Source organism: Heteronotia binoei, chromosome 21, assembly GCF_032191835.1.
Source record: "Heteronotia binoei isolate CCM8104 ecotype False Entrance Well chromosome 21, APGP_CSIRO_Hbin_v1, whole genome shotgun sequence".
Taxonomy (NCBI): domain Eukaryota; kingdom Metazoa; phylum Chordata; class Lepidosauria; order Squamata; family Gekkonidae; genus Heteronotia; species Heteronotia binoei.
The window spans coordinates 4,468,561-4,540,649 of record NC_083243.1 but is presented as its reverse complement, the minus strand read 5'-3'; the positions used below and the strand labels follow the sequence as shown (position 1 = coordinate 4,540,649).

The 72,089-nt window shown below is 48.1% G+C and overlaps 1 pseudogene; it reads left to right on the top strand.

The window, feature by feature from the left end:
- The first annotated feature begins 38,858 nt into the window (after positions 1 to 38,858).
- On the top strand, positions 38,859 to 41,101 carry LOC132588916 (cold-inducible RNA-binding protein-like; annotated as a pseudogene).
- Positions 41,102 to 72,089: the final 30,988 nt, after the last annotated feature.

The window sequence follows — 72,089 nt, the reverse complement described above, 5'->3', positions numbered from 1 at the left end:
GACCAACCAGCCACACTGCAAGGCCTAATCACGCTGTGTCTCCGCTTCGATGGCCGCCTGGAAAGCCGCTGCCAAGCATGCAGCAGCATCCGTCCCTCTCAGCTGCCTCGCCGCCCAGCGACGGTGCCAACCCCGATGCACACCAGCCCCAGGACTGACAACTCCAAGCCCGTGCAACTCGGGCTGCATGGTCGCAGCTCACTCCTTAATAAAAACCACAGCGCCGCTCACAGAAGCTCTGCCTGTACTGTGGAGGGGCGGGGCACTTCTCCTCTGGCTGTCTCGCCAAGCGCACCCAGCCCAGTACCATGCCACTGCCGCCAGTAAAAGACCAGCCCCAAGTCTGAGTGGACCCCCCGACTTGGGGCATGTAACCAGGTCCCCTGAACACTACATTTCCTCGTACCAGTCACACTCGGCTTGCCGGAAGGGCACTGGCTGTTCGTCTACGCCATGGTTGACTCTGGGGCCTCCCGCTGCTTCATCTTGTGGCAGTTCACAGCTTCTTCGGTGGGCCAGTTCAAGGTCTATGTATTCGCTCAGTTATTAGGGTGGCAGCCCTCTCCCACTCAGAGATCATAAGTCTTTCTTTGTAGCAGGAACTCCTTTGCATATATTATTGGGACTGACTGGGGCAGGGATGCTCTGTATTCTTGGTGCTTGGGGGGCACAGTGGGAGGGCTTCTAGCCCCACTTATGAACCTCCTTTCTTTTTTGGCCACTGTGTGACACAGAGTGTTGGACTGGATGGACCATTGGTCTTATCCAACATGGCTTCTCTTATATTCTTATTTGACACAGAGTGTTGGACTGGAGGGACCATTGGCCTTATCCAACATGGCTTCTCTTATGTTCTTATTTGACACAGTGTTGGAATGGAGGGGCCATTGGCCTGATCCAACATGGCTTCTCTTATGTTCTTATTTGACACAGAGTGTTGGACTGGAGGGACCATTGGCCTGATCCAACATGGCTTCTCTTATGTTCTTATTTGACACAGAGTGTTGGACTGGAGGGGTCATTGGCCTGATTCAACATGGCTTCTCTTATGTTCTTATGTCTGGGACAGTGATGCTCTATATTCTGGGTGGGGCACAGTGGGAGGGCTTCCAGTGTCCTGGCCCCACTGGTGGACCTCCAGTGACACCTGGTTTTTTGGCCACTGTGTGACACAGAATGTTGGACTGGAGGGGCCACTGGCCTGATCCAACATGGCTTCTCTTATGTTCTTCTGTGACACAGAGTGTTGGACTGGAGGGGCCATTGGCCTGATTCAACAGGGCTTCTCTTATGTTCTTCTGTGACACAGAGTAAGAACATAAGAACATAAGAACATAAGAGAAGCCATGTTGGATCAGCCAACCGGCCCATCAAGTCCAACACTCTGTGTCACACAGTGGCAAAAAATTTTATATACACACATACACTGTGGCTAATAGCCACTGATGGACCTGTGCTCCATATTTTTATCTAAACCCCTTTTAAAGGTGGCTATACTTGTGGCCGCCACCACCTCCTGTGGCAGTGAATGGAGTGCTGGACTGGAGGGGCCATTTGCCTGATTCAACAGGACTTCTCTTATGTTCTTATGTGACACAGAGTGCTGGACTGGATGGGCCATTGGCCTGATTCAACATGGCTTCTCTTATGTTCTTATGTGACACAGAGTGCTGGACTGGAGGGGCCATTGGCCTGATTCGACAGGGCTTCTCTTATGTTCTTCTGTGACACAGAGTGCTGGACTGGTTAGGCCACTGGCCTGATCCAACATGGCTTCTCTTATGTTCTTATATTAGGTCACCCAACCCTTATGTAGCCAATCCTCCTAGAGCTTACAGTAGGCCCTGTGATAAAAGCTCTGAAAGCTCTTGGATGATCGGCTACATCAGGGGTGTGTGGCCTAATATGCAAATGAGTTCCTGCTACAAAAAAAGCCCGACATAGGCTAATTGAAACAACTCTGTTTTACAGGCCCTGCGGAATTGAGAAAGATCACACAGAGCTGGTGCTGCCACCAAGAAGGCTCTGGCCCTTGTACAGCTCAGTCTGGCCTCACTTGGTCCGGTGATGGAAAGAAGATGTTGCCCTCCCAAAAGCAGTGCTCTCTAGAGAACATGTGGGGAAAGGTGGTCCCATAGATAGGCAGGCCCCTATAGGTCAACACCAGCCTTATAGGTCAACACCAGCAGCACCTTGGAATGGATTCAGAATGCAATAGGCCAGGGGTGGCCAACAGTAGCTCTCCAGATATTTTTTTGCCTACAACTCCCATCAGCCCCAGCCATTGGCCATGCTGGCTGGGGCTGATGGGAGTTGTAGGCAAAAAACAATCTGGAGAGCTACCGTTGGCCACCCCTGCAATAGGCAGCCGGTTACACCAGTGTAAGGCCATTGACTTTGGGGGCAGCTATACTTTGGATGGCGCTCTTGGCGTCCATCAAGGTTCTGAATCCCAGTAGTTGGCTTCCTCATCATAACATTTTCATTTTTGGAGAAGACGCCGAGGATTCAACCTGGGACCTTCTGCATGCAGACCTCAGGTGCAGCCTGGATACCTCCTGGAATTACAACTGATCTCTTGGAGGACTGGCTACAAAGAAAGCCCTGCTCCACCTCACGGCCGTCGAATGCAAGCTCTAGTTGGCTTGGGCCAGTGACATCAACGCCCACCCCTTTGCTGGGCAATGCATGCAGCTGAGCCCTCTGAGTACTGGCGAGCGGGTAGGAAGACCTGGCACCCTTTCTGGTAGGTGACAGGACGCAGCAGAATCCACAAGCTGCCACCTTGTCTCGCCATTCCTGCATGAGATGATCACTTCTTCATCTGGCTGTCAGAGTGCCTTCCAACAAAGAGAAATCCAGTTTAAGTGCAATAAGTGCACAGACTCTTATCTGGGAGAACCGGGTTTGATTCCTCACGCCTCCACTTGCAGCTGCTGGAATGGCCTTGGGTCAGCCATAGCTCTCTTATCTGGGAGAACCGGGTTTGATTCCCCACTCCCCCACTTGCAGCTGCTGGAATGGCCTTGGGTCAGCCAGAGATCTGGGAGAACCGGGTTTGATTCCCCACTCCTCCACTTGCAGCTGCTGGAATGGCCTTGGGTCAGCCAGAGCTCTCTTATCTGGGAGAACCGGGTTTGATTCCCCACTCCTCCACTTGCACCTGCTGGAATGGCCTTGGGTCAGCCAGAGCTCTCTTATCTGGGAGAACCGGGTTTGATTCCCCACTCCTCCACTTGCAGCTGTTGGAATGGCCTTGGGTCAGCCAGAGCTCTCTTATCTGGGAGACCCGGGTTTGATGCCCCACTCCTCCACTTGCACCTGCTGGAATGGCCTTGGGTCAGCCAGAGCTCTCTTTTCTGGGAGAACCGGGTTTGATTCCCCACTCCTCCACTTGCAGCTGTTGGAATGGCCTTGGGTCAGCCAGAGCTCTCTTATCTGGGAGAACCGGGTTTGATTCCCCACTCCTCCATTTGCACCTGCTGGAATGGCCTTGGGTCAGCCAGAGCTCTCTTATCTGGGAGAACCGGGTTTGATTCCCCACTCCTCCACTTGCACCTGCTGGAATGGCCTTGGGTCAGCCAGAGCTCTCTTATCTGGGAGAACCGGGTTTGATTCCCCACTCCTCCACTTGCGCCTGCTGGAATGGCCTTGGGTCAGCCAGAGCTCTCTTATCTGGGAGAACAGGGCTTGATTCCCCACTCCTCCACTTGCAGCTGCTGGAATGGCCTTGGGTCAGCCATAGCTCTCTTATCTGGGAGAACCGGGTTTGATTCCCCACTCCTCCACTTGCAGCTGCTGGAATGGCCTTGGGTCAGCCAGAGCTCTCTTATCTGGGAGAACCGGGTTTGATTCCCCACTCCTCCACTTGCAGCTGTTGGAATGGCCTTGGGTCAGCCAGAGCTCTCTTATCTGGGAGAACCGGGTTTGATTCCCCACTCCTCCACTTGCACCCGCTGGAATGGCCTTGGGTCAGCCAGAGGTCTCATAGGAGCTGTCCTTGAAATGGCAGCTGTTGTGAGAGCCCTCTCAGCCCCATCTACCTCTCAGGGTGTCTGTTGTGGGGGAAGGAGAAAAAGATTGCAAGCTACCCTGAGACTCTGATTCAGAGAGGGGAGCAGGGTATAAATCAGTGTTCTTCTTCTTCAAATGTGGCCAATGAGAAATGTGTTGCAAAGAAATGGGCAGCTCTTTGGATAACACAGAAAATATCGTAGAGTTTTTTTTTAAAAAAACTTTGCATTCTCCATCATTCTGTTTCAACATTACTGAATCAGAATGTATAATAGAACACGTTTCTTTTTTGTTCTCTCGAGGAATTGATGTCTCCCATTGTTCAAAAGCTGTACTTAACAAAAATGCTACAGCGGGAAGTGGAGGATAGATTTAATCAGGGCGCAAGAGAGTGAGCCGCATTTTTGGGATACCGACTTCAAAGGTGGGACCTGGAGATCCCCTGGAATTACAGCTCATCTCCAGACTCCATATATTGGCCACTGTGTGACACAGAGTGTTGGACTGGATGGGCCATTGGCCTGATCCAACAGGGCTTCTCTTATGTGACACAGAGTGTTGGACTGGAGGGGCCATTGGCCTGATCCAACAGGGCTTCTCTTGTGTTCTTATGTGACACAGAGTGTTGGACTGGATGGGCCCTTGGCCTGATCCAACAGGGCTTCTCTTCTGTTCTTCTGTGACACAGAGTGTTGGACTGGATGGGCCACTGGCCTGATCCAACAGGGCTTCTCTTATGTGACACAGTGTTGGACTGGATGGGCGACTGGCCTAATCCAACAGGGCTTCTCTTATGTGACACAGAGTGTTGGACTGGATGGGCCGTTGGCCTGATCCAACAGGGCTTCTCTTATGTTCTTATGTGACACAGAGTGTTGGACTGGATGGGCCATTGGCCTGATCCAACATGGCTTCTCTTATGTTCTTAAGTGACACAGAGTGTTGGACTGGAGGGGCCATTGGCCTGATCCAACAGGGCTTCTCTTATGTTCCTACAGAGCTCAGCTCCCCCTGGAAAAAAAGGATGCTTTGTAGGGTGGACTCTATGGTGTTGTACCTCCAGGTCTTTTTTGTAGCAGGAACTCCTTTGCATATTAGGCCACACCCCCTGATGTAGCCAAACCTCCAAGAGCTTACAGGAGGCCCTGTACAGTTTTGTGTTGCGGTTAAGTGCGTGGACTCTTACCTGGAAGAACTGGGTTTGATTCCCCATTCCTCCACTTGCAGCTGCTGGAATGGCCTTGGGTCAGCCATAGCTCTCTTATTTGGGAGAACCGGGTTTGATTCCCCACTCCTCCACTTGAATCTGCTGGAATGGCCTCGGATCAACTATAGCTCTCATAGGAGTTGTCCTTGAAAGGGCAACTTCTGGGAGAGCTCTCTCAGCCCCACCCACCTTACAGGGTGTCTGTTGTGGGGGGGGAAGGTAAAGGAGACTGTGACTACTCTGAGAATCTGAGATTCAGAGTACAGGGCAGGATATAAATCCAATATCTTCTTCTATCTTCTTCTACTAAGAGCCCTGTAAGCTCTTGAAGGATTGATTAAATAAGAGGTGTGTGTGGCCTAATATGCAAAGGAGTTCCTGCTACCAAAAAAAGCCCAGGGTCCCTTTTCTCCCGCCCCCCCCCCAAATCTACAGGAGTTTCCCAGCTTGGATCTTACAGCCCTACCCCACCCACCGAGGGAGGCCTATGTTTAGCCAGTTCCCTCTTGAAGCTGGCTATGCTTTTAGCTGCCACCACCTCCAGTGGCAGTGAATTCCACATGTTAATCCCCCTTTGGGTGAAGAAGGACTTCCTTTTATCCGTTCTAACCTGACTGCTCAGCAATTTCATCGAATGCCCACGAGTTCTTGTATTGTGAGAAAGGGAGAAAAGGAGAAAAGTACTTCTTTCTCTACTTTCTCCATCCCATGCATAATCTTGTAAACCTCTCTCATGTCACCCCGCAGTCGACGTTTCTCCAAGCTGAAGAGCCCCAAGCGTTTCAACCTTTCTTCATAGGGAAAGTGCTCCAGCCCTTTAATCATTCTAGTTGCCCTTTTCTGCACTTTTCTCAATGCTGGAATATCTTTTTTGAGCTTTTTCCTACGGCACACAGAGGTTCCCTGTCACCAGATAGAACGGCGGACTAATCTGTGGGAGACAGGTTTGCCATCCATGGGGGCTGGGGAACAGATGCGTGGCCAGAGGCAGTAGACGCCGGGGTCTGAAATGGGGAGACGGACCATGGCCGGTGTGCTCTGTGCCATGGGCTTCTCCAAAGCCTCCCGCCAGCAGACATGAATGGAGACGGGGGTCTCTCCTACAGGGCTTTTGAGCTGCTGCCTCATCACAATCTACCGACCCGAATACTAACTATCTCGCCCTATTTGTTTTCCGCTTCTCTAAATGCGACAATGTTTGATCATAAAAGAGTGACAGAAGTCCAAGCCTGGGAAATATAAACAAGGTGAGGCCGTGACGTTGGAGAGTTTCTTTTCCCCAACAACTGATTAAAACAGAGAGCAAATTTGGAGTAGAGAAAAGAACTGGGCAACAGCGATCCCCTTTTCCCAGGGAGCCCCAGGAAATGTGGCCGAGGGACCCCTAACCAAGATTCCTTGGGGTAGCCACCATCTGAAACCCAGGAGAACTTGATCTTGTTTTTTTTTCTCTTTTCATTTCCAAACTAAACTCAACTTCACCCCTGTTTTTATCTTGGGTTTTTTTTTTTGTGTATAAACAATTTTATTAGTAACATATGGTAGTAGAACTATTTCTACAGCTTATAAAAAAAAAGCCTTAAGATGAAAGCATCATTCTACCCCACATCTTACTTTCCTCCCACCCCACCGCCCAATAATTGACCCCCGCCAGTGTTATTTTTTAGAAAACAGATATTAAAGGTACCTTTAACTATCAAGAAAAAACGAAAATTGATTAAGGAAAAAAAAAAAAAGAAAACCCTTCAAAAGTTATATTCTTGTCTTAAAGGTCTTAATCTTCAAAAATTGTCCAGTGTCCTTTTATTTTCCACTCTTTTTCTACATATCTTCTGAATTTCTTCCACTCCCGATTAAAGAGTTCTAAATCGCAGTCTCTTAATTTTCTTGTTAGCTTATCCATTTCACTCCATGACATAACTTTTAAAGTCCAGTCCCATTTTTCTGGTATTTTTTCTTGCTTCCACAACTGCGCATACAATGTCCTAGCAGCTGAGAGCAAGTACCATATTAAAGTTCTATCTTCTTTTGGGAAATTCTCCATTTGTAATCCCAGCAAAAATGTCTCTGCTTCTTTTTTAAATTCATATCCTAGGATCTTAGATATCTCTTGTTGAATCATCTGCCAAAACATTTTAGCTCTTTCACAAGTCCACCACATATGGTAGAAAGAGCCTTCATGCTTTTTACATTTCCAACACCTATCTGGCATCTTATTGTTCATCTTTGCTAATTTTTTTGGAGTCATGTACCATCTATACATCATCTTAAAACAGTTCTCTTTAATACTATGACATGTTGCGAGTTTCATAGAGTTTTTCCACAAATGTTCCCAAGATTCCATTTTTATTTCTTTATTTACATTAATTGCCCATTTTATCATTTGAGATTTCACTACTTCATCTTCTGTAGTCCATTGTAAAAGTAATTTGTACACTTTTGAAATTAATTTCTCATTATCTCCAAGCAGAACTCTTTCCATTTCTGTTTGCTCTTTCCTTATTCCTTCAGCTTTGATATCATTCTCCATCAAGCTTTTTATTTGTTGCATTTGAAACCAATCATATTTATAATTCAATTCTTCTGCAGTTTTCATTTCTATTTTCCCACTTTGTATTTTTAGTAGTTGGTTGTATGATAGTTGTTTTTCCTTAACTGTTTTGGCCGTTAACTTTATCACTTCAGCCGGCACTATCCACAGAGGTCTTCTCTCATCGCCATATTTCTTGTACTTTATCCACACATTTAGTAAGTTGCTCCTTATATAATGGTGAGAGAAAAGACCGTCCATCTTCTTTTTCCCATAATACAAGTAGGCATGCCAGCCGAATTTTTTCCCATGGCCTTCTAACACTAGAAGTTTTTTATTTAATAACGTTATCCATTCTTTCATCCATACTAAACAGATTGCTTCATGATACAGTTTCAAATCTGGTAATTGAAACCCACCTCTCTCTTTTGCATCTATCAGGACTTTCATTTTAATTCTGGGTTTCCTCCCGGCCCACACAAATTCCGAGATTTTTCTTCTCCATTTATCAAATTGCTTAGCATCTTTCACAATGGGGATAGTTTGAAACAAATACATAATCCTTGGTAAGATATTCATTTTTACTGCAGCTATTCTGCCCAACAATGACAAATTGAGCTTGTTCCACTTTAGCATATCTTCTTCTATTTTGCGCCAGAGCTTTTCATAGTTGTTCCTAAACAGATCAATATTTTTCATTGTTATCTCTACCCCTAGGTATTTTACCTTAGATGTAACTGTAAGTATTCATCTATCTTTTTTCTCTTTACTTCAGCACCTTTAAACAGCTTGGCATAGTACTTAAAAAATTCTCTTTTTATTCCCTCTTGAGTAACTACATCTCTTCCATCTATTACAATTCTACTAATTGTTTTGTTGTCTCTCTTTTTTTTCAGCTGCCACGCCAAGTATTTCCCCGTCTTATTTGCTCCTTCAAACGATTTCTGCTGAAGCCTTTTCAAGTTCCATTCCACTTCTTTGTTTAGTAAATGTCTTAGTTGAGTTTGTAATATTGATATTTCCCTTAGAATCTTCTTTTTCCCTGGTCTTTTCCTCAACGCACCTTCTTTTTTCTTTATTTCATTTTGAATGTCCAATAATTGTTTTTCTTTTTCCCTTTTATCTTTGTTGTTCAATGTAATCAACAACCCTCTCATTACTGCTTTATAAGTATCCCAGACCGTCTGGAAGTCAATATCTTCTTTATCATTCATTTGGAAAAATTCCTTAGTCTCTTTTCCTAGGAAAGTCACTGTTTCTTTGTTCTGTAGCAAATCTTCATTCAGTCTCCATCTTCTCAGTCTTTTGGACAATTTTGTAATCCACATTATTGGGTTATGGTCGGCACCGATTTTAGGCAAAATATCTATCTTCTTTGTTATAAGGCCTAAGTCTCTAGTTCCCCACAACATGTCAATTCTAGAAAAGGTCTTATGTCTTGCAGAAAAAAAAGTATAGTCCCGCACTTCAGGATTAAACTTTCTCCATATATCTTCCAAGTTTTCCTGTTTGACTAACTCAAAGAAAGACTTTGGCAATTTCCCTATCTTGGGTTTTTTTTTTCATTCCCACATTATACTGAGTTCGACCCATGATTGTCCCGGGATATATGGATGCTGTTTTGTCCAGGGTTTTCCTGCAAGGTAAACAATTGCTGGTCAAATTCAGAGAAAACCCAAGTAGAGGTCCAAGTGAAGAAGAAGAAGAAGATATTGGATTTATATCCCGCCCTCCACTCCGAAGAGTCTCAGAGCGGTTCACAGTCTCCTTTCCCTTCCTCTCCCACAACAGGCACCCTGTAAGGTAGATGAAGATATCGGATTTATATCCCGCCCTCCACACTGGAGAGTCTCAGAGCGGCTCACAATCTCCTTTCCCTTCCTCCCCCACAACAGACACCCTGTGAGGTGGGTGGGGCTGAGAGGGCTCTCACAGCAGCTGTCCTTGCAAGGACAACCTCTGCCAGAGCTATGGCTGACCCAAGGCCATGTTAGCAGGTGCAAGTGGAGAAGAAGATATTAGATTTATATCCCGCCCTCCATTCCGAAGAGTCTCAGAGCGGCTCACAATCTCCTTTCTCTTCCTCCCCTACAACGGTCACCCTGTGAGGTGGGTGGGGCTGGAGAGGGCTCTCATAGTAGCTGCCCTTTCAAGGACAGTCTCAGAGCGGCTCACAATCTACTTTCTCTTCCTCCCCCACAACAGACACCCTGTAAGGTATGTAGGGCTGGAGAGGGCTGTCACAGCAGCTGCCCTTTCAAGGACAGTCTCAGAGCTGCTCACAATCTTCTTTCCCTTCCTCCCGCACAACGGACACCCTGTGAGGTGGGTGGGGCTGGAGAGGGCTCTCACAGCAGCTGCCCTTTCAGGGACAACGTCTGCCAGAGCTATGTCTGACCCAAGGCCATGCTAGCCGGTGCAAGTGGAGGAGTGGGGAATCAAACCCGGTTCTCCCAGATAAGAGTCCACACACTTAACCACTACACCAAACTGGCTCTCCACTACACTCTCTCTCTCTCGGCTTGACTTGGCGAACGAAGATTTAAGAAGGGTGCAGTAGTCCACGTCTGCTGCAGGCTCGCTGGTGGCTGACAAGACCAATGTGGGACAGGCAGATCCGGCCACAGTGGCTGCAGGGAAAAGTCTGATTTGGGGTTGGTGCTGTAGCAGTGCGATTCTTCCTCAATCTCCTTTTGTCCTCAAGACCAGCTATGCGTGCGTTCCCAAAGGAAGAGACAGCCTGGTGGATGGTGTGCCTCCATGCTTTGCGATCTGAGGCTAGGTCAGACCACTGGTGATGGTTGATGCGACAGGTGCCAAGGGATTTCTTCAAGGAGTCCTTGTAGCTCTTCTTTGGTGCCCCTCTGTTTCGATGGCCAGTGGAAAGTTCACCATACAGAGCAATCTTGGGAAGGCGGTGGTTTTCCATCCTAGAAATATGCCCTGCCCAGCGCAGCTGCGTCTTCAACAGCAGTGCTTCGATGCTTGTAACCTCCGCCCTCTTGAGGACTTCAGTGTTGGTCACAAAGTCACTCCAGTGGATGTTGAGGATGGTGCGAAGGCAGCACTGATGAAAGCGCTTAAGGAGTCGCAGGCGATGACGGTATAAAACCCATGATTCGGAGCCGTAGATGAGGGTTGTCATCACAACCGCTTTGTAAACATTGATCTTTGTGCCTTTCTTCAGATGCTTGTTGCTCCACACTCTTTTGTGCAGTCGGCCAAATGCACGATTTGCCTTTGCCAGCCTGTTGTCAATCTCCTTGTTGATCTTGGCATCTGACTAAACTACACCAAAAGTGTTGAAAGGGCCACTGTAAAAAAGTTTTTCCTAATATCCAGCCAGTACTTCCCACCCTTAATTTACACCCATTATTGTGAGTCCTCTCCTCCGCTATCAACAGGAACAACTCCCTGCCCTCTAAGGGTTTTGTTGTTGTTCAGTTGCACAGTCGAGTCCGACTCTTCGCGACCCCGTGGACCAAGTCACGCCAGGCCCTTCTGTCTTCCACCATCCTCCGAAGTCTGCTCAAATTCGTGTTAGTTACACCAGTGATGCTGTCCAGCCATCTCCTCTTTTGCCGTCCCCTTCTTCTTTTGTCTTCTGTCTTTCCCGGCATCAGGGTCTTCTCCGGTGGACAGCCCTTCAAATACTTCAAGAAAGAAATTATGTCCCTCCCCCCACATCAACCTCCTCTTCTCCAGGCTGAACTTTCCCAAGTCCTTCAGCCTTTCCTTGTAGGGCTTGGTCTCCAGACCACTGATCATTCTCGTTGCCAGGGTTTTTTTTCTGTAGCAGGAGCTCCTTTGCATATTAGGCCACACCCCCACCCCTGATGTAGGCAATCCTCCAAGAGCTTGCAGGGCTCTTAGAACAGGGCCTACTGCGAGCTCCAGGAGGATTGGCTACGTCAGGGGTGGGGGTGTGGCCTAATATGCAAAGGAGTTCCTGCTACAAAAAAAGCCCTGCTCATTGCTTTCCTTTGCACCTACTCCATGGACACCATGGATTGCCCAAAAGAGAAATCAGTGGGTTTGAGATCAAATCTATTCTGAACTCTCCTGATAAAGCTAAAAATGGCTAAACTGGGCTGGCGGGGGGAATCTCCCCCGATGTAGCCGGTGCGATAACGTCACCCGGAATGTCGCTTTCTGGCCGCTCTAGGCATTTCCCGGAAAACTCTATGGTTTCCCCCAGATGCTCTAGCGTTTTGGGAGATGGTACAATAGGGTACCATAGAGTTTTCCTTTCCCAAATGGCTAGAGCATCTGGGAAAATTATAGAGTTTTCCTGGAAACGCCTAGAGCGGATGGCGAGTGACATCGCCGGTGTGGTGACGTCACTTCCAGGTGGAATCATCACCCCATGCGTGCATTGTGCACACAAAAAAAGTCCCCCGTCGGAGGCTGTGGAGGACTTGGGAACTCTAGGTCACATTCTGAGAAGACAAGAGTCACTGGGAAAGGCAATAATGTTAGAAAAAGCTGAAGGCAGCTGGAGAAAGAGGGAGACCCAACAGGACACGGAGGTATGTCAAGAGAGATAGCCGTGTTTGCAGTGGTTGAAAAGAGCAAGAAATCGCACAAAACCACCTTATAGTGAATCAGATCCTGGTCCATCAAAATCAATACTATCTACTAAGACTGGTAGCAGCTTTCCACAGCCCCAGGTCAAGACCTTTCCCTTCACCTGGCGCTTGGTCCTTTTTAATCGGAGATGCCGGAGATCGAACCTGGGACCTTCTGCATGCCAAGCAGATGCTCGGCAACTGAGCCACACCCCTTCCTCAGTAGCACTTTAAAGACAAAATTTGTGGCATGGTATGAGCTTTTCTGAGACACAGATTACTTCTCCAGCTCTTTTGGATACCAACACGCAGGGGGGGGGGTTGTAGCAGGAGCTCCTTTGCATATGAGGCCACACCCCCCCCCCCCCCCCCCGATGTAGCCAATCCTCCAAGAGCTTACAGCAGGCCCTATACAAGGAGCCCTGGAAGCTCTTGGGGAATTGGTTACATTAGGGGTGTGTGGCCAAATATTTATTTGTTTGTTTGTTTTATAAAATTTACAACCTGCCCTCCCCTGACGGGCTCAGGGCGGCTAAAAAGAGTTAAGACACAACAACAAAATAAAATCATTTCCGTACATTTTACAGTCATTAAAAGTCCAAGATGCACTTCGATGTTCTGGTTATTCTGATATTCTGGTTTCAATTATATTGGTTCAGTGAGATTGTCGATGTCGTGGAATAATAGCAGCCTCCCCTTAATGGCCTTGGGTCAGCCATAGCTCTGGCAGAGGTTGTCCTTGAAAGGGCAGCTTCTGTCAGAGCCCTCTCAGCCCCACACACCTCACAGGGTGTCTGTTGTGGGGTAAGAAGATAAAGGAGATTGTAAGCCGCTCTGAGTCTCTGATTGAGACAGAAGGGTGGGATTTAAATCTGCAGTCTTCTCCTTTTCCTCCTCCATTTGGGTGTAGTGGTTAAGTGTGTGAACTCCTATCTGGGAGAACCGTGTTTGATTCCCCACTCCTCCACTTGCACCTGCTGGAATGGCCTTTGGTCAGCCATAGCTTTCACAGAACTGTCCTTGAAAGGGCAGCTGCTGTGAGAGCCCTCTCAGCCCCACCCACCTCACAGGGTGTCTATTGTGAGGGAAGGAGATAAAGGAGATTGTAGGCTGCTCTGAGTCTCTGCCCTTGAAAAGGCAGCTGCTGTAAGAGCCCTCTCAGCCCCACCCACCTTACAGGGTGTCTGTTGTGGGGGAGGAAGATAAAGGAGATTGTAAGCCGCTCTGAGACTCTTCAGAGTGGAGGGCAGGATATAAATCCAATATCTTCTTCTTCTTATTATTATTAAGAACATAAGAGAAGCCATGTTGGATCAGGCCAATGGCCCATCAGGTCCAACACTCTGTGTCGCACAGTGGCCAAAAAAATTATGTGGCGGTGAATTCCACATGTTAATCACCCTTTGGGTGAAGAAGTACTTCCTTTTATCCATTCTAACCCGACTGCTCAGCAATTTCATTGAATGCCCACGAGTTCTTGTATTGTGAAAAAGGGAGGAAAGTACTTCTTTCTCTACTTTCTCCATTCCATGCATAATCTTGTAAACCTCTATCATGTCACCCTGCAGTCGACGTTTCTCCAAGCTAAAGAGCCCCAAGCGTTTTAACCTTTCTTCAGAGGGAAAATGTTCCAACCCTTTAATCATTCTACTTGCCCTTTTCTGCACTTTTTGCAATGCTATAATATCCTTTTTGAGGTGCGGTGACCAGAACTGCACACAGTATTCCAAATGAGACTGCACCATTGATTTATACAGGGGCATTATGATACTGGCTGATTTGTTTTCAACTCCCTTCCTAATAATTCCCAGGATGGCATTGGCCTTTTTTTATTGCAATCACATACTGTCTTGACAATTCTTGGTTTGCCAAAATGTGTGTCCTACTTTGCTCTTTGCTCTGAAGTGGGTCAGTCTTTGGTGGAGACAAAATCCTGGATTGCAGTGTTTAAATTCTGGCTCAAAATTCACTTTAGAACACATCCTAACAGCCTTCTTGATTGTATGAAAAGAGACCCATATATTTCATCCTGGACAGCAGTGCTTCTGTCCAAACAATTAATTGGGGTTAGAGATAGATAATTTTTCTACCTCTGATGAGTCTTATATCTTCAGATGTATTAAATTGAGACTGTGGGAATCGGAGGAAACGAAATTACGGCCAACAGACCCTTATATTTGCTCTCCAGCTTCCTTAGGTCTCTATGCTTTCTGTGGCAGAATGCCCAATTATCTATCAGACTTAACCACTCCAAGTCATCGCAGGGCATTTATGTTGGCTAGACTAAATGCGTTTCCCTCCAAAGTTTTACAAGGGAGATATCAGCGAGTCCCTTTAGCCGACAGACTTTGCTCCTGTGGAGCGAATACTCCTGACTCAATCCAGCATATATTGCTTGATTGTTCTTTTTACCATAACCTCCGTAAAGATTTATTTGGCAAGCTTTCTTTTCCCCCAGATTTGTCTATCCTGCCTCCCTGTTATTATTTATTGAGTGATACTGAGGGGGTGGTTAGTGAGGCTGTGGCAAAATTTCTGGCTGGCATCCTTAAATTTAATTCTGACCATGTTTGAATCCATCTGTAAGCTCGGTTCCATTTTGATTTTATCTCCAATGTTTAAATTTTTATATTGTGTGTATTTTTATTTGAATCTATTATGCCATTAAAGGTTTGGTATGGTATGGTATGGTATGGTATGGTATGGTATGGTATGGTATGGTATGGTATGGTATGGTATGGACATTTTCAGTGAGTTATCTACCACAGAGAGCCAGTTTGGTGTAGTGGTTAAGTGTGCGGACTCTTATCTGGGAGAACCAGGTTTGATTCCCCACTCCTCCACTTGCACCTGCTGGAATGGCGTTGGGTCAGCCATAGCTCTGGCAGAGGTTGTCCTTGAAAGGGCAGCTGCTGTGAGAGCCCTCTCCAGCCCCACCCACCTCACAGGGTGTCTGTTGTGGGGAAGGGAAAGGAGATTGTGAGCCGCTCTGAGACTCTTCGGAGTGGAGGGCGGGATATAAATCCAATATCTTCTTCTTCTTCTACCACGACCTCAAGACCTCTCTCTTGGTCAGTCTCTGCCAGTTCACACCCCATCAACTTGTATTTGTAGCTGGGATTTATGTCCCCAATGTGCATTACTTTGCATTATTATTAGCGACAGGACATTTCGAAGGTCATTCAACCATAGGGTTGCCATAAGTTGGAAGTGACTTGAGACAGCATTGAACACACACACAAACTCAGTACTTGTGAGTCCCGTCGGCCAAAAAGTCACAGTCCTAAATCCACTTTGATCCTCGGTTTTGCTGTTCCATTTGGGACACGCTGAGCCCTGTTCGTTCTGACAAAGGAAGACGCCACAATGGGCTCGCCAGATTGATGCTCACAGGAGAAAAACGCAAGCCAGTACAGGCTGTCGGGGCAAATGCCTGAGCTTCCTTTGTTTCGACATCTTAGAAATCTTACAGGGAGCACGGGTGGAACAGTGGAGAACAAAAGAAGGCAGTGGAAACAAAAGGAGGAAAATTAGAGACAAAAAACCCCCCACAAAACCTCTTGGAATGGAGCCGTAACAATGGCAACTGTAGTCTCAGGAAATATTAAAAGGAAGAACAAACCCCAGAGGAAGGTGAACGATGCGGCGCAGATTAAAGGAGCTGTCTGTGGCTTGACGGCACTGTCGCGGCTACCCCGATCAGCCATCACTCATTAAAGCAAGACCAGCTCTTGTTCCTGCAGGGCGGCCCAGCAATCGTGTTTACAAAAGAATCTCCCTCTCTCTTTCTCTCTGTGTGTCTCACACCATCCCCTTGTTAGTAACAAAGTCCGTTTGGATAACCTACTCGACTAAACCCAGCCGGGAAGTCAGGTGAAGGAGTGAAATAAAGAGAAATAATTGGGGCCTCGTTCCCAGTCTTTAACAGCCCCGTGGCGCAGAGTGCTAAAGCTGCAGTACTGCAGTCCGAGCTCTCTGCTCACGACCTGAGTTCGATCCCGGCGGAAGCTGGGTTCAGGTAGCCGGTTCAGGTAGCCGGCACATTTTAAGAAGGATATAGACAAGCTGAAATGGCTCCAGAGGAGGGCGACAAAGATGGTGAGGGGTCTGGAGACCAAGTCCTATGAGGAAAGGCTGAAGGAGCTGGAGATGTTTAGCCTGGAGAGGAGGCAGCTGACAGCAATGAAGATCCTGTGAATGTAAGGGGAAGTGTTTGTGGGTTTCCTGCATTGTGCAGGGGGTTGAACTCAATGACCCTGGGGGTCTCTTCCAACTCTAGGATTCTTTAGGAGGTGGTGGGCTCTCCTTCCTTGGAGGTTTTGAAACAAAGCCTAGATGGCCATTTGACAGCTATGAAGATCCTGTGAATTTACGGGGAGGTGTTTGTGAGTTCCCTGCATTGTGCAGGAGGTTGGACTAGATGACCCTAAAGTTCCCTTCCAACTCTATGACTCTATAAGATTGACTCAGCCTTCCGGATTCTTATCTGGGAGAACCAGGTTTGATTCCCCAGTCCTCCACTTGCTGGAATGGCCTTGCGTCAGCCATAGCTCTCGTGGGAGTTGTCCTTGAAAGGGCAGCTGCTGTAAGAGCTCTCTTAGGCCCACCTACCTCACAGGGTGTCTGTTGTGGGGGGAGAAGATATAGGAGCTTGTGATCGCTCTGAGACTCTAAGATTCAAGAGTATAGGGTGAATATAAATCCAATATCTTCTTCTTCTTCCATCCTTCCGAGGTCGGTAAACTGAGTCCCCAGCTTGCTGGGGGTCAAGTGTAGATGACTGGGGAAGGCAATGGCAAGCCACCCCGTAAAAAGTCTGTCGTGAAAATGTCATGATGCGACGTCACCCCAGAGCCAGAAACGACCGGTGCTTGCACAGGGGACTACGTTTACCTTTTACTTTCCCGATCTATCCTCCTGTGGTCCAATTTTGGTTCTCTGTCTGATTTGAAGACCCCCCATGGCACAGTGTTAAAGCTGCAGTCCTAAGCTCTGCTCACGACCTGAGTTCGATCCCAGCGGAAGCTGGATTCAGGCAGCCGGCTCAAGGATGACTCAGCCTTCCCTCCTTCCGAGGTCGGTAAAATGAGTCCCCAGCTTGCTGGGGGGAAGGGGAGATGACTGGGGAAGGCAATGGCAAACCACCCCGTCAATAAATTCATCCATCTATCTATCTATCTATCTATCTATCTATCTATCTATCTATCTATCTATCTATCTATCTATCTATCTATCTATCTATCTATCTATCTATCTATCTATCTATCTATCTATCTATCTATCTATCTATCTATCAAAAGTCTGCCATGAAAACGTTGTGAAAGCAACGTCCCCCCCAGAGTTGGAAACGACCGGTGCTTTGCACAGGGGACCTTGCCTTTCCTAGTTCGAATTCCTTACGCAGCAGCCGTCAACAGGTGACAGATTCCGACAGGCGGCCCTCAACGTTGTGTGGTGTCTGAGTCTGGCCTGCAGCGGTGCTCACGATTGATCAACAAATTGCATAAGAGCCTGGTATTTACGTCCAGCGAACCCGTTCGTGCAATCAGCCCCGACTGGTGCGTTTGGCATTTGATTCTGAAAATTGAGCGTCAGGCTTTGAGGTCGCATTTCCACATTCAGGGTGGAGCGTCAAGCTTTGAGGTCCCATTTCGACATCAAAATCTTAATTGCAACGTGGGGAAATTGGCACAGTTTGACCATTTCTGTAAACTTTCAATATAGCTCTAAGTGATTCATGGGGATTAGAAAAGGTTTTATTTGGCTGATGTGACTTGGACTCCCTGCAGTTCCACATTTTTATATTTGGTATTAACATTTTATCCCAACTTCCTCCCACCCAGCCTTTCTACAGATGTCAAAATTGAAAAAAGAGAGAGGAAAACCATAGAATCATAGAGTTGGAAGGGACCTCCAGGGTCATCTAGTCCAACCCCCTGCACAATGCAGGAAACTCACAAACACCTCCCCCTAAATTCACAGGATCTTCATTGCTGTCAGATGGCCATCCAGCCTCTGTTGAAAAACCTCCAAGGAAGGAGAGCACACCACCTCCTGAAGGATCATAGAATCATAGAGTTGGAAGGGACCTCCAGGGTCATCTAGTCCAACCCCCTGCACAATGCAGGAAACTCACAAACCCCTCCCCCTAAATTCACAGGATGAACATGAACATATGAAGCTGCCTTATACTGAATCAGACCCTGGGTCCATCAAAGTCAGTATTGTCTTCTCAGACTGGCAGCGGCTCTCCAGGGTCTCAAGCTGAGGTTTTTCACATCTATTTGCCTGGACCCTTTTTTTTGAGATGCCAGGGACTGAACCTGGGACCTTCTGCTTCCCAAGCAGATGCTCTACCACTGAGCCACCGTCCCTCCCCATCTTCATTGCTGTCAGATGACCATCTAGCCTCTGTTTAAAACCTCCAAGGAAGTTGTCTATTAAGTTATTCACCGCTCCACCTGAATTACCACAGAGCCCTGGAAATCGTTGAGCGAGATGTAAAAGGAAAGGAGGAAGGGAAGGAGACAGATTCAAGAAGGACCTCCAATTAAGAAGGTGAAGAAGATACTGAATTTATGCCTCAGCATTCACTCTGAATCTCAGAGTCTCAGAGCGGCTCACAATCTCCTTTCCCTTTTCCCCCCACAACAGACACCCTGTGAGGTGGGTGGGGCTGAAAGAGCTCTCCCAGCGGCTGCCCTTTCAAGGACAACCTCTGCCAGAGCTATGGCTGACCCAAGGCCATGCCAGCAGGTGCAGATGGAGGAGTAGGGAATCAAACCCGGTTCTCCCAGATAAGAGTCTGCACACTTCACCACGACACCCAACTGGCCATAGCAAGTGTGTGCTTGGAGTGTTCACACTGGGCCTATGGTGTCCAGGGGATTTTACACCTCTTCCCCCAGCATTTCCCCAGCTCAAAATGGTCTTGGGGAAGCACTACTTTCTCTATTGGTTGCTGCTGATGGAAAGCTATTTTTATTTATTTTATTTATTTATTTAGTCAATTTATAGTCCACCCTTCTCCATAATGGGCTCAAGGCGGATCACAAGCCCAAGAAAACAGTAAAATCCAACAATAAAATCATAAAACCCATAAAGCAATCACTGGACAATAAAGGAACAGATAACCTGGAGACCTTGTGGGGGTTTGGTGTAGGAGTCAGTTTGGTGTAGTGGTTAAGTGCACGAACTCTTATCTGGGAGAACCGGGTTTGAGTCCCCACTCCTCCACTTGCAGCTGCTGGAATGGCCTTGGGTCAGTCATGGCTCTCACAGAGTTGTCTTTGGAAGGGCAGCTTCTGTGAGAGCTCTCTCAGCCCCACCCACCTCACAGGGTGTCTGTTGTGGGGGGGAGAAGATACAGGAGATTGTGTTTTAAAAGTTTCATTGGTTTTCTAAAAGTTGGGGGTAAAGGGTAAGAGGGAATAGAAAAGTACAAATATATCTTAATCTGCATGTACTATACTTTCTAGAATACAGGTCTGCATCTAATATACTTTCTTAAAATACATATATTGTCACATATTACTATCTCTTAACTTTAAATCATCAACGTTTTAATACAATTATGTTATAGGTCTTCTTGCTGAAGATACAGGAGACTGCAAACCGCTCTTAGTCTCCGATTCAGAGAGAAGGGTGGGGTATAAATCTGCCGTCTTCTTCTTCTTCACCAGAGATGTTTCAGAGGTGGTTTGCCATTGGCTGCTCTGTGTAGCAACTGTGTTGGGACCCTGAGATCTGCTGAGATAAGGCTATCCATGGATGAGGTCAGACATTCATAAAATCCCGCTACGAGCATGAGTGGAGTCCGGAAGCATGTCAGATTTTAAGCGGTTGTCCAAACGTCAGCATCTGCGAATGGTGGTTAGCTCGTTCGAGTCCCGCGTTGAGACGACTGGGGCGCGGACTAATTTGATACTGCTTTAAATCAGGAACAAAATCCTTCTGACGGTTCCTGAGCGGAGTTTCTGTTTGAACTCTCCATCGTTGGCGACTCGTCGGAAGCGCACCACCGCTTCCCTCCCAAAGCCCCTGCAGGTGATATCACTGCGCCAGTGAATGAGCGAGCGAATGTTGGCTCGATAAATCGTTTACCCGCACTTATGTCTGGAAACAAAAAATCACTTTTGAAAGTAGATGTGAACTAGATGTGAACTGATTTGAATTCCTGGGTTCTTTTCTGCACGCGTCGTGCTCGTGCTGGAAAAGTAGTGCCAACGGACTAGCAAAACTTTAGTGATCTGACCCATTTAAAAGCGACGCGCTGCAGATAGCGGGCATCACCGCGCCTGCGCTAATGCAGATTGACGTCTCATGAAACGAGGTCCGGTAGAGCAATCTGATCGACCAGCGACGGGACCCACATGGGATAGAACGGGAGCCTGGCTGTTGTCTGATCGGAAAACTGGTTGTGCGGATTATAATACAGGCGCGTTGCAGGTGGATTTAATGGTGAGTGTGACCGCACCCCATGGTATTGGTTTGCCAGGTGTAAGGTTTTGACCAGAATCTGTCACCAGATTTCTTGAGAAAATGCAGAAGAAGCTTTAAGGAAGAAATGGATAACAAACATTTGAAGCATGGATATGCAAGGCTACTGCCTTGGCAGACTAATCTAAAATGAAACTTAAAATCCAAATATAGGTTACACCGTCACACCTCCTGCCTAATTCTACCGCTTCACTGTCTTTGAAGTATTTCTCGGGCTGCAATGTTACTTTCTCCAAGGTCACATTTCAACAGACACGGGGCTTTTTTTGGCAGCAGGAACTCCTTTGCCTATTCGGTCACGCCCCCTGATTAAGCCCTGATGTAGGAACAGTGGCTCAGTGGCAGAGCATCTGCTTGGGAAGCAGAAGGTCCCAGGTTCAATCCCCGGCATCTCCAACTAAAGAGGGTCCAGGCAAGTAGACGTAAAAAACCTCAGCTTGAGACCCTGGAGAGCCACTGCCAGTCTGAGTAGACAAGACTGACTTTGATGGACCAAGGGTCTGATTCAGTAGAAGGCAGCTTCATTAGGGGAGGGACGGTGGCTCAGTGGCAGAGCATCTGCTTGGGAAGCAGAAGGTCCCAGGTTCAATCCCTGGCATCTCCAACTAAAAAAGGGTCCAGGCAAAGAGGTGTGGAAAACCTCAGCTGGAGACCCTGGAGAGCTGCTGCCAGTCTGAGTAGACAAGACTGACTTTGATGGACCAAAGAGGGTCTGATTCAGTATAAGGCAGCTTCATAGGTCCATATATGTTGGAGAGGGATGGTGGCTCAGTGGTGGAGCTTCTGCTTGGTAAGCAGAAGGTCCCAGGTTCAATCCCCGGCATCTCCAACTAAAAAGGGTCCAGGCAAATAGGTGTGAAAAACCTCAGCTGGAGACCCTGCAGAGCCGCTGCCAGTCTGAGTAGACAAGACTTGACTTTGATAGACTGAGGGGGGTCTGATTTCAGTAGAAGGGAGCTTCTTAGGTTCATATAGCCAATCCTCCAAGAGCTTCCAGGCCTCTTAGTACGGAGCCTACTGAAAACTCCAGGAGGACTGGCTACCTCAGGAGATCCTGCTCCCAAAAAAACCCTTGGGGGGTAGGGTTGTCAGACCCAGACTGGGCAACTCCTGGAGATTTGGGGATGGACCCAGGGAAGGACGGGAACCTCAGTGGAGTACAATGCCATAGACTCCACCCTCCAAAGCACCTGTTTCCTCCAAAGCCAGTTTGGTGTAGTGGTTAAGCGCGCGAACTCTTATCTGAGAGAACCGGGTTTGATTCCCCACTCCTTCACTTGCACCTTCTAGCATGGCCTTGGGTCAGCCAGAGCTCTCTTATCTGGGAGAACCGGGTTTGATTCCCCACTCCTCCACTTGCACCTGCTTGAATGGCCTTGGGTCAGCCATAGCTTTCATAGGAGTTGTCCTTGAAACTCTCTCAGCCCCACCCACCTCACAGGGTGTCTCTTGTGGGGGAGGAAGGGAAAGGAGATTGTGAGCTGCTCTGAGCCTCTGTCCTTGAAAGGGCAGCTTCTGGGAGAGTTGTCTCAGCCCCACTTGCCTCACAGGGTGTCTCTTGTGCGGAAGGAAGGGAAAGGAGATTGTGGGCCACTCTGAGACTCTGTCCTTGGAAGGGCAGCTTCTGGGAGAGTTCTCTCAGCCCCACTCACCTCACAGGGTGTCTCTTGTGGGGGAGGAAGGGAAAGGAGATTGTGGGCCACTCTGAGACTCTGTCCTTGAAAGGGCAGCTGCTGTGAGAGCCCTCTCAGCCCCACCCACCTCACAGGGTGTCTGTTGTGGGGGAGGAAGGGAGCTGCTCTGAGTCTCCGATTCAGAGAGAAGGGCGGGGTATAAATCTGCAATCCTTCTTCAAAGGAACTGATCTCTGTGGTGTGCAGAAAAGCTGGGATTCCAGAAGCCAATAGCCCTTCTTGGGCCACCCACCTCAGGGGCTTAGAGGATTAATCTTCCACAGACCTGCATCTGCTCCAAAGAGCTCCAGGCAAGACTTGTGACCCCCCCCCCACCCCATTTCTCTGCAATGGGCCATCGTGTTGCTAGAGCATCTCCTAAGGATCGCACATGACGCAGCTCAACAGCATGGTTTCTCCCCGCAACTGAACTCTTAGCCTTCAGGGAATTGTGGGAGCAGGTGGTGTCCCAAGAAGCGTAACAATACGTTAATTGGGCTTAACTGTCACACATGGGCCGAGTTGCTGGTGGGGTGCGGAGCGTCAGGGACACCAAGAATATAACTCCGTTTCTGGGGAGAAAACATGAAGAAGAATTGCAGATTTATACCCCGCCCTTCTTTCTGAATCAGAGACTCAGAGCGGCTTACAATCTCCTTTATCTTCTCCCCCCACAACAGACACCCTGTGAGGTGGGCGGGGCTCAGAGAGCTCTGACAAAAGCGGCCCTTTCAAGGACAACTCCTGTGACAGCTCTGGCTGACCCAAGGCCATTCCAGCAGCTGCAAGTGGAGGAGTGGGGAATCAAACCCGGTTCTCCCAGATAAGAGAGCTCTGGCTGACCCAAGGCCATTCCAGCAGCTGCAAGTGGAGGAGTGGGGAATCAAACCTGGTTCTCCCAGATAAGAGTCTGCGCACTTCACCACTACACCAAACTGGCTCTTATGGAGCCTTTGCTAATTGCCCTGCAGGAACCAGTGAAAAGATTGTGATGAGGGGGGGGGGGGGACAGCATTGCAGAAGATTATTTTAAACAAAACAAAACAAAACACAATTTTGTGTACTTATAGAAGTGAGTAGCTCCAGGAATCAGTGGAAACTCTATGGTAAAACCATAGAGTTTCTGGTGATTCATAGAATTGTAGAGTTGAAAGGGACCTCCACGGTCATCTACTCCAACGCCGTGCACAATGCAGGAAACTCAAATATCTCACTTCATTGCCAGCCACTGGGCACATGGCACCCCAGGCCGGCTCTCTGCCTGCCACCCTCCCTTCATGATGATGCCAGACAGTGCCGTACGCCACTGCCCCCCCCCCGTGCCACACCGTGCTACATCGAGGCTGGTCATAAGAACATAAGAGAAGCCATGTTGGATCAGGCCAATGGCCCATCCAGTCCAACACTCTGTGTCACATAAGAGCATAAGAGAAGCCATGTTGGATCAGGCCAGTGGCCCATCCAGTCCATCACTCTGTGTCTCATAAGCACATCAGAGAAGCCATGTTGGATCAGGCCAGTGGCCCATCCAGTCCAACACTCTATGTCACATAAGAACATAAGAGAAGCCATGTTGGATCAGGCCAGTGGCCCATCCAGTCCAACACTCTGTGTCACATAAGAACATAAGAGAAGCCATGTTGGACCAGGCCAGTGGCCCATCCAGTCCAACACTCTGTGTCACATAAGAACATAAGAAAAGCCATGTTGGACCAGGCCAGTGGCCCATCCAGTCCGGGGCTCGGTACTGGGTCCCATCCTCTTTAACTTGTTCATAAATGATTTAGAGTTGGGAGTGAGCAGTGAAGTGGCCAAATTTGCGGATGACACTAAATTGTTCAGGGTGGTGAGAACCAGAGAGGATTGTGAGGAACTCCAAAAGGATCTGTTGAGGCTGGGTGAGTGGGCATCAACGTGGCAGATGCGGTTCAATGTGGCCAAGTGCAAAGTAATGCACATTGGGGCCAAGAATCCCAGCTACAAATACAAGTTGATGGGGTGTGAACTGGCAGAGACAGACCAAGAGAGAGATCTTGGGGTCATGGTAGATAATTCACTGAAAATGTCAAGACAGTGTGCGTTTGCAATAAAAAAGGCCAACGCCATGCTGGGAATTATTAGGAAGGGAATTGAAAACAAATCAGCCAGTATCATAATGCCTCTGTATAAATCGATGGTGCGGTCTCATTTGGAGTACTACTGTGCAGTTCTGGTCGCCGCACCTCAAAAAGGATATTATAGCATTGGAGAATGTTCAGAAAAGGGCAACTAAAATGATTAAAGGGCTGGAACACCTTCCCTATGAAGAAAGGTTGAAACGCTTAGGGCTCTTTAGCTTGGAGAAACGTCGACTGAGGGGTGACATGATAGAAGTTTACAAGATAATGCATGGGATGGAGAAAGTAGAGAAAGAAGTACTTTTCTCCCTTTCTCACAATACAAGAACTCGTGGGCATTCGATGAAATTGCTGAGCAGACAGGTTAAAACGGATAAAAGGAAGTACTTTTTCACCCAAAGGGTGATTAACATGTGGAATTCACTGCCACAGGAGGTGGTGGCGTCCACAAGCATAGCCACCTTCAAGAAGGGGTTAGATAAAAATATGGAGCAGAGGTCCATCAGTGGCTATTAGCCACAGTGTGTGTGTGTGTGTGTGTGTGTATATATATATATATATATATTTGGCCGCTGTGTGACACAGAATGTTGGACTGGATGGGCCATTGGCCTGATCTAACATGGCTTCTCTTATGTTCTTATGTTCTTAACACTCTGCGTCACATAAGAACATAAGAGAAGCCATGTTGGATCAGGCCAATCGCCCATCCAGTCCAACACTCTGTGTCACACAGTAGCCAATATATTGTCACCCCTCAGTCAACGTTTCTCCAAGCTAAGGCGCCCCAAGCGTTTTAACCTTTCTTCATAGGGAAAGTGTTTCAAACCTTTAATCATTCTACTTGCCCTCTTCTGGACTTTTTTCAATGCTATAATATCCTTTTTGAACTGTGGTGACCAGAATTGTACACAGTATTCCAAATGAGACCGCACCATCGATTTATACAAGGGCATTGTGATACTGGCTGATTTGATTTAATTCCCTTCCTAATAATTCCCAGAATGGCGTTGGCCTTTTTTATTGTAATCACACACTGTCTTGACATTTTCAGTGAGTTATCTACCACGACCCCAAAATCTTTCATCAACTTGTATTTGTACCTGGGATTCTTGGCCCCAATGTGCATTACTTTACCCTTGGCCACATTGAACCTCATCTGCCACATTGACGCCCACTCACCCAGCCTCAACAGATCCCTTTGGAGTTCCTCACAATCCTCTCTGGTTCTCACCACCCTGAACAATTTAGTGTCATCCGCAAACTTGGCCACTTCTCTGCTCACTCTCAACTCCAAATCATTTATGAACAGGTTAAAGAGCATGGGACCCAGTACGGAGCCCTGCGGCACCCCACTGCTTACCATCCTCCACTGCAAAGACTGCCCATTTATGCTCACTCTCTGCTTCCTATTAATTAGCCAGTTTTTGATCCACAAGAGGACCTGTCCTTTTACTTCATGACTCTCGAGCTTACTAAGGAGCCTTTGATGAGGAACTTTATCAAAAGCTTTCTGGAAGTTCTCCCAGATAAGAGAGCTCTGGCTGACCCAAGGCCATTCCACAAAGCCTCCTCCCAAAGCCCACAGCTATATGGCCCTCTGCTGTCTGTTGCCCATTTGGGCTAATTGCTGGCTCAAAGAGGCAGCCAGGATCCTGCTGAGACTCAAGCATCCTCACTCCTAGAAGGGCCAGAATCCTTTCAAAACTCAGGGCTCAGGGAGCGTCTTGCTCGTGAGCATGCCGCCCTCCTCCGATCCCTGAGGTCCTGACAAAGGCGGTCACGCACACGAGCCACCCGAGAGGGCGTGGCAGGGGGGCTTGGATCTTCTCCAGCAGGAGGCAGGGGCACTGGTGCAGGTGGCAGGGGCACAGTTTCTTCTGCAGGCTCGGCTTCTTCTGCAGGGTCCCCAGTACCCATGACATGGATGGGCCATTGGACTGATCCAACATGGCTTGTCTTCTGTTCTTGTGACAGCATCACAGCAGAAAATCTGATTGGCTGTGTAGCATCATAATACCATCACATTCATGACATGGTCCCTGACTGGTTAGGGTTCAACTGTTGCTTGAAGGAGGCTCAGACTCCATAACGATAAGCGACAAAGGCAGGGCTGAAGCAACTGCTGGGCCCCTCAGAGGACTGGATCCCACAGACCTCTTCCACTAGTAAAGATACTTTCTTCCCCTGGAAGGAACCTTCTTCTCACCTGAAGACATTCTTTCAAGGTTCTTGCATCAGGGAACGTCTAGCTGCACCAGGAGAAAGCCCTTCCACCACAGGATCCAGTCCAAAGTTAGGAGGCGCATCTCTCTCCTCAAAGTCCCCTTGTCATGCTGAAGATTTCCCCCCTGTAAGGCGTTTGCCGCATCCCTAATTGTAGGCATGCGATTTCTCCCAATTGGGGTTCCTCCTGCTTCCCCATCGAGCATCCCTGCTGCGAAATGCATCCGTTGGTAAGTCATCTGATTGCTGGCAATTTACACCCTCTGCACAAAAGCACTTCAGGTGATGGACCAGCCTTAAGTCCATGATACAGATCATAACACAATTTGACGAAGAAGAGGGGGGGGAAGAAAGACAAAAGGCAAAGAGAGTAATATCGATGGTAATACGCCGCTGACCCGATTTTCAAATCCCAAACCAGTGGCTGTGATTACCCATTATGCGTGGAAAGGATTATTTCACAGTTCGGTCAGGTTGAAAGAGTAAAGACACCAAGGCCGTGGACTCAGTTCCACACCGCAGGGCATCTTGGCAAAGGTTGTGAAACCCTGGCATTAAATGCCTTGCCTGTAAAGGCAAGGGCAGCCAAATCCCCAGTGATATCCTATGCCCATAGGTCGCATTGCCCTCTGCATCCAGATTGGCAGGGGGGGCGGAAACAGAGAAGAGAAAAGCAACCTCAGGTACTTAACAGACGTCGATACAGGAAGTAGCAAAGGGGTAATTCTAGGACCCTGGAGAGGAGGCAGCTGAGAGGAGTCTTGTGTTCAGTTTTGGGCACCACATTTTAAGAAGGATGTAGACAAGCTGGAAGGGGTCCAGAGGAGGGCGACGAAGATGGTGAGGGGTCTGGAGACCAAGTCCTATGAGGAAAGGTTGAAGGAGCTGGGCCTGTTTAGCCTGGAGAGGAGGCAGCTGAGAGGAGTCTTGTGTTCAGTTTTGGGCACCACATTTTAAGAAGGATATAGACAAGCTGGAGCGGGTCCAGAGGAGGGCAACGAAGATGGTGAGGGGTCTGGAGACCAAGTCCCATGAGGAAAGGTTGAAGGAGCTGGGCATGTTTAGCCTGGAGAGGAGGCGGCTGAGAGGTGATATGATCGCCATCTTCAAGTCCTTGAAGAGCTGTCCTCTAGAGGATGGTGTGGAATTGTTTTCTGTGGCTCCAGAAGGTAGGACCAGAACCAATGGGTTGAAATTAAATCAAAAGAGTTTCCGATTCAAAAATAGGAAGAACTTCCTGACCGTTAGAGAGTTTTTTAAACAGAGGCTGGATGGCCATCTGACAGCAATGCAGATCCTGTGGATTTAGGGGGAGACAAAGCCAGCTCTCCCACTGGGTAAACTAAGCGGTTGCTTAGGGCACCAGGAGGGAGGGGGCGCCAAATTGTGCTCCCCCCCTCCGGGTGCCCATGGCAAATGCCTAGAATCATAGAATCATAGAGTGGGAAGGGAACTCTACAGTCATCTAGTCCAACCCCCTGCACAATGCAGGGAACTCACAAACACCTCCCCCTAAATTCGCAGGATCCTCATTGCTGTCAGATGGCCATCTAGCCTCTGTTGAAAAACCTCCAAGGAAGGAGAGCCCACCACCTCATGAGGACGCCTGTTCCACTGAGGAATTGCTCTAGCGGTCACGAAGTTCTTCCTAATGTTGAGCTGGAAACACTTTTAATTTAATTTCAACCCGTTGGTTCTGGTCATAAGAACATAAGAGAAGCCATGTTGGATCAGGCCAACGGCCCATCAAGTCCAACACTCTGTGTCACACAGTGGCAAAAAATTTTATATACACACATACACTGTGGCTAATAGCCACTGATGGACCTGTGCTCCATATTTTTATCTAAACCCCTACCTTCCAGGGCCACAGAAAATAACCTAGTTTGCCTCCCTCCCTCACCTCAGTTGCCGCAAGCCCACTGTCGCTACAAACTCCCCATTGCTGCCCTCATAAGAACACAAGAGAAGCCATGTTGGATCAGGCCAATGGCCCATCCAGTCCAACACTCTGTGTCACACAGTGACTATATATATATATATATATATATATATATATATATATATATACACACACACACACACAGTGTGGCTAACAGCCACTGATGGACCTCTGCTCCATATTTTTATCTAAACCCCTCTTGAAGGTGGCTATGCTTGTGGCCGCCACCACCTCCTGTGGCAGTGAATTCCACATGTTAATCACCCTTTGGGTGAAGAAGTACTTCCTTTTATCCGTTTTAACCCGACTGCTCAGCAATTTCATTGAATGCCCACGAGTTCTTGTATTGTGAGAAAGGGAGAAAAAGACTTCTTTCTCTACCTTCTCCATCCCATGCATAATCTTGTCAACCTCTATCATGTCACCCCGCAGTCGACGTTTCTCCAAGCTAAAGAGCCCCAAGAGTTTTAACCTTTCTTCATAGGGAAAGTGTTCCGACCCTTTAATCATTCTAGTTGCCCTTTTCTGCACCTTTCCCAATGCTATAATATCCTTTTTGAGGTGCGGTGACCAGAATTGTACACAGTACTGCAAAAGAGGTCACACCATTGATTTATACAGAGGTATTATGATACTAGCTGATTTATCATGAGAGGCAGCCTTCAATTTGCCCACACTCTGAATAGGTGTGTGTGTGGGGGGGGGGGGCAGAGTGACCATGCTTGAATGGAGGAATGGACCATGCCAGGCATATCATCTGTGGGATGCTCTAGCAACCAGGTAAAAACTCTATGTTACCACATGTGAGATGCATGCTGTAATTATGTCACCCAGAAATGATGCATCACCCTGGGTACATTGCGCACAGGATGTTCTAGCAAATAGGTAAAAACAATATTGTACCATAGAGTTTTTAACCTGACAGCTAGAGTGTAGTGGTGTAGAGCCAGTTTGGTGTAGTGGTTAAGTGCGCGGACCCTTATCTGCAAGAACCAGTTTTGATTCCCCACTCCTCCACTTGCAGCTGCTGGAATGGTCTTGGGTCAGCCATAGCCCTGGCAGAGGTTGTCCTTGAAAGGGCAGCTGCTGTGAGAGCCCTCTCAGCCCCACCCACCTCACAGGGTGTTCATTATGGGGGAGGAAGGGAAGGGAGATTGTGAGCCGCTCTGAGACTCTGTCCTTGAAAGGGCAGCTGCTGTGATAGCCCTCTCCAGCCCCACCCACCTCACAGGATGTCTGTTGTGGGGGAGGAAGGTAAAGGAGATTGTAGGCTGCTCTGAGACTCTGTCCTTGAAAGCGCAGCTGCTGTGAGAGCCTCCTCAGCTCCTCTTGCCTCACAAGGTGTCTGTTGTGGGGGAGGAAGGGAAAGGAGATTGTAGGCTGCTCTGAGACTCTGTCCTTGAAAGGGCAGCTGCTGTGAGAGCCCTCTCAGCCCCACCCACCTCACAGGGTGTCTGTTGTGGGGGAGGAAGGGAAAGGAGATTATAGGCCGCTCTGAGACTCTTCGGAGTGGAGGGTGGGATATAAATCCAATATCTTCTTCTTTGTGCGACTTGCCTGGTATGATGACATCACTTCCAGGTGACATCATGGTGTCAGGCTCTTTTCGGGGGTGGGGATCCTCAGGCTGGCCAGCCCCCGACTGCTGGGTTGCAGGCCCCCAAACTGGGTGAAACCCCACCTCCAGCAGGAGTCTGGGAACCCTACTTGATCTCCAGGCCCCTGATCATCCTCGCCACTCTCCTCTACACCTGTCCCCTTCTGCCCACATCCTTTAAGCGAGGCCTCCAGAACTGCACACAATACTCCAGGTGTGGCCTGACCAGTGCAGTGGACAGCGGGACTAGGACGTCTTGCCATTTGGATGTTATTCCTCTGTTGATACTTGAAAGTGCCCACAAGAAGAACTGCAGTTCCAGCGCCAACATTTTGGCTGGCTCCACCCCGAAATGCCAACACTGCCCCCCTTAAAGCTCTGGTCCTGTTCCTTTTATTCAATTCTCACTGGAGGTCATCACATGAATTCCTTGTTCCTAAGGTGGGGAACACTCTCCAAATTGCTTTCAAGTTGACATGGCAGCCAAAATTCTCCCCCGTCCTGTAACCATGCATTGGATTTTTCCTACCTATCTTGTAAACCTCTATCATGTCACCCCTCAGTCAATGTTTCTCCAAGCTAAAGAGCCCCTCCAGCCGCTTTGCAAAAATTAGAGCAGAGGCTGAAAGCATCTGAAAGAGAGCCAGTTTGGAGTCGTGGTTAAGTGTGCGGACACTTATCTGAGAGAACCGGGTTTGATTCCCCACTTCTCCACTTGCAGCTGCTGGAATGGCCTTGGGTCAGTCGTAGCTCTGGCAGAGGTTGTCCTTGAAAGAGCAGCTTCTGTCAGAGCTCTCTCAGCCCCACCTACCTCACAGGGTGTCTGTTTTCGGGGAAGAAGATAAAGGAGATTGTGAGCTGCTCTGAGACTCTGAGATTCGGAGTGGAGGGCAGGATATAAATCCAATATCTTCTTCTTCACCTAGGCGAAAGATACACTCCCTCGTTGAGTTTTCACGCAGAGTTCAGGAGCTGAGGAAAGAGCCTCACCCAGACCACTTCCTAATTGGGGAGAAAAGAGGAGAATGAAGTCCTAGCACGCCCCTCTCCCTCTGTGAAAATAACAATCAAGAGAAGCATATTTAATTCAGTTGTAGTGCACTTTTTTTAAAAAAAGCACACCACACACACACCCGCAATGTTCCTTCTGGCGTGTAATTTGCAGAGTGACTGTGATAGATTACGGATATCAAAGCGCTATTTAGAAATCGCTGGAGGTAAGACGGCTTAACCCGGAGAAGTTCCTTTCATAGCTGAAGGAGGATCATTAAAAGTGGGAATGAGAGAGTCCAGGAGGGGACCATTTCGCCCATGCCAGCACCCGCGTCTCAATTTGCGGGGTGTCCTCCAAGGGGGAAGCCAAGGGCACGGGGCACTTCCATTGGGACATGAGTCTTCTTGGTTATTAGGTATTATTTATTTAATTCCTTTATGGCCCTCCCCCTTTCTTTCCAGTTGGCACTGAAGGGGAATTACTTCTTTCTCCTCTCCTTCATTTTAGCTGGTAGGTTATGAAGAAGGAGAAGGAGAAGAAGAAGAAGAAGGTAGATTTATACCCCGCCCTCCGCTTGGAATCCCAGAGTCTCAGAGCAGTCACAGTCTCCTTCATCTCCCCCCACCCCGCTCACAACAGATACCTTATGAGGTAGGTGGGGCTGAGAGAGCTCTCCCCAGAAGCTGCCCTTTAAAGGACAACCTCTGCCAGAGCTATGGCTGACCCATGGCCATTCCAGCAGGTGCAAGTGGAGGAGGGGGGAATCAGATCTGTTTCCCTCAGATAAGAGAGCTATGGCTGACCCAAGGCCATTCCAGCAGCTGCCAGTGGAGGAGGGGGGAATCAGATCTGTTTCCCTCAGATAAGGGTCCACCCACTTAACCACTACACCAAACTGGCTCTTGATTCACTTATGCCACCACCCCTTTACTGTTTCATTTGTTCTATTCCATCTGCACTCCCAGTTTGTTGTTGTGGTTAAGTGCACTGACTCTTATCTGGGAGAACTGGGTTTGACTTCCCACTCCTCCACTTGCAGCTGCTGGAATGGCCTTGAGTCAGTCATGGCTCTCACAGAGTTGTCCTTGGAAGGGCAGCTTCTGTGAGAGCTCTCTCAGCCCCACCCAGCTCACAGGGTGTCTGTTGTGGGGGGGAAGAAGATAAAGGAGATGGTAAGCCGCACTGAGACTCTGATTCAGAGAGAAGGGTGGGGTATAAACCTACGTTCTTCTTCTCCTTCTTCTTCAACTTTTAAACACATTTATTTCTAAACAAAATATACAGCCAGTACAGTAATAAATATAACAACTTGCCAGTAATGATAGACCAAAGAAGTGCAAATTATCAAACTGAGGATATTTTGGTATAAAGTTCAAGATTGTTTAGAAACCAGCATAAATATCTGTAGTAATAGCAGTTACACTGGTAAAGCAGTGAGGAAAGAAAGAGGGAAATATGGGGAAGGTAGACCTTTAAAAAATTCTTAACAGATGAAGATTAATACATATAAATAAATGTTTAAATACTATCAATGTAGAGCCAAACAAGAAAGAAAGAAGGCATACTGGTCATTATTTTGACCGTTTGATGCAAACTGAATCTTATCAATGAATGGGGACCGTTTCTTCAAAAATGCAGATGTACCTAAATTTGGCTTAAGGTTTATAGCAGCTGAGCATCGTTGAGATTAATCCCTGAAGAGATTTGGAGACTTGAGAAGTTTCCCAAAGATTTAGTGGGACAAGCTCCAGGTTAAAAGGCAAAGGGAAACCAACTATCGAAATTATTTCATTGTCGATTGGTGACCAAAATGACTGAGCGATGGGGCAAGACCACCGGTTATGAAAATACATGCGGCTCTGCCCACTGCCTTTAGTTGGTCAAAATCTTAGAGTTTGGCAAAATTCTCACCGGGGGGGGGGGGGGGGGTTGAACCATGGAGCCCAGAAGCAAGTATTTTTTTAAGCGGGGGAGGTAAGAAAGAGCTCAATAAAATTAGAGCTCTTGCCCAAAATGAGGGCTGCCGACACGGCTGGCTCATCCACTAGGCAAATTAGGCGATTCTCTAGGGTGCCAATAAGGTGGGGGCATTGAATTTGGGCCCCCCTCCCTTTGCCCGTCCACTCATTCCCCTCTTTCTTAGCTTGCCTCCTCCCCATCCCGTCTTGTCCTCTGCTCAGCCACCCCACTTCCTCTACGCTGCTTCCCTTCATCCTCCCACCAGCCTCCTCCCCATTCCTTCTCGTCCTCCGCTCGCCCATCCTGCCTCTTCCTTGCCAGTCCGTGGGGTACTTGTGAGTAGGTGGCAGGCCTGGGGCTACTCATGAGTAGGCAGCAGGACGGGGACTCAGGGGCGGGGGCAAAGATGTGCTGCCTTGGGCACCAGAAGGGGCTAGGGCATAAGAACATAAGAGCATAAGAGAAGCCATGTTGGATCAGGCCAGGGGCCCATCCAGTCCAACACTCTGTGGTCTCATAAGAACATAAGAGAAGCCATGTTGGATCAGGCCAGTGGCCCATCCAGTCCAACACTCTGTATCACATAAGAACATAAGAGAAGCCATGTTGGATCAGGCCAGTGGCCCCTCCAGTCCAACACTCTGTGTCACATAAGAACATAAGAGAAGCCATGTTGGATCAGGCCAATGGCCCATCCAGTCCAACACTCTGTGTCACATAAGAACATAAGAGAAGCCATCTTGGATCAGGCCAATGGCCCCTCCAGTCCAACACTCTGTGTCACATAAGAACATAAGAGAAGCCATGTTGGATCAGGCCAATGGCCCATCCAGTCCAACACTCTGTGTCACATAAAAACATAAGAGAAGTCATCTTGGATCAGGCCAATGGCCCCTCCAGTCCAACACTCTGTGTCACATAAGAACATAAGAGAAGCCATCTTGGATCAGGCCAATGGCCCCTCCAGTCCAACACTCTGTGTCACATAAGAACAGAAGAGAAGCCATGTTAGATCAGGCCAGTGCCCTATCCAGTCCAACACTCTGTGTCACACAGTGACCAAAAAATTATATACACACACACACATATATGACACACTGTGGCTAATAGCCACTGATGGACCTCTGCTCCATATTTTTATCTAACCCCCCCCTTGAAGCTGGCTATGCTTGTAGCCGCCACCACCTCCTGTGACAGTGAATTCCACATGTTAATCACCCTTTGGGTGAAGAAGTACTTCCTTTTATCTGTTTTAACCCGACTGCTCAGCAATTTCATCGAATGCCCACGAGTTCTTGTATTGTGAGAAAGGGAGAAAAGGACTTCTTTCTCTACCTTCTCCATCCCATGCATAATCTTGTAAAACCTCTATCATGTCACCCCCGCAGTCGACGTTTCTCCAAGCTAAAGAGCCCCAAGCGTTTTAACCTTTCTTCATAGGGAAAGTGTTCCAACCCTTTAATCATTTAACCCTTTTCTGCACTTTTTCCAATGCTATAATAATCTTTTTGAGGTTCGGTGACCAGAATTGCACACAGCATTCCAAATTATACTGCACCATCGATTGGTAGGGCCAGTCCTACCTGCCAATAACTCTTCGTTAAAAAAAAAAAAATACAATGGAGAGGATTACGGAATAGGATGAGAACCCAAGGAAAAACCATGACAACGAATACAACCATAAATTCACTTATAATTATTAGTGTATAAACCTTCAAAATTTTTGATTGTCATGATCCATTTCAATAATTAGTATTTTACATATAATTCAAGTACAAAAACACATCTAAGCACAATTGCATCAGAACAATAATTTAAAGTGCTTAGTGCTACAAAGTGCTTGTAAATCAAAGTGCCAGTGCAGATTATTCTTCCAAAAGGAATATTTTGACATCGAGGAATCTTCAGACATATTCCTTTTGGAAGAATAATCTGCACTGGCACTTTGACTTACAAACACTTTGCAGCAGTAAGCACTTTAAATTATTGTTCCAATGCAATTGTGCTTACATGCATCTTTGCAAATAACTCTTTGTTGGCATTTAGCCCCCTTTTCTTGCTGGAGAAAAGCAGAATTTTCCCCGACAACTCTCCATCAAATTCCCTCAAGGAAGGCTGCGGGAGTCTGTTTGTGCGCCTATGGAGAGCCAGTTTGGTGTAGTGGTTAAGTGTGCGGACTCCTATCTGGCAGAACCGGGTTTGATTCCCCACTCCTCCACTTTGCACCTGCTGGAATGGCCTTGGGTCAGCCATAGCTCTGGCAGAGGTTGTCCTTGAAAGGGCAGCTGCTGTGAGAGCCCTCTCCAGCCCCACCCACTTCACAGGGTGTCTGTTGTGGTGAAGGAAGGGAAAGGAGATTGTAGGCTGCTCTGAGATTCTGTCCCTTGAAAGGGCAGCTGCTGGGAGAGCCCTCTCAGCCCCACCTACCTCACAGGGTGTCTGTTGTGGGGGAGGAAGGGAAAGGAGATTGTGAGCTGCTCTGAGACTCTTTGGAGTGGAGGGCGGATATAAATCCAATATCTTCATCTACCTCACAGGGGTGTCTGTTGTGGGGGAGGAAGGGAAAGGAGATTGTGAGCTGCTCTGAAACTCTTTGGAGTGGAGGGCGGGATATAAATCCAATATCTTCATCTACCTCACAGGGTGTCTGTTGTGGGGGAGGAAGGGAAAGGAGATTGTGAGCCACTCTGAGACTCTTTGGAGTGGAGGGCGGGATATAAATCCAATATCTTCATCTACCTCACAGGGTGTCTGTTGTGGGGGAGGGGAGGGAAAGGAGATTGTGAGCCACTCTGAGACTCTTCGGAGTGGAGGGCGGGATATAAATCCAATATCTTCATCTACCTCACAGGGTGTCTGTTGTGGGGGAGGAAGGGAAAGGAGATTGTGAGCTGCTCTGAGACTCTTCGGAGTGGAGGGCGGGATATAAATCCAATATCTTCATCTACCTCACAGGGTATCTGTTGTGGGGGAGGAAGGGAAAGGAGATTGTGAGCCGCTCTGAGACTCTTCGGAGTGGAGGGCGGGATATAAATCCAATATCTTTATCTACCTCACAGGGTGTCCTGTTGTGGGGGAGGAAGGTAAAGGAGATTGTGAGCCGCTCTGAGACTCTTCGGAGTGGAGGGCTGGGATATAAATCCAATATCTTCATCTACCTCACAGGGTGTCTGTTGTGGGTGGGGGGGAAGGTAAAGGAGATTGTGAGCCGCTCTGAGACTCTTCGGAGTGGAGGGCAGGATATAAATCCAATATCTCTACTTCTTCTTCTTCTTCATCGTCTCTGTGGTCGTGCTCCTGCTCTGAGCCACGCGTGTTTCCCACCACAGCGCTATTTTCAACGGTCCTAGAGTCGCGCTAATGGATTTCCTTCAATTCTTGCTCCCAATTAACCTTCCCTTCTCCCTTTAATCCAGCTTGTTACACCCTCCCCACCCCCCCCCCAACGTCCCTCATTTTTTTATCAGTCTAATTGCAATTTTTTAATCTCTATCATTTGATTACCTTCCCCCAACCCCCCGCCAATCTAATTATCTTGTTATCATGGACTCCTAGGTTTAAAACTACAGGTTTATTGATAATTTCTGTTCATTTTTATTTCTTTTTGGCAAAACATCTCCTAGTGAGATGTAGGAAATTAGCCATGTTGCGGGCACAACTAGTGGTTTGTGTCGCTGGGATTAACAGGAATCTGTGGTCAAATTCCTCCCCTGCCCCATAAGAACATTAAAACCTTTGAACAATGAAAAACAACATGAAAGTTGTAAAAGATTTCAATGCTCACATATAAGCAAATGAAGAGGAGGGCCGATAACTCTTGTTGGAGTTATGCGGAACGAAACAAAAGTCCTTCTCCCAATAGTAGGGTTGCCAAGTTCCCTGCTTCTCATACCTATTGTACCATAGTTTTCCCTCTGAAATGGCTAGAGCGTCTGGGGAAACCATAGAGTTTTCTCAGAAACGCCTAGAGCGGCCCCACATGCGCACCACCATTTTGATGACGTCACTTCCAGTCTTGTTCCATCTGCTCTGGCTTACAATTGTTTCTGGGCTAAGTTTCAGCTGCTGGTATTGACTTTTAATGCCCTATATTCATAGAATCATAGAACTGGGAGGGACCTCCAGGGTCATCTAGCCCACCCCCCTGCACAATACAGGAAACCCAGAAAAAACCTCCCCCTAAATTCACAGGATCTTCATCGCTGTCAGATGGCCATCTAGCCTCTGTTTAGAAACCTCCAAGGAAGGAGAGCCCACCACCTCCCGAGAAGGAAGCCTGTTCCACTGAGGAACCGCTCTAACAGTCATAGAATCCTAGAGTTGGAAGGGACCTCCAGGGGTCATCTAGTCCAACCCCCTGCACAATACAGGAAACCCAGAAACAGCTCCCCCTAAACTCACAAGATCTTCATTGCTGTCAGAGGGCCATCTACCCTCTGTTTTAAAACCTCCAAGGAAGGAGAGCCCACCACCTCCCCAGGAGGAAGCCTGTTCCACTGAGGAACCGCTCTAACAGTCATAGAATCCTAGAGTTGGAAGGCACCTCCAGGGTCATCTAGTCCAACCCCCTGCACAATACAGGAAACCCAGAAACACCTCCCCCTAAATTCACAGGATCTTCATCGCTGTCAGATGGCCATCTAGCCTCTGTTTCAAAACCTCCACCACCTCCCAAGGAAGCCTATTCCACTGAGGAATCAATCTAACGGTCAGGAAGCTCTTCCTAATGTTGAGCCAGAAACTCTTGTAATTTAATTTCAACCCATTGGTTCTGGTCCTACCTTCTGGGGCCACAGAAAACAATTCCACACCATCCTCTATAGGACAGTCCTTTAAGTCCCCCGCTTCTCATACCTATTGTACCATAGAGTTTTTCCCTCCTAAATGGCTAGAGCGTCTGGGGAAACCATAGAGTTTTCCCGGAAACGCCTAGAGCACCCCCCCCACACCACCATTTTGATGACGTCACTTCCGGGGTGACGTCATCGCACCAGCAACGTAGGGCTGGTGGGTTGGAACCTCCCGGGTTGGGGAAGTCCCACCCAGACCGGGGGCTTCACAGCCCTGCCCAACAGTGGAAGACACCAGTAGAAGGAGACAGGCAAATTTCCCTGAGGGGGGAGTTCCAAAATTTTGCAAGGCACTCTGCCAGGAACATCCATGGCTGGAAATAACAAGGCTTCCTTATCTACTCCACCGCATAAGTAGAGACACACCTTCAGGACTTCTTTCTGCAGTCGATGAGTTGAGAGACAGTGTGGTGCAGTGGTTAAGAGCGGTGGACTGTAATCTGGGGAGAACCGGATTTGATTCTCCACTCCTCTTCCACCTGAAGCCTGCTAGGTAACCTTGAGCCAGTCCGGGTTCTCTCCGAGCTCTCTCAGCCCCACCCGCCTCACAGGGTGTCTGTTGTGAGGAGAGGAAAGGAAGGAGATTGTAAGCCACTGAGTGAAGGGAGAGTATAATTCTTCTTCTTCTTTCCTCCTCCTCCTCCTACCGTAAGAACAGAAGAGAAGCCGTGTTGGATCAGGTCATGTGCTCTAATCCAGAGACTGAAAAAAGACTGGCATCAGATGAGAGAAGAAGTTTTGTCGGTAGGCTCAGTTTTGACACCGATGAACGAGAGTTAGAGCAGGTCTTCTCTAAATACAGACGGGTCTCTGAAGTCGTCACCGTAAAAGACAGAGGAAACCAGAGATTAAGAGGTTTCGGATTTGTCATTCTTGAGGACGCTGATGACGCAAAAGTTGCAGGGACATGAATGGGAAGTCCGTTAATGGCCACCAGATCAGAGTAGGTCAAGCAGGCAAGTCTTTGGAGAACAGATCCAGGGGCTACCATTGGAGGGACATAGCTGGTGCCAGAGGCTTTTTCGGTGGTGGCAAAGGTCAGGGCTGTGACTTCTCAAGAGGTTCTGGTGGAGACGGAGGCTATGGGGGGCAGCAGCTTTGAAACTAGAAGCGGAGGATACGGTGAGCGCAGAGACTGCAGGGTGACGTGAGGGAAGTTGACAAGAAGATGCATGGGATAGAGAAGGCAAGAGAAAGAAGTTCTTTTCGCCCTTTCTCACAATACAGAAACTCATGTGCACTTGATGAAATGGCTGGACAGTTGGGTTAGAATGGAACAAAGGAAGTATTTATTTATTTAGGGTTTGTAGAATCTTTCGGGCTCAAGTGCCGTGTTCTACTGAAGAAAGTTTTCCTTCCAGACGTTTCGTTCTCAGCTGCGGAGAACATCCTCAGTGGCGTTGCATACGGCAGCCAAGAAGGTCAGAGCGCCTGCTCCGGCTGCAACGCCTCTGAGGATGTTCTCCGCAGCTGAGAACGAAACGTCTGGAAGGAAAACTTTCTCCAGTAGAACACGGCACTTGAGCCCGAAAGATTCTACAAACCCTAATGATGTTGCCAGCCGTGAAAACCTGAAATCTTTGATTTATTTATTTATTTGGTTAATTTATATTCCGCCCGTTCCCAGATGGGCTCAGGGCGGATCACATACAGATAAAAAAACCAGTCACGTACAATAAAACCGTAAGCCCAATAAATGCAGTTAAAACAACAGGATTATATCAACATGAAATAACAAAGGCGGGTGGCACACAGTGTAAATTTAGGGGTAATCATCCAGTGGCCCGGATATAGTGCTTCCGACGATAGATCACTGTGGGGGACGGTAGCCAATGGTATAGGCAACTTCTTCACCCAAACGTGGTAACGTGGAATTCACTGCCGCAGGAGCTGGAGGCAGCTGCAAGCCTAGCCAGCTTCAGGAGGGGATTGGATGAGCATATGGAGCAGAGGTCCATCAGTGGCTCTTAGCCACAGGGTATAGATGGAACTCTCTGTCTGGGGCAGTGATGCTCTGCATTCTGGGTGCTTGGAGGGCACGGTGTGAGGGCTTCTAGTGTCCTGGCCCCACTGATGGACCTCCTCATGGCACCTGGGTTTTTGGCCACTGTGTGACACAGAGTGTTGGACTGGAGGGACCATTGGCCTGATCCAACATGGCTTTTCTTATGTTCTTGTGTCTGGGGCAGTAATGCTCTGTATTCTTGGTGCTTGGGGGGCACAGTGGGAGGGCTTCTAGTGTCCTGACCCCACTGATGGACCTTCTGATGGCACCTGGGTTTTTTGGCCACTGTGTGACAGAGCATTGGACTGGAAAGGCCACTGACCTGATCCAACAGGGCTTCTCTTATGTTCTTGTGTGACTCAGAGTGTTGGACTGGAGGGGCCACTGGCCTTATCCAACAGGGCTTCTCTTATGTTCTTGTGTGACTCAGAGTGTTGGACTGGAGGGGCCATTGGCCTGATCCAACATGGCTTCTCTTATGTTCTTATGTGACACAGAGTGTTGGACTGGAGGAGCCACTGGCCTGATCCAACATGGCTTCTCTTATGTTCTTATGTGACACAGAGTGTTGGACTGGATGGGCCACTGGCCTGATCCAACATGGCTTCTCTTACGTTCTTGTGTCTAGGGCAGTGATGCTCTGTATTCTTGGTGCTTGGGGGGGCACAGTGGGAGGGCTTCTAGTGTCCTGACCCCACTGATGGACCTCCTGATGGCACGCAGGTTTTTTGGCCACTGTGTGACAGAGCATTGGACTGGAAGGGCCACTGACCTGATCCAACATGGCTTCTCTTATGTTCTTACTATGGCAACAGCCAGAGTCAAGGCACCTATGCTGAGAGGGCCTTCCGGAGGGTCCTACAGAGACGGCTACGACTGTTCTGCTACACACAATGAGTAAAAAGCCTTCCTGACTCAAGATCGTCCCTCCAATGGCTTTTCGGGAGCTTCTCTAAAAACGTTCTTGTGTGCTCCATCTCCTTTGTGCTCTCGCTTTTGTCGTAAAACTGAGTTCTGACCTTGTCAAAAACTGCAGTCTGACAGTGCCTAATATGTGATGGTCTGCTGAGACTTAAAGAAAGCTCTGGTTTTGTTTTTGTTTTTTCCTCTCAAGTGTTTTAAGTTTTGTTTTTTTTTTAAAGCAAGATTTTATGTTCAAGACACTGGGATTTTTTTTTTTTTTTTTTGGTTTGCTTTTTTTTCAAAAGAAAGACTTGGAAGGATTTGGGGCCCATTTCTTTCCTGACTGAGGAGGGACAATTCTTCGGTAGAAGCTGACCGAACTGTGATCTCTTTTTCGGTTTGTTTTTAGTACATCATTTTGTAACATTCCTGTAGCGTAGCAAGGGAGGTATTGCAGCCGGGGTAGGAATTTAAAAGCAAAACCACTTTGATAGATCTAAAGAGATATCGCTTGATGTTCAACCTGCATTACGACTTTTATTTGTATGCCATAAAGCTTACCCAGAGATCTGCAAATCTTACTTCACAAGAGGTTCATGGGGGGAAAAAAATGGTTGTTTGCATTGTCCTTTTTTACTGGTGAGTGATTGACTTCAAAAAGGAACTCCCAGGCTGCAGAAGAACTCATAAATATGTTACTGGAAGAAAGTATTCCTAATTACAGTGATGTTGTGATTTTGAAGGGGTAAAAAAGGGTTTCTTGTACCGTTTTCCTTTGGCTTCACAAAGCTCAGGCCTTGAATTCAGCAGGAGCTCACAGGAGCACAGCTCCTGAACCTTTCTGACAGCCCCCCCTCCGCACCTACCTTGTCCATTGAATAGGAGGTGCAACTGCATAACAATCTCTGGATTAGAAGAGCAGGCAGACAGACAGCCACCAGGGGCTTTGCCACGCCCCCAGCAGCCCTCATGAACCCCTGGAGAAGCCCACAACACCCTTTCTCCACTTCTTATGTGATTTTGGGCAGTGGGTGGCTTGCTGGCCTTTTGACAGTGGGGGGTGACGGCCAAGGAGAGCCCCAGGCGGGTGAGGCCTGCTCTAGCCAGCCCAAGCAGGCCTCGCTCGTAAAGGGATATCCTTTCTTGCACCTTTTGACTGGGGGGGGAGCGGCTTATGCTAATGAGTGATGCTACTGAGCTCCACCACCTATTTTCCTACAAAACGACCCCTGACAAAGCCTATAAATATAAATGTAAAGCAAACAAAAAGAAGCTAATCCCCCAGAGTTTAAAATAAATACAAAAGATTAAACGGCCATCAAAACATCAGGGAAGGAGGAAGGATCTCTGAGAGAATGCAAAGCAAAAGAAAAAAGGCTTCACCCACTGGGGGAGGACAGCAACAGAAGAGAACAGGCAAAGTTCCCTGGGAGGGAAGTTCCAGAGATTTGGGGGCCTCTATTGAGAAGGCCCTGTCCTGGGTTACCACCTGCCTAACTTGGTTAACAGTCTGTCTTTCTTCCAGTGAGGATCCAAAGCAGCTAAGAATATGTTCCTTCTCTCTCTATTTCATCCCCTTGACGTCCCTGAGGAGTGCGACTGGCAGTGCGAGCTCACAAGAGCGCAGCTCCTGCACCTTTCTGAGAGCTCCACCTCCTCCTTCTGAGAGCTCCACCTCCCTGTCCATTGAATAGTAGGTGCAGCTGCATTAGGGTTGCCAAGTCCAATTCAAGAAATATCTGGGGACTTTGGGGGTGGAGCCAGGAGACACTGGGGGCGGAGCCAGGAACAAGGGTGTGACAAGCATCATTGAACTCCAAGGGAGTTCTGGCCATCACATTTAAAGGGACAGCACACCTTTTTAAATGTCTTCCTTCCGTAGGAAATAATGAAGGATAGGGGCACCTTCTTTTGGGGCTCATAGAATTGGACCCCCTGGTCCAATCGTTTTGAAACTTGGGGGGGTACTTTGGGGAGAGGCACTAGATACTATACCAAAAATTTGGTGCCTCTATCTCAAAAAACAGCTCCCCCAGAGCCCATGAAACCTCAAGATCAATTTCCCATTGTACCCTATGAGAATCAATCTCCACATAGGGAATAATGAAGTGCTCAGCAGACATTTCCCTCTCCCCTCCCCGTTTCTGGTGACTCTGAAGTGAGGGCTTGGCCTCTCTACTCACGAGTTGCTGCCGACTTCTTCCAAGTAACACAGACACCCCATCCCAAGAGGAAGCCTTTCAATCGGAGACTGAAGCCAATTGGCACATGGTCCTCTGGGGGCGGGGCTTCCCCTGCTGGCCAGCTGACTGGGGGCGGGAAGGAGCCTGGGAAAGCGGAAGAACCCCCGCTGGGACCTAGGGATTGGCAAGCCTAAACTGCATAACAATCCCTGGATGAGCTCCACCACCTATTTTCCTACAAAATGACCCCTGGTGGCTGGCCTCAGCTGTCGCCTAGCAAGCACCTATGGCAAAGTGGGTGTCAGACACCCGGGGCCTCGGAGGGCCTTCTACTGCCTGCCACCTCTCTGGTAGGGTTCTGCATGGGAGGGCCGAGAGCACCCAACCACCCCTGTCTTCCTTATGAGTAAATCCTCTTAACTGTGACCAGGGAGATGTGAGAACCCAGGCAGGATAACAACAAAAGAAGTTTATTATTAGTGCTGTTATTAGTGCTCTCCAGCAACTGATGAGCCGGCGGCAACTGATGAGAGCGTGCGTAGACCCACGTTGAAAAAAAATTGAGCTGAGGCTCCGTGTAATGTCGGGAGGCTGACGAAGCGCTCGAAACCGTGAGGAGCCCTTTTGTAAGCGGTTCCTTCCTTACACTCTCCGCATCGTTAGGAGTCGGGCACTGAGGGGAAAAGCGCTCACCCACAACTGAGTCTACTGCAAGGGAGCCGATTTACAGGGCTGCTGAAAGACTGTGTGGTAAAATTCATATGTTGAAAGCTCAGCGTTCCTTCGCGTTGTTTTGTTGAAGTTGCACTTAAGCTTGCACTAAAACGTATTTCTACACATTTCTGTGTAAATATCATTGCTTCAGGTGGTTTTCCTGTTATTCCCCTGGGGAAAATGGCTGCTTCAGAGGGTGGACTTTATAACGTCGTACCATGCTGAGGCCCCTCCCCTCCCCAAACCCCGGCCCCTCCAGGCTCCACCCCCAAAATCTCCAGGTATTTCTCAAGCCAGAGATGGCAAACCTAAGAACATAAGAGAAGCCCTGTTGGATCAGGCAAATGGCCCATCCAGTCCAACACTCTGTGTCACATAAGAACATAAGAGAAGCCCTGTTGGATCAGGCCAATGGCCCATCCAGTCCAACACTCTGTGTCACATAAGAACATAAGAGAAGCCATGTTGGATCAGGCAAGTAGCCCCTCCAGTCCAACACTGTGTCACATAAGAACATAAGAGAAGCCCTGTTGGATCAGGCCAGTGGCCCATCCAGTCCAACACTCTGTGTCACATAAGAACATAAGAGAAGCCCTGTTGGATCAGGCCAATAGCCCATCCAGTCCAACACTCTGTGTCACATAAGAACATAAGAGAAGCCCTGTTGGATCAGGCCCATGGCCCAACCAGTTCAACACTCTTATCTGGGAGAACCGGGTTTGATTCCCCACTCCCCCACTTGCAGCTGCTGGAATGGCCTTGGGTCAGCCAGAGCTCTCTTATCTGGGAGAACCGGGTTTGATTCCCCACTCCTCCACTTACAGCTGCTGGAATGGCCTTGGGTCAGCCAGAGCTCTCTTATCTGGGAGAACCGTGTTTGATTCCCCACTCCTCCACTTGCAGCTGCTGGAATGGCCTTGGGTCAGCCAGAGCTCTCTTATCTGGGAGAACCGGGTTTGATTCTCCACTCCTCCACTTGCAGCTGCTGGAATGGCCTTGAGTCATCCATTGCTCTTGCAGGAGTTGTCCTTGAAAGGGCAGCCTCTGTCAGAGCTCTCTCAGCCCCATCCACCTCAAAGGGTGTCTTTTGTCGGGGGAGAAGATATAAGAGACTGTAAGCCGCTCTGAGTGATTCATAGAGATGGGCGGGGTATAAATCTGCAGTCGTCGTCGTCTTCTTCTTCTCGATCTTCCTGGGCGGCCATGGAAGGTCTCCGTGCCTATTTCCTATAGTCCCTTAAGCCTGTTGCAGTTCTTCAGGGAGGGGGGGGCAGGGGGCTGTTTGGCTTCTTGTGTGAGTGCCTGAATAATGGAATGCGTGCTTTGGCCTTGGTGACTTTTAAAAGCTGAATAATCCGTAAGTGGCGCATATGAGATTTATGGGGGTCAGATCCAAGAAGATTACAAATCTCCTTCTGTCACCTCGGTGAGGTATGGACGGAAAGTTTCCTTGCAGGTAAGTTTCCGCAAGGACAAAGTTGCATATTATTCAGTGTTTGACGGGAGAGACAAAAAACCGTTTTTTCCCCCTACACTGTGCACTTTTTTGGGGGTGGGGGGTGGGGAGGATTCGCTGCTAACTACAGCAGAATCACCTTGTCTTACAGTGTCCTTTCGAGGGCTGTACTGAAAGTTCATCGATGAGTCTGTTCAGCACAAAAAAGAGCCCTTTTTCAGGGAAGCGAAATGTCTTCTGACCCCACCCCTAGCTGTGGCTTCATTAGGGTCGCCAAGCCTAACTCAGAAAATACCTGGGGACTTTGGGGGTGGGGCTGGGAGACCTTCCCATTCCCTAAAAGAAAGAAAGAACGAAAAATACAGCAGCGCAGTTCCCCCGAATACAGTCTTCATTCCCTCATCCCCCAGCTGCTGGCTGCACTTCTACTTCTACTCTCTCTCACACACACAGTAGCCAAAATATAGTTTGGAAGCACACTTTGTGGCCTCACTGGGGCCATTTATTCACCATGGGAGTTGTTGACCGCTCTAGACTCAACTGAACACATGGCGACCATTTCCCCCTTTCCTTAGTCATTAAGTCTCTTCTCTCGGCTGAGAGCCTAGATCAGCTAAGAATCCCATCCCCAAATCCGACGACTAGATTGCCTATCATTTCTTGGTCAAATAGACTGGCTCAAAAAGCAGCTGGTATTCTTAACGAAGCTGTCTTCGATAGGTTTTTATCAATTCTCAGGAATTTTAATCAGTCGTCTGAATTGTTTCAGGAATACGACAATGTTGCAATGCAACTTTTCGATGTTTTTAGGCAGCAAGTGGTGCCACAATGGCAAACTAAGTTTGGAGGCAGGCAACGCCACCCCCCACCGCCGCTGACCCCCGCCACCCTCCACTTCACATCGCTGCCACCCCCCCCCCCCCCCACATCGCACTGCGCTGCACAAGGCTGGACCTTACTGGCTGCTGCGACTTTTACTTCTTTGAACAGCCTGCAATGGGAGAGGAGACTCTACTCCCCCTCCTTCCCAAAAGTGGAAGTGAGGTGGAGCAAAATCTCCTATCGCATTGCGGGCTGTTCAAAGAAGTAGAAGTCGCACCAGCCACATCGAAGCCAGTAAGGACTAACCTCGGTGCAGTGCAGCATGGTGTGTGTGGAGTGCCACAAAGGGAAGGAGGGCAGCGGGGGGGGGGGGGTGTGGCGGAGGGGGGGCTTGTGGTGGCGGGGAGTGAGGCAAACTAGGCATTTGCCATAGGCACCAGGAGGTCCAATTCAGCACACACTACCTCCCAGCACCCTAGGCAACCACCTAGTTTGCCTAGTGGGTGAGCCAGCCCTGGAGGCAGGAGTAGTTGGTTTGAAGAAGAAGAAGAAGATTTTGGATTTATATCCCACCCTATATTCTGAATCTCAGAGAGGTCACAATCTCCTCTACCTCCCCCCTCCAACAAACACCCTGTGAGGTAGGTGTGGCTGAGAGGGCTCTCCCAGAAGCTGCCCTTTCAAGGACAGCTTCTATGAAAGCTATGGCTGACCCAAGGCCATTCCAGCAGCTGCAAGCGGAGGAGTGGGGAATCAAACCCAGTTTTCCCGGATAAGAAAGCTCTGGCTGACCCAAGGCCATTCCAGCAGCTGCAAGTGGAGGAGTGGGGAATCAAACCCGGTTCTCCCAGATAAGAGAGCTATGGCTGACCCAAGGCCATTCCAGCAGCTGCAAGTGGAGGACTGGGGAATCAAACCCAGTTTCCCCAGATAAGAGAGCTCTGGCTGACCCAAGGCCATTCCAGCAGCTGCAAGTGGAGGAGTGGGGAATCAAACCCAGTTCTCCCACATAAGAGAGCTCTGGCTGACCCAAGGCCATTCCAGCAGCTGCAAGTGGAGGAGTGGGGAATCAAACCCAGTTTCCCCAGATAAGAGAGCTCTGGCTGACCCAAGGCCATTCCAGCAGCTGCAAGTGGAGGAGTGGGGAATCCAACCCAGTTCTCCCAGATAAGAGAGCTCTGGCTGACCCAAGGCCATGCCAGCAGGTGCAAGCGGAGGAGTGGGGAATCAAACCCGGTTCTGCCAGATAAGAGTCTACACACTTAACCACTACATCAGACTGGCTGCCTCCTTTGCTTATTAGGCCACACCCTGCCCCCCGGTGTAGCCAATCCCCCAAGAGCTTCCAGGGTTCTTCTTCCAGGGCCTGCTGTAAGCTCGTGGAGGATTGGCTACATCAGGGGTGTGTGGCCTAAAATGCAAAGGAGTTCCTGCTACCAAAATAAACAACAACAAAGGCCTGCTGCCTTCTACTGAACCAGACCCTTGGTCCATCAAGGTCAGTATTGCCTGCTCAGACTGGCAGCAGCTCTCCAGGGTCTCAGGCAGAGTTCTTTCCCATTCCCTACCACCTGATCCTTTTAGTTGGAGATGATGGGGATTGAACCTGGGAACTTCCCCGTGCCAAACAGGTGCTCTGCCACTGACCCACAGCCCCTCCGCTGCCTTCCTCTGCGTAGTTTTCTTCGGTGGTCTCCATTCCAACGAATGAACCTGCTTAACTCTGGAGGTATGAAGAAATCAGGCCATGCCAAGCTGCCTTCCCGCTAGGGTTGCCACGTCCAATTCATGAAATATCTGGGGACTTTGGGGGTGGAGCCAGGAGACTTTGGGGGTGGAGCCAGGAGACATTGGGGGCGGATCCAGGAGCAAGGATGTGACAAGCATAATTGAACTCCAAAGGGAGTTCTGGCCATTATATTTTAAGGGACAGCACACCTTTTTAAATGCCTTCCTTCCATAGGAAATAATGAAGGATAGGGGCACCTTCTTTGGGGGCTCATAGAATTGGACCCCCTGGTCCAATCTTTTTGAAACTTAGGGAGCATATTGGGGAGACCCACTGGATGCTAGACTGAAAATCTGGTGCCTCTATCTCAAAAAACAGGGCCCCCAGAGCCCCATATACCCGCAGATGATTAACATGTGGAATTCACTGCCACAGGAGGTGGTGGCGGCCACAAGCACGGCCACCTTCAAGAGGGGGTTAGATAAAAATATGGAGCAGAGGTCCATCAGTGGCTATTAGCCACAGTGTGTATGTGTGTGTATATATATATATTTGGCCGCTGTGTGACACAGAATGTTGGACTGGATGGGCCATTGGCCTGATCTAACATGGCTTCTCTTATGTTCTAGATCACTTCTTCATTATTTTCTAAGGGAAAAAGCCTCCATAGGGAATCATGAGTTCCCAGCAGACATTTCCCTCCCCCCCTCCCCACGCTTTCTGATGACCCTGAAGCAGGGGGAGGGCCTCCAAACCGAGGGATCCCCTGCTCCCACCTGGGGATTGGCAACCCTACTTCCTGCCCCCCCCCAGTCTTTCCTACCAAACTCTTCTGCCTGTTCATTTATTTATTCTTTATTATGGAGCCAGTTTGGTGTAGTGGTTAAGTGTGCAGACTCTTATCTGGGAGAACCGGGTTTGATTCCCCACTCCTCCACTTGCAGCTGCCGGAATGGCCTTGGGTCAGCCATAGCTCTGGCAGAGTTGTCCTTGAAAGGGCAGCTGCTGTGAGAGTCACCTCAGCCCCACCCACCTCACAGGGTGTCTGTTGTGGGGGAGGAAGGTAAAGGAGATTGTGAGCCGCTATGAGACTCTTCGGAGAGGAGGGCGGGATATAAATCCAGTATCTTCATCTACCTCACTAGGTGTCTGTTGTGGGGGAGGAAGGTAAAGGAGATTGTGAGCCGCTATGAGACTCTTTGGAGTGGAGGGCGGGATATAAATCCAGTATCTTCATCTACCTCACAGTGTGTCTGTTGTGGGGGAGGAAGGGAAAGGAGATTGTGAGCCGCTATGAGACTCTTCGGAGTGCAGGGAGGGATATAAATCCAATATCTTCATCTACCTCACAGGGTGTCTGTTGTGCGGGAGGAAGGGAAAGGAGATTGTGAGCCGCTCTGAGACTCTTCGGAGTGGAGGGCGGGATATAAATCCAGTATCTTCATCTACCTCACAGGGTGTCTGTTGTGGGGGGAGGAAGGTAAAGGAGATTGTGAGCCGCTCTGAGACTCTTCGGAGTGGAGGGCGGGATATAAATCCAGTATCTTCATCTACCTCACAGGGTGTCTGTTGTGGGGGGAGGAAGGTAAAGGAGATTGTGAGCCGCTCTGAGACTCTTCGGAGTGGAGGGCGGGATATAAATCCAGTATCTTCATCTACCTCACAGGGTGTCTGTTGTGGGGGGAGGAAGGTAAAGGAGATTGTGAGCCGCTCTGAGACTCTTCAGAGTGGAGGGCGGGATATAAATCCAATATCTTCATCTCCCTCACAGGGTGTCTGTTGTGGGGGAGGAAGGGAAAGGAGATTGTGAGCCGCTCTGAGACTCTTGGGAGTGGAGGGCGGGATATAAATCCAATATCTTCATCTACCTCACAGAGTGTCTGTTGTGGGGGAGGAAGGGAAAGGAGATTGTGAGCCGCTCTGAGACTCTTGGGAGTGGAGGGCGGGATATAAATCCAATATCTTCATCTACCTCACAGAGTGTCTGTTGTGGGGCAGGAAGGGAAAGGAGATTGTGAGCCGCTCTGAGACTCTTCGGAGTGGAGGGCGGGATATAAATCCAATATCTTCTTCTTCTTCACATCTATATCCCGCCCTCCCCGCCGAAGCAGGCTCAGGGCGGCAAACAAGAATGAAACACCAGACAATAAAACAGCGAGCAAACAATTAAAATTGACAATCGATTGCCGGTGAAACAATCACAACGATTTAAAGCAGTTTAAATTAATCAAAACAATTTCTGGTGCTTGAGTTGGTACCCTACATTCAGCGACGTTCAGCGACGTTGGGCATCTACTTATACCGTAGTTCGGCTAAAGGCAAGTCGAAATAGAGCTGTTTTGCAGGCCTTGCCGCAAAACACGCAGCATCCGGCGGAAGCCTCCATTTCAAGACAGGCCGAGCGACCGGATTTCTCCCCGCTATAAACGGCAACGTTGGCACAGCTTCCGAAATCGCGAGAGTGTGGAAGGAGCAGTGCCTGCCAAGGCCGTCATGCATGTAATGTCTGGTTAGCATTGACAATTCCTCCGTGATTTACTCTCCGTGTAATGTATGGGTGGCAGGACACCACTCCAAAGGAAGGAGAATCATCCGGCTGCCATGAATATCAAGTGGAGCAGATAACACGCTCCGCTGAGCAGGCGGGTTCCGCATGAATTTTGATGCAGAGGCCCAGCGGAGATCCTCGCGCTGAACAATGGGAGGAAACCGTTGAGACAGGAGGATGCCCGCTGGATCCGATACCCCGAGTGCATCTCTCGCCGGATAGATCCTTCCAGGAAGCTTATCTACAGCACCGTCATGGCTTCATGGAGAGCCAATTTGGTGTGATGTTTAAGTGCGCGGACTTTCATCTGGGAGAACCGGGTTTGATTCCCCACTCCTCCACTCGCAGCTGCTGGAATGGCCTTGGGTCAGCCAGAGCTCTCTTCTCTGGGAGAACCGGGTTTGATTCCCCACTCCTCCACTTGCAGCTGCTGGAATGGCCTTGGGTCAACCATAGCTCTCTTATCTGGGAGAACTGGGTTGGATTCCCCACTCCTCCACTTGCAGCTGCTGGCATGGCCTTGCGTCAGCCACAGCTCTGGCAGAGGTTGTCCTTGAAAGGGCAGCTGCTGTGAGAGCCCTGTCAGCCCCACCCACCTCACAGGGTGTCTGTTGTGGGGGGAGAAGATACAGGAGATTGTAAGCTGCTCTGCATCTCTGATTCAGAGAGAAGGGCAGGGCATAAATCTGCAATTCTTCTTCTTCTCTTGGAGAACCGGATTTGATTTCTCATTCCTCCACTTGCACCTGTTGGAATGGCCTCGGGTCAGCCATAGCTCTGGCAGAGTTGTCCTTGAAAGGGCAGCTGTTGTGAGAGTCCTCTCAGCCCCACCCACATCACAGGGTGTCTGTTGTGGGGGGAGGAAGAGAAAGGAGATTGTGGGCCAATCTGAGACTCTGTCCTTGAAAGGGCAGGTGCTGTGAGAGCCCTCTCAGCCCCACCCACCTCACAGGATGTCTGTTGTGGGGGGAGAAGATAAAGGAGATTGTAAACTGCTCTGCATCTTCGATTCAGAGAGAAGGGTGGGGTATAAATCTGCAATTCTTCTACTTCTCTTGGAGAACCGGGTATGATTTCTCGCTTCTCCACTTGCACTTGCTGGAATGGCCTTGGGTCAGCCATAGCTCTGGCAGAGGTTGTCCTTGAATGGGCAGCTTCTGGAAGAGCCCTCTCCAGCCCCACCCACCTCACAGGGTGTCTGTTGTGGGGGAGGAAGGGAAAGGAGATTGTGAGCCCCTCTGAGACTCTTTAGAGTGGAGGGCGGAATATAAATCCAATATCTTCTTCTTCTTCCGACCCTCTTATCTGCGGGACTGCGTCTCCCGCCATTACAGCTGTGCTAATCTGAGCAGGACTCGCTGCAGATTCCAACTTGCAAATGGGCAAAAATCGATGACCGCCCATAGAATCACAGCGTTGGAAGGCACACCCAGAGTCATCTAGACGAACCCTCTGCAGCAGGACCAGATCGACGTGTTTTTTGAGGGAGGGCAAAATTTAAAAACGGCGGCCCCCCTTATGGGCCATTCTATCTTACAATCAATGTTCCCTCTAAGCTGCAGAGTCTTGTGAGCAAAAATCCTAATTGGTGAGCTACTGGGATTAAAGTTGTGATCTCCTGGGATTCATTAGTGTGTTCTGGGGTCATTCTTCCTGAGCGAAGGCAAAAAGGTGTGAGCTGGAGGCTAAAATTCTGTGAGCTAGCTCACGCTAACTCAGCTTAGAGGGAATACTGCTTATGGTCCCATAGAATACAATGGACTCCATACCCAATTTGGGCCCCCCCCCCTCCGTCAGCACCCAAGGCATCCCTCTTCCGGCTGGACCACAACTAATCGGCACTGAGCACTGAGTACTGAGTACTGAACATCGAATACTGAACATCAAATACTGAACTTGTAACCGATGAGTGTAGCTGTAGGACCGCCGTTTGATTTTAATGTGTATGTATATAACAAATGTTTAGATTTTTAACTGTAAATTATGAAATTTTAATTTTAATGCTTAATCTTAGATTTTATGTTAGTTTTATATGTTGTAAGCCGCCCTGAGCCACCTAGTGGGAAGGGCGGGATATAAATCTTGGATAAATAAATAAAGGCAAGCAACCTCCTCTTCTGTCCCTAAATCCAGCCCTGCCCTGCACAATGCAGGGAACTCACAAACACACACACCCCTAAATTCACAGGATCAGCATTGCTGTCAGATGGCCATCTAGCCTCTGTTGAAAACCCCCAAGGAAGGAGAGCTCACCACCTCCCAAGGAGGAAGCCTGTTAGGACATAGAATCATAGAGTTGGAAGGGACCTCCAGGGTCATCTAGTTCAACCCCCTGCACAATGCAGGAAACTCACAAATACCTTCCCCTAAATTCACAGGATCTTCATTGCTGTCAGATGGCCATCTAGCCTATGTTGAAAAACCTCCAAGGAAAGAGAGCCCACCACCTCCCGAAGAATCGTAGAGTTGGAAGGTACCCCCAGGGTCATCTAGTCCTACCCACTGCACAATGCAGGAAACTCACAAACACCTCCCTCTAAATTCACAGGATCTTCATCGCTGTCAGATGGCCATGTAGCCTCTGTTGAAAAACCTCCAAGGAAAGAGAGCCCACCACCTCCCAAAGAATCGTAGAGTTGGGAGGGACCTCCAAGGTCATCTAGTCCAACCCCCTGCACAATGCAGGAAACCCACAGACACCTCCCCCTCAATTCACAGGATCTTCATTGCTGTCAGATGGCCATCTAGCCTCTGTTGAAAAACCTCCAAGGAAGGAGAGCCCACCACCTCCCATGGAAGCCTGTTCCACTGAGGAATCGCTCTAACGGTAAGGAAGTTCTTACTAATGTTGAGCGGGAAACTCTTTTGGTTTAATTTCAACCCACTGGTTCTGGTCCTACCTTCCGGGGCCACAGAAAACAATTCCACACCATCCTCTAGATGACAACCCTTCAAAATACTTGAAGATGGTGATCCTATCACCTCTCAGCCGCCTCCTCTCCAGGCTTAACATGCCCAGCTCCTTCAGCCTTTCCTCATAGGACTTGGTCTCCAGACCCCTCACCATCTTCATCGCCCTCCTCTGGACCCATTCCAGCTTGTCTAGATCCTTCTCAAAATGTGGTGCCCATAACTGAACACAATACTCCAGGTGAGGTCTTACCAGAGCTTGCAGGGCTCTTTGTACAGCGCCTACTGTAAGCTCCAGGAGGACTGGCTACATCAGGGGTGTGTGGCCTAATATGCAAAATAGTTCCTGCTACAGTGGCTTTAAGGCCCCACTGACTGGTTCAAGACTCTTTCCTGTTTTCTGTTTGCACACTTCAGCCTGGGGGGGGGGATTGCTTTGAGGGTGTCAATGAGGACTAGCGCTTTGAACGATGAAATTAATTGCTTTTGCCATGATGTGTTCAGAACACTGCTTTGAATCGGGCCCAGCAGCAGCAGCAGAAGAAGATATTGGATTTATATTCCGCCCTCCACTCCGAAGAGGCTCAGAGCGGCTCACAATCTCCTTTCCCTTCCTCCCCCGCAACAGACACCCTGTGAGGTGGGTGGGGATGAGAGAGATCTCCCAGAAGCTGCCCTTTCAAGGACAGAGTCTCAGAGTGACTCACAATCTCCTTTCCCTTCCTCCCCCAACAAGAGACACCCTGTGAGGTGGGTGGGGCTGAGAGGGCTCTCCAGAAGCTGCCCTTTCAAGGACAACTCCTACAAGAGCTATGGCTGACCCAAGGCCATGCCAGCAGGTGCAAGTGGAGGAGTGGGGAATCAAACCCGGTTTTCCCAGATAGGAGTCCTCACACTTCACCATGACACAAAACTGGCTACACCAAACTGGCAGGTCTCCTTTCGGCCATCTTTCCCTATAATCCACAGAGAGATCTGCTGCGAGGAAGTTTTTTCCTAAAGAGACCTGTCGAAATCCTGGCAATTCACTTGCCGCACTGCAAACAGATATCCAAATCTGCTTGTGTTTTGCTCCTCTTTAGGTGCGGGGAGACTTGAACATCGCGCCTCCTTACGACAAGCCACGGAGGCTTCCCAAACCCTCCAGACACGGGCTTCTTGTGAAATGTCTTCATCTGGCAAGCTTGTCTTCCTTTTGCTCTTTCCCGTTCTCGGCTTCTACCCCCTCAGAGGGAAGGGGTGGAGGGGGGGGGGGGAGACCAACGCAGGCTCCCTTCTTCTCGTTAAGGTGACAGTGGCTCATTAGTGTCAGTCAAATAAATTGGTGTGAAATGCGATCATCCCCGGGAAGGATGTTTATTTACACTTTGCAAATCGGAAATAATACAGTTTTGGGGTCTCGGAAGCAACAATTAGGGAATACATCTGCAGGGATTTGTGAAGACATCTTCCCCTTCAAACTGTGCACAAAATAAATATTTTAGTGTTAGGGCGAGCGCTTAATTGAATTATTTGGCGAACATAGCTGTTTTGACAGGAGCCCTGCTTCCCCGGCGCAGAAGAGCTTTCTCCCAAGAAGACCTGTGCTAATAAAGTGGGTCCTTTTCCTTTCGCAAAGTAAAACACACTGAATTCCAACCCCTCCTCCTCATGACTGGCTTCTGTTTATTTGTATGGCTAATTTCTAGCCTATTGTTTTCTAGCTTATTGTAATTTCTAGCTTATTGTGGGGTGACTAAAGACCCACTCCAAGACAATGGAAAAACTTATCCGAGAGCTACTGTTTGCTGATGATGCTGCACACGTCTCGCACTCGGTATCAGCTCTGCAGCATATGACGTCCTGCTTTGCAGAGGCTGCCAAGCTATTCGGCCTAGAAGTTCGTCTGAAGAAGACAGAAGTTCTCCACCAGCCTGCACCCCAAGAAGATTACCACCCTCCTTGCATCACTGTGGGTGAATCAGTTTTGAAGACAGTCCAGCAGTTCAGTTACCTGGGGTGCATCGTCTCCTCAGATACCAAGATCGACAAGGAGATTGACAATAGGCTGGCAAAGGCAAACCGTGCATTTGGCCAACTGCATAAAATAGTGTGGAGCAACAAGCATCTGAAAAAAGGCACAAAGATCAATGCTTACAAAGCGGTTGTGATGACAACCCTCATCTACGGCTCCGAATCGTGGGTTTTATACCGTCATCACCTTGAGCGCTTTCATCAGCGCTGCCTTCGCACCATCCTCAACATCCACTGGAGTGACTTTGCGACCAACACTGAAGTCCTCAAGCGGGTGGAGGTTACAAGCAGCGAGGCACTGCTGTTGAAGACGCAGCTGCACTGGGCAGGGCATATTTCCAGGATGGAAAACCACCGCCTTTCCAAGATTGCCCTGTATGGCGAACTTTCCACCAGCCATCGAAATAGAGGGGCACCAAAGAAGAGGTACAAGGATTCCTTGAAGAAATCCCTTGGTACCTGTTGCATCAACCATCACCAGTGGTCTGACCTAGCCTCAGATCGGAAAGCATGGAGGCACACCCTCCACCAGGCTCTCTTCCTTTGAGAACGCACGCATAGCTGGTCTTGAGGACAAAAGGAGATTGAGGAAGAATCGCACTGCTATAGCACCAACCCCAAATCAGACTTTTCCCTGCAGCCACTGTGGCCGGACCTGCCTGTCCCACATTGGTCTTGTCAGCCACCAGCGAGCCTGCAGCAGACGTGGACTACTGCACCTTTCTGAAATCTTCGTTCACGAAGTCAAGCCGAGAGAGAGAGTTTTTTATGGGCCTGTGATTGTCATAAGAACATAAGAGAAGCCATGTTGGATCAGGCCAATGGCCCCTCCAGTCAAACACTCTGTGTCACATAAGAACATAAGAGAAGCCATGTTTGGATCAGGCCAATGGCCCATCCAGTCCAACACTCTGTGTCACATAAGAACATAAGAGAAGCCCTGTTGGATCAGGCCTATGACCCATCCAGTCCAACACTCTGTGTCACATAAGAACATAGGAGAAGCCATGTTGGATCAGGCCAGTGGCCCCTCCAGTCCAACATTCTGTGTCACATAAGAACATAAGAGAAGCCATGTTGGATCTGGCCAATGGTCCATCCAGTCCAACACTCTGTGTCACATAAGAACATAAGAGAAGCCATGTTGGATCAGGCCAGTGGCCCCTCCAGTCCAACACTCTGTGTCACATAAGAGAAGCCATGTTGGATCTGGCCAATGGTCCATCCAGTCCAACACTCTGTGTCACATAAGAACATAAGAGAAGCCATGTTGGATCAAGCCAATGGCCCATCCAGTCCAACACTCTGTGTCACACAGTGGCCAAAAAAATTATATATACAGTGTGTGTGTGTGTATTTATATATATATTGTTGTTAGCCGCTCTGAGCCTGCCTAGGCGGGGAGGGCGGGATACAAATAAAATGTATTATTATTATTATTATATTATTATATACAAACACTGTGGCTAATAGCCACTAATGGACCTCTGCTCCATATTTTTATCTAACCCCCTCTTGAAGCTGGCTGTGCTTGTAGCCGCCACCACCTCCTGTGGCAGCGAATTCCACATGTTAATCACCCTTCGGGTGAAGAAGTACTTCCTTTTATCCATTCTAACCATTCCATTGAATGCCCACAAGTTCTTGTAGTGTGAGTAAGGGAGAAAAGGACTTTTCTCTCAACTTTCTCCATCCCATGCATAATCTCAATTTCATTCACATTTTTTCATGATTCATTTCCGTTGTGAGGACAGCAGCTTGATGGGATTCAGCTTTTTGCATGATTTCAACTGTGAGAAGATAGCTAGATAGCTAGCTAGAGAGAGAGAGAGTGTCACGTTCTCAGGGCACAGGCAGGCAGGAGTCCAAAGCCAGTCCAAGATCAAAGTCCAGGAAGTCAAGCAGGAGCTAAGTCACCAATGCAAAATCACAAACCGGAATCAGAAGTCAATGTCCAAAAGCCAAAAGGTCAGGGTGCCAAGGAAATCAAGCAGGCCAGGATCAGGAAGGGGCCTGGATGCAAGCCAGAGAATAGACTTGTTGCTTCCACAAGGTTACCAGGTCCTGGGTGGGAACTATATGGGAGTCTCAATCAGCCTGCTCCCTGGGTGGCAGTGACTCTACTAGAACTCAGGGCTGAGAGATCTGAAGCCTCGGCGTGCCTCATGTCTTCGCTCTGAAAGTTCTTTCCGGAGCCTGCTTCAAACTCTTGAGATGGGAGGAGGAGAGCTTGGAGGAGATTGATTGTCAGCAGCTGACACTGGTGACTGGAGAGTGATTGATGGGCCAGCTGCTGTTTGTTCAGCTGGCTGGCAAATCTTCCAGGTCTGTTAACCCTTTCAGCTTCTCCTCATCAGGGCTCATGACAGAGAGAGAGAGAGAGATGATAGACAGACAGACAGATAGATGATAGAGAGAGAGAGAGAGAGAGAGATGATAGATAGAGTGGGAGGATACCGCCTTCTGTCTCTATCCTCACACAAAAGCATGGCGACTCCAGCAGATGACCACTGTGTTGGTCCAGAAGTGAGCCACAAATCCCATCCATGTGTTAACCAACTAACTAACTAAGTAACATTCCACCATCCCACAGCATTGGTATTGAATTCATCCCAACAACTATGCCATTTCGATTCTAGGGAATGAAACTGAAACGGAACACAAAACATCTGGAGCAGAGGTCCATCAGTGGCTATTAGCCACAGTGTATTGTTAGAACTCTGGGGCAGTGATGCTCTGTATTCCTGGTGATTGGAGGGGGCAGCAGTGGGAGGGCTTCTAGTATCCTGGCCCAACTGGTGGACCTTCTGATGGCACCTGATTTTTTGGCCACTGTGTGACGCAGAGTGTTGGACTGGAGGGGCCATTGGCCTGATCCAACATGGCTTTTCTTATGTTCTTATGTCTGGGGCAGTGATGCTCTGCAACAGTGGGAGGGCTTCTAGTGGCCTGGCCCCACTGATGGACCTCCTGATGGCACCTGGGTTTTTGGCCACTGTGTGACACAGAGTGTTGGACTGGATGGGCCATTGGCCTGATTCAACATGGTTTCTCTTATGTTCTTATGTGACACAGAGTGTTGGACTGGATGGGCCACTGGCCTGATCCAACAGGGCTTCTCTTATGTTCTTATGTGACACAGAGTGTTGGACTGGATGGGCCCTTGGCCTGATCCAACAGGGCTTCTCTTATGTTCTTATGTGACACAGAGTGTTGGACTGGATGGGCCCTTGGCCTGATCCAACAGGGCTTCTCTTATGTTCTTATGTGACACAGAGTGTTGGACTGGATGGGCCATTGGCCTGATCCAACAGGGCTTCTCTTATGTTCTTATGTGACACAGAGTGTTGGCCTGAATGGGACATTGGCCTGATCCAACAGGGCTTCTCTTATGTTCTTATGTGACACAGAGTGTTGGACTGGATGGGACATTGGCCTGATCCAACAGGGCTTCTCTTATGTTCTTATGTGACACAGAGTGTTGGACTGGATGGGCCATTGGCCTGATCCAACAGGGCTTCTCTTATGTTCTTATGTGACACAGAGTGTTGGACTGGATGGGCCATTGGCCTGATCCAATAGGGCTTCTCTTATGTTCTTATGTGACACAGAGTGTTGGACTGGATGGGCCCTTGGCCTGATCCAACATGACTTCTCTTATGTTCTTATGTGACACAAAGTGTTGGACTGGATGGGCCCTTGGCCTGATCCAACAGGGCTTCTCTTATGTTCTTATGTGACACAGAGTGTTGGACTGGATGGGACATTGGCCTGATCCAACAGGGCTTCTCTTATGTTCTTATGTGACACAGAGTGTTGGACTGGATGGGCCATTGGCCTGATCCAACATGGCTTCTCTTATGTTCTTATGTGACACAGAGTGTTGGACTGGATGGGCCATTGGCCTGATCCAATAGGGCTTCTCTTATGTTCTTATGTGACACAGAGTGTTGGACTGGATGGGACATTGGCCTAATCCAACATGGACTCTCTTATGTTCTTATGTTTTGAAATGTACGGCATCGTATGAATTGTTTTAACAGTTTGATTGTGGTTTTATTTCGTGCTATGTTGTTTTAACCGTTGTTAGCCGCCCTGAACCCATCAGGGGACGGCAGGATACAAATGTCATAAAATAAAATTTACTAACTAACCTTTATTAAAATCAACCCATTACACAAAACAGTCCCTGGAGCTACCCTAGAATGAATCATCCCATGTGTCCATCAAGTTTAGCATTGTCTATTCAGACTAGCAGCAGCTCTACAGAGTCTTGGGTTGAGGTCTTTCACACCACCCCCTGACTGGTTCTCTCCAACTGAGATGCCGGGGTCTGAACTTGGAACTTTCTGCATGCAAAGCAGTGGCTCTTCCATTGAGCCACAGCCTCACCACAAACACACCTGAAACAGCTGCCTTATACTGAATCAAATCATTGGTCCATCAAGGTCATTATTATCTACCCAGACTGGCAGCAGCTCTCCCGGGTCTCAAGAAAAGTGTCTTTCACATCACCTCCTGCCTGGTCCTTTTGACTGGAGATGCCAGGGATTGAACCTGGGACCTCTTGCATGCCAGGCAGATGCTCTCCCACCAAGCCATGGCCCTTCTCCAAATCATGAAGCTGCCTTCAACTGAATCAGACCCTTGGCCCATCAAGGTCAGTATTCTCTACTCAGATTAGCAGCAGCTCTCCAGGGTCTCAAACTGAGGTTTTTCATGCCTATTTGCCTGGACCCTTTTTAGATGGAGATGCTGGGGATTGAACCTGCGACCTTCTGCTTACCAAGCAGATGCTCTTCCACTGAGCCACTCTCCCTCCTCCCTCCCTCCCTCCTTCCCTCCCTCCCTCCATCCATCTATCTATCTATCTATCTATCTATCTATCTATCTATCTATCTATCTATCTATCTATCTATCTATCTATCTATCTATCTATCTATCTATCTATCTATCTATCATCTATCTATCATATGAAGCTGCCATATACTGAATCAGACCCTAGGTCCATCAAAGTCAGTCTTGTCTACTCAGACTGGCAGCGGCTCTCCAGGGTCTCAAGCTGAGGTTTTTCACGCCTATTTGCCTGGACCCTTTTTAGATGGAGATGCTGGGGTTTGAACCTGGGACTTTCTGCTTACCAAGCAGATGCTCTTCCACTGAGCCACTCTCCCTCCTCCCTCTATCTATCTATCTATCTATCTATCTATCTATCTATCTATCTATCTATCTATCTATCTATCTATCTATCTATCTATCTATCTATCTATCTATCTATCTATCTATCTATCTATCATATGAAGCTGCCATATACTGAATCAGACCCTGGGTCCATCAAAGTCAGTTTTGTCTACTCAGACTGGCAGCGGCTCTCCAGGGTCTCAAGCTGAGTTTTTTCACGCCTATTTGCCTGGACCCTTTTTAGTTGGAGATGTCGGGGACTGAACCTGGGACCCTCTGCTTACCAAGCAGATGCTCTACACTGAGTCACCATCCATAGAGTTGGAAGGGATCCCTGGGGTCATCTAGTCCTACGCCCTGCACAATGCAGGAAACTCACAAACACGTCCCCCTCAATTCACAGGGTCTGCATCACTGTCAGATGGTCATCTAACCCCTGCTTAAAATCCTCCTGAGAAAGCCTGTTTCACTGAGGAACCACTCTATCAGGAACATCCATGTACACATCGGTCATTGATGTTACAAATATGTTCACCCAATTCCAGGAGTTCTCTGCAGCTGCCTCACCCAGTTGGAGCAGGCAATACTGACCTTGATGGGCCAAGGGTCTGATTCAATTGAAGGCAGCTTCATGTTTTGGAGAAAGGCCATGGCTTGGTGGGAGAGCATCAGTCTTGTCTCCTCAGACTGGCAGCAGTTCTCCAGGGTCTCAGGCAGAGGTCTTTCCCATCATCTCTTGCTTGGTCTTCTTTAACTGGAGATGCTGGAGGTTGAACCTGGGATGCAAAGCAGATGATGGATCGGTAGACCATGGGCCTTCCTGTATGAAACAAGAACTTTCGGATCTGCTTCGTACTTGGTCCACCAGACCTTCGGTCCCTCAGAGTGCGCTTTGTCCACTCAAACCGGCAGCAGCTCTCCCGGATCTTAGGTTGAGGTCTTTCACTTCTCCTAGTGCCTGTCCGTCTTAACTGGAGATGCCGGGGATTGAACCTGGGACCTTCGGCATGCGGTGCAGAGGCTCTTCCACTGAGCCAGGAGCCCCTTCCCCACATAACCTTCATCAGGCCAGTTGTCACAACATGTTAGAGTGAAAAAGCAGGTCTTTTAGCTTCAGGGGAACCAGGACAGCCCTCATAGGGGAGACGTTCCTATATTGTATTTTACCTTGCTGCATTGTTTTGATTGTTTCATTGTTATTTTATTGTTGGATTTTTAGCTGCTATTTATTATGGCTGTAATTCACTCTGAGCCCATTACGGGAAAGGGCGGAATATAATTCTACTGAGAATGAATGAATGAATGAATGAATGAATGAATGAATGAATGAATGAATGAAGGTGTGCTGGGTGGTGCTTTCCTACCCCCACTACCCATATTTGCGTGCTGTTAAAAACCAAGATTGGCAGGGAAAATTGGGAGGGACAGTGGCTCAGTGGCAGAGCATCTGCTTGGTATGCAGAAGGTCCCAGGTTCAATCCCCGGCATCTCCAACTAAAAAGGGTCCAGGTAAGTAGGGGTGAAAAACCTCAGCTTGAGACCCTGGAGAGCTGCTGCCAGTCTGAGTAGACAATACTGACTTTGATAGACCGAGGGTCTGATTCAGTAGAAGGCAGTTTCATATTGTTTTAGCTAGTTTTTGGAAGTCAGCTAAGATTCCTTCGTGAAAATGCTGGTTTTTAAAAAAGTCTGGCATATCCTTCTTCAGGATAAGTTAGCAACTTATGTTGCACTACAAGATAATGCGGAGGGATGGTGGCTCAGTGGTTAGAGCATCTGCTTGTAAGCAGAAGGTCCCAGGTTCAATCCCCGGCATCTCCAACTCAAAAGGGTCCAGGCAAATAGGTAGATAACTCACTGAAAATGTCAAGACAGTGTGCGATTGCAATAAAAAAGGCCAACGCCATGCAGGGAATTATTATGAAGGGAACTGAAAACAAATCAGCCAGTATCATAATGCCCCTGTATAAATTGATGGTGCCGTCTCATTTGGAGTACTGTGTGCAATTCTGGTCACCGCACCTCAAAAAGGATATTATAGCATTGGAAAAAGTCCAGAAAAGGGCAACTAGAATGATTAAAGGTTTGGAACACTTTCCCTATGAAGAAAGGTTAAAAAGCTTGGGGCTCTTTAGCTTGGAGAAACGTCGACTGCAGGGTGACACGATAGAGGTTTACAAGATTATGCATGGGATGGAGAAAGTAGAGAAAGAAGTCCTTTTCTCCTTTTCTCACAATACAAGAACTCATGGGCTTTCGATGAAATTGCTGAGAAGTCAGGTTAAAACGGATAAAAGGAAGTACTTCTTCACCCAAAGGGTGATTAACATGTGGAATTCACTGCCACAGGAGGTGGTGGCGGATACAAGCATAGCCAGCTTCAAGAGGGGATTGGATAAAAATATGGAGCAGAGGTCCATCAGTGGCTATTAGCCACAATGTGTGTGTGTGTGTGTGTGTGTATTCTGGCCACTGTATGATACAGAGTGTTGGACTGGATGGGCCACTGGCCTGATCCAACAGGGCTTCTCTTATGTTCTTAAGTGACACAGAGTGTTGGACTGGAGGGGCCACTGGCCTGATCCAACAGGGCTTCTCTTATGTTCTTATGTGACACAGAGTGTTGGACTGGATGGGCCTTTGGCCTGATCCAACATGGCTTCTCTTATGTTCTTAAGTGACACAGAGTGCTGGACTGGAGGGGCCACTGGCCTGATCCAACAGGGCTTCTCTTATGTTCTTATGTGACACAGAGTGTTGGACTGGAGGGGCCACTGGCCTGATCCAACAGGGCTTCTCTTATGTTCTTATGTGACACAGAGTGTTGGACTGGATGGGCCACTGGCCTGATCCAACAGGGCTTCCCTTATGTTCTTATGTGACACAGAGTGTTGGACTGGAGGGGCCACTGGCCTGATCCAACAGGGCTTCTCTTATGTTCTCATGTGACACAGAGTGTTGGACTGGATGGGCCATTGGCCTGATCCAACAGGGCTTCTCTTATGTTCTTATGTGACACAGAGTGTTGGACTGGATGGGCCACTGGCCTGATCCAACAGGGCTTCTCTTATGTTCTTATGTGACACACAGTGTTGGACTGGATGGGCCACTGGCCTGATCCAACATGGCTTCTCTTATGTTCTTATGTGTGAAAAACCTCAGCTTGAGACCCTGGAGAGCCACTGCCAGTCTGAGTAGGCAATACTGACTTGGACCGAGGGTCTGATTTAGTATCAGGCAGCTTCATATGTTCATATATGTTCATGTGTTCAATCCTAAATCAGGGAATTGGTTTCTGGAAAGATGGTTTGTCTTTTTAGAGTATGTTAAAAATAAGGACTCTAAAAGCTTCTAAAATTCCACTTGGCTCTAATGATTTATTGAAGATTCATTTATTATTTGTGTAGAATTTATCCTTGTGGCAATGTTAAATATTTTGTTGCTTTTATTACCTATCCTCTCCTTCCTATTTTCTTACCCTTTTATTTGCATTTTTTAAAGTTGTTTTATGGATTTGTTCTGATTTATTTTATATCGTTATATGAAAAATTTTCAATAAATGTTTAATTATTAAAAAAAAATAAAACACCCCAAGATTCAGCTGACGTGTGTTGTGTGTGTGGCTTTCCCTCCCCTTTTGTGCATGTACGTTCTTTTGGTGCAAAAATGTCTAAGGCCGGCAGTGCTCCAGAAACCTTTGCTCCATCAGTCAAGGTGGTTATTACCGCCACACCATCTCTCTTTTTATTAATATTGATGCTTAAATGGAGCACTCGGAGAAAGCCTCGGGGCATCAATGCCCAGAAGAACCGTTCCTGGAAAGTTAGTACCCTCCGTGGGATGGTGTTAGTCTCTGGTTATTGTTAGCAGGCAGTATTTAGTGACTTCTAATAGCCAATAAAGCATGATAAGAGAACCTTTTGAAGTCTTTGCGCTGCTTGAGCCTTTGGAAGTGCAGCAAAAAAAAAAAAAAAGACAGATGTCCACCTAAAGCAGCTGTGAGGCCACATCCCGGGATGGAGTCGCCAGAGCATCAAGGGATGGGCTTTGGCTCAACGGAACAACCTCTGCATTGCATGCAGAAGGTCCCAGGTTCACGTGAACATATGAAACTGCCTCACATTGAATCAGACCACTGCTCCATCAAGGCCAGTAAGTATTGTCTACTCAGGCTGGCAGCAGCTCTCCAGGGTCTCAGGCTGAGGTCTTTAATTTCATCTACTTCCCTGGTCTTTTAATTGGAGATTCTGGGGATTGAACCTGAGACCTTCTGCATGCCAGGCAGAGGCTCTACCACTGAGCCACAGCCCCACTTCCTGGCTCTCCAGGGTCTCAGGCTGAGGTCTTTAATTTCATCTGCTTCCCTAGTCTTTTAATTGGAGGTTCTGAGGATTGAACCTGAGACCTTCTGCATGCCAGGCAGAGGCTCTACCACTGAGCCACAGCCCCACTTCCTGGCTCTCCAGGGTCTCAGGCTGAGGTCTTTAATTTCATCTACTTCCCTGGTCTTTTAATTGGAGATTCTGGGGGTTGAACCTGAGACCTTCTGCATGCCAGGCAGAGGCTCTACCACTGAGCCACAGCCCCACTTCCTGGCTCTCCAGGGTCTCAGGCTGAGGTCTTTAATTTCATCTACTTCCCTGGTCTTTTAATTGGAGATTCTGGGGGTTGAACCTGAGACCTTCTGCATGCCAGGCAGAGGCTCTACAACTGAGCCACAGCCCCTCTTCATGGCTCTCCAGGGTCTCAGGCTGAGGTCTTTAATTTCATCTACTTCCCTGGTCTTTTAATTGGAGATTCTGGGGATTGAACCTGAGACCTTCTGCATGCACAGATGATTCCTATGAGAAGAAAAATGGAAAAAAACCTAAAGAAGCCAAAGTGGCTCCATAAACAGCTCTCTAAAGACTTGAGAAATAAAAGACTCCTTTAGGAATTGGAAGGAGGGCCTTATAACCAAGGGTGAATATAAACAAATCACCAGTGCTTGTAGAGAAAAAGTTAGGAAAGCTAAAGCTCAGTATGAGCTTAGGCTGGTCAAAGATGCTACAAACAACAAAAAAGGGTTCTTTTCTTATGTTCAGAGTATGAAAAAGAGCAAGGATGTGGTAGGCCCATGACGAGGGCAAGAAAGTGAAATTGTAACAGGTAATGAAGAGAGGGCGGGACTGCTCAATTCCTACTTTTCCTCAGTCTTCTCTTCTGAGGGAAACGGTGCTCAACATGGCAAAAACAGAACATATAAGGAGGGTATGAAGTTCCAACCTAGGATCAGCATAGGGCTCGTACATAAACACCTAGTTTCTTTAAATGAAACTAAGTCCTCATGGCCAGATGAACTGCATCCAAGGGTTCTAAAAGAGCTTGCAGATGTAATTTCTGAGCCTCTGTCTATTATTTTTGAGAATTCTTGGCGAATAGGAGAGGTGCCAGAAGATTGGAGGCGGGCAAATGTTGTCCCCATCTTCAAGGAGGGAGAAAAAGAGGATCCGGGTAACTACCAACCTGTCAGCTTGACGTCTATACCTGGAATAGTTTTAGAACAAATCATCACAGTCGGTCCTGGAAAGAATGGATGTGATTACTAAGAGCCAGCATGGTTTTCTCAAGAACAAGTCATGTCAGACTAACCTGATCTCTTTTTTTGAGAAAGTGACTACCTTGCTGGATCAGGGGAATGCTGTAGACATCGTTTATCTTGATTTCAGTAAGTCTTTTGATAAAGTTCCACATATTATCCTTGTTGACAAGTTGGTAAAATGTGGTTTGGATCCTGTTATCGTTAGGTGGATCTGTAACTGGTTGACAGATTGCACCCAAAGAGTGCTTGTGAATGGTTCCTCATCCTCTTGGAGAGGAGTGACAAGTGGAGTGCCCCAAGGATCTGTCCTGGGACCTGTTTTGTTTAACATCTTTATCAATGATTTGGATGAAGGAATAGAGGGAATGCTTATTAAATTTGCAGATGATACTAAATTGGGAGGGGTTGCAAACACAGAAGAAGACAGCACAGGATACAGGATGACCTTGACAGGCTGGAAAACTGGGCTAAAATCAATAAAATGAATTTTAACAGGGATAAATGTAAAGTTCTGCATTTAGGTAGGAAAAATCCAATGCATGGTTATAGGATGGGGGAGACTTGTCTTAGCAGTAGTCTGTGCAAAAAGAATCTAGGGGTCTTAGTGGATCATACGCTGAACATGAATCAACAGTGTGATGTGATGGCTAAAAAGGCAAATGCAATTTTGGGCTATATCAGAAGTATAATGTCCAGATCACGTGATGTGATGGTATCGCTTTACTCTGTGCTGGTAAGACCTCACCTGGAGTATTGTGTTCAGTTTTGGGCACCACATTTTAAGAAGAATATAGACAAGCTGGAATGGGTCCAGAGGAGAGCAACAAAAATGGTGAGCAGTCTGGAGACCAAGTCCTGTGAGGAAAGGTTGAAGGAGCGGGGGATGTTTAGCCTGAAGAGGAGGCAGCTGAGAGGTGATAGGATCACCATCTTCAAGTCGTTGAAGGGCTGTCATATAGAGGATGGTGTGGAATTGTTTTCTGTTGCCCCGGAAGGTAGGACCGGAACCAATGGGTTGAAATTAAATCAAAAGAGTTTCTGGCTCAACATTAGGAAGAACTTCCTGACCATTAGAGCGGTTCCTCAGTGGAATAGGCTTCCTCCTTGGGAGGTGGTGGATTCCCCTTCCTTGGAGGTTTTTAAACAGAGGCTAGTTGGCCATCTGACAGTAATGAAGATCCTGTGAATTTAGGGGGAAGTGTTTGTGAGTTTCCTGCATTGTGCAGGGGGTTGGAATAGATGACCCTGGCGGTCCCTTCCAACTCTATGATTCTATGATTCTGCTTGGGATCTTGGAGAGCTGCTACCAGTCTGAGTAGATAAGACTGACTTTGGTCAAAGGTCTGATTCAGCATAAGGCATGTTTATGCATGTGTTTATGTGACAACATATGCACCTGGGGGACGGACTAAATATATGCATGACGGACTAAAAAGAGGTGCTCTGGTTTCATCCAACCTAGTTTTGGTCACATACACCAGGTGTCCATGGTTATCTCAGTCATGGATAAGAGACCTCATTTGATTAAGAGACTTAAGAACATAAAAACAGCTCCGCTGGACCAAACCAATAGTCCATCTAGTCCAGCATCCCATCTCACACAGTGGCCAATCAGCTCCTCTGGAGGGCCAACAACAGGGCAGAGAGGTCGAGCCCTTCATAAGGACATCAGAAGAGCCCTGCTGGGTCAGACCAGGGAGGGTCCATCTAGTCCAGCCTCCTGTCTCACACAGAGGCCAGCCAGTTCCTCTTGAGGGCCAACAACAGGTAGGCTGAGGCCTTTCTCCGACGTTGCCTCCTGGGATTGAACCTGAGATTTCAGAACCGTTACGAATACTGATCTAGCTCAGACCTGTATGGCCCGGCCTAGCTAAGATCTCAGAAGCTATGAAGAGTCACTATGCAGAGGGAGGCAATGGCAAACACCCCCCCCACACACACACACACAGACCCCGAATTTCCCTTGCCTTGAAAGCCTTACAGGGTCTCTGGAATTCAGCTGTGAATGGCAACAAAACTAATGGTCCGGTTCAACATAAAGCAGCTAGATGTGCCCCCATTCCTTGAGGAACGGAGCAGACTGCTTGCAGCCGAAGGTATCCTCTTGTTAGGCTTGCCAATCCCCAAGTCCCAGGGGGGGTTCTCCCGCTTTCCCAGGCTCCTTCCAGCCCCCACTCAGCTGGCCGGAGGGGGAAGCCCTGCCCCCACAGCCCCCATGTGCCTTTCCCCCTCCGGAGGCTTCAGTCTCTACTTGAGAAAGCCTTCCTCTATGGATGGGGTGTCTGCGTCTTTAAGGCTGAAGGGGAGCGGATGGAGGAGGCAGAACAACCTGGCTGTGAGAGGAGCCCAGACCCCCCCCCCTCCGTTGGTTGCACAATCCTTGCAGAGGTCATTTGCATAGTGTGAAGGTTGGTTGCCCGGTGTTACTGTAAAAAACTTGAAAGTTCAGCAACTCCTGAGTAGAGGTGCCAATCCCCAGGTGGGGCCAGGGGAGCCCCCGGCTTAGAGGCCCTCCGGAGCTTCAGGGTTATCAGAAAGGGGGGGAGGAAGGGAAATGTCTGCTGGACCATAGGGTATAATGGAGAATTAATCCTGGGCTACCTGGGGCTCTGGAGGGGCAGTATTTTGAGGTAGAGGTACCGAATTTTCAGCGTAGCATCTGATCAGTCTCCTCAAAATGCTCTCCAAGTTTCAAAAAGATTGGACCTTGGGGTCCAATTCTATGACCCCCAAAAGAAGGTGCCCCTATCCTTCATTATTTCTAATGTAGGGAAGGCATTAAAAAGGTATGTGGTCCCCTTAAATGTGATGGCCAGAACTTCCTTTGGAGTTCAATTGTGCTTGTCGCAACTTTGCTTATGGCTCAACTCACCAATGTCTCCTGGCTCCACCCCAAAGTCTCCTGGCTCCACCCCCAGTCTCCTGGCTCCACCCCAATGTCTCCTGGATCCACCCCCAATGTCTCCTGGCTCCACCCCCCAAAGTCTCCTGGATCCACCCCCAAAGTCCCCAGATATTTCTTGAATTGGACTTGGCAACACTACCTCTTGCGGACAAGTGGTTGGGTGGTGATAAACTTTATTAGTCATGGCAGACATTCCCAGAAGCTGGTAAAGGGACATTTCCTTGGTAAGAACGATGAACCCGTTCTGAGTGCCACCGGTGAAGGTTGGCAACACTTTGATTAAAAGCTCAATAAGTGGAGATAGGAGGCGAGACATGCAACACAAAGCAGATTTTTTTTAAAAAAACATACTAACAGTTGAAGGAAAATAAATAGAAGCTCTGACACAAAGGGGGACAGAAAGCAGTCGTGTCTAGAAGAAGAACTGCAGATTTATACCCTGCCCTTCTTCCTGAATCAGAGACCCAGAGCGGCTTACAATCTCCTGTATCTTCTCCCCCCTTAACAGACACCCTGTGAGGTGGGTGGAGCTGCAAAAGCTCTCCTAGAAGCTGCCCTTTCAAGGACAGGGACTCAGAGCGGCTTACAATCTCCTGTATCTTTTCCCCCCACAACAGACACCCTGTGAAGTGGGTGGGGCTGAGAGAGCTCTCCTGGAAGCTGCCCTTTCAAGGACAGAGACTCAGAGTGGCTTACAATCTCCTGTATCTTCTCCCCCCTTAACAGACACCCTGTGAGGCGGGTGGGGCTGCGAGAGCTCTCCTAGAAGCTGCCCTTTCAAGGACATGGACTCAGAGCGGCTTACAATCTCCTGTATCTTCTCTCCCCACAACAGACACCCTGTGAGGTGGGTGAGGCTGAGAGGGCTCTCACAGCAGCTGCCCTTTTAAGGACAAGTCCTGCAATAGCTATGGCTAACCCAAGGCCATTCCAGCATCTGCAAGCGGAGGAGTGGGGGAATCAAACCCGGTTCTCCCAGATAAGAGTCTGCACACTTAATCACGACACCAAACTATGCTCTAAGCAGTCTTCATCAGACAAAATGGGAATGGAAGCAGCAATTCTTAATATAAGTGAGCAGTGAGTCGGCATGTAGAATCATGGGAATGTTTTTAGCAGATTAAAAGAATCACAAATTGGGGTCTGTGTTTTGTTAGCGTTAGAACAAAGCAGTGCTGAAACAACATTGGAGGGTGATCAAAAGCAGACTGCTGTCGTAGGTGTGAATTGCCATAAATCTGGGTAACATTCTGGCTTTGTTAGTTTAAATAGAGGGCATAGTTTCTCAAGAGGTTATAACATCCATTATAGTTTGTCGTTAGAAAAAAAAGGAATACATTGAAATGCAGTGGAGGATGGGTTAGTATGGGATAAGATAAACAGCCAATATCCCTTATTTGAGTACGTTAATACAAAAACAAAAAAAAAAACCCAAAGGGGAACAGAAAGCCGTCATGTCTACACGATACCTTACAAATAGAGTTGCCAGTCTCCCAGTGGGAAAAACACCGTGAACTATTAACGAATACAATGAATAGTAAACATAGCAATTTCGGAAAGCTTTCAATTCAGTGACATTAACGCATCTCATATAGTATGTCCTTTTTTACAGGCTAAGGTGATTCTTTGACAAAAAAAAAATTATGCAACTGAGCACATGCAAATACTCATATGAAAATTAATCCAGTCAGAAAAGTGCTCAGTGCAAGAAAGTGCTTGGATATTCAAGTGTCATAGCTCAATCCAAAAGTCTGTTGCCAGAAGACGCCACAAAATCCACCTCCGACAGAGCCTGACGCCGGCTGATGCTTGCCGCACCATTTCATATCTCTTTGTCAAAGAGGGGAGTCTGAAGTTCTTTCACAACCTGCACATCGTAAGAGTACGCAGAGACTCATACAAGCACACACACAAATCCTCCCAAGGGCGTATTACCCCCAATGTGTTGTATTTTGTATTTATTGTATTCGTTATTGTATCACACCCTTGGAAGGATTTGTGTGTGCTTGAAACTGGTTGCTCTGTTTTTCTCCAGACCACTGGCTTTTTCTCCAGACCACTGGCTTTTTCTCCAGACCACTGGCTTTTCTAAAAGGAAGGCTTTCAGTGTCTTTTCTTCTAAGCATCCTGAAATGAGAAGTACAGAATCTTCTTCTTCTTCAAAGATGATGATGATGATGTTGGATTTATATCCCACCCTTCACACTGAATCTCAGAGTCTCAGAGCGGCTCGCAATCTCCTTTACCTTCCTCCCCCACAACAGACACCCTGTGAAGGGGTGGGGCTGAGAGAGCTCTGACAGAAGCTGCCCTTTTCAAGGACAACTCCTATGAGAGCTAACCTGGTTCTCCCAGATAAGAGTCCATGCATTTAACCACTACACCACTGGCTCTCTTGAGTACCTCCAAGGAAGGTATAAGATATTCAAGACTGTAACTCAAGAAGCTATATTGCTATATTTTCCTGAAATACTCTTAAAATGCATTGGTTGATCTTCTGATTATACTTTGATTATGATAATTATAGTATAAAGATGAAATGTTAAAATTAAGCTACGCATTTCATATCTAATAGTCAGTGTTAATGGTAATTAATGGTAATAACTTTTGGACTTTAAGGATAAGTTTAAATAACGCATAAGGAATACTAAATACTTGCTGATGTAGCATTAATTTTATTTAGAACTGAAAATACTTCTAAATATTATATATGTATTTTAAATGCTCTGTGCTTACTGTGTTGCTAATGGCCATTGTATATTTGTAAATTCTGAAGTCATATTTTTATTCCCCTTTCCCCCTTTCTTTCTGTTTCTCCATTTTAATTCAAAGTTTAAAATATATTTACATTTAAAAAAAAAAAAAAAAAAGCAAATGGGTGACAGTTTATGAATGTAAACTGTGAAGCTGTTTTCACAGGGGCTGGGTAGACAAACCCCCTTCACCACTAAGGGAACACCTCCA